Here is a 72,089-nt window from a genome sequence, read left to right as displayed (position 1 = left end):
TGGACTGAGAAAAACAAAGGCCACTTGCCTGTAAAACCCAGCCTATGTTAAACCCATAGAGGGACTGAGGTGTCTGCCAGAGGGTTGAGGTGCTTCTTGTTTAACTTACACTGGTAGTTTAGTCTTGAGCCCCGCTGGGGCAGGCTCATGGTCTATTCAGAGAACTGTCAACCCAGGAACTCTCAGACTGAGGGTAGGGCCCAGAAAGACCCTAAAAGAGGCTGGGATGCATACCAGAAGGTGCAAGAGCCCTGGGGAAGGGCTGAGCTGGGCCAGAGGGTCCCTGAGCTTAGAGTAGACTAAGCTGGACTAAAGTCCCCAAGAGCCTGGGGGGAGGGGGGATGGGACTGGGGACCAGCACATGTCTGGTCCATGTCATAGAGGGCGTTCCAGTTTTCAGCTTCTCTGTTCTCTATTGATACAAAACCAGACACCTTTATCTTGAAGGCATCTTGATTTTCTCTTGAAGAGAAAAATAGAGGACATAGAGGCACCTGGTTTTGTATCAATAGAGGACAACTGGACTGTCCTCTATGATGGCCACCCTACTCCACAGGGGCAGACGAGAGCTACTGCCTCAAGGCCAGGTCTGATATCATGGGCCTGGGCTAGAAGACCTAGCGGATGGTAAAGGGGCAGAGGCCAATGATGCCGAAGCCCCAGCAATGGAGCGATGATACTGTAACATCTGTGAAGCTTGGGACATGGTATAGGGGACAAAAAGGAGCCATGAATTGAGCCCTTAACCCTGTGGGTGCCCTGGAGGGGCACAGATATGCATGTAGCCCTCAAAGCTACAGGGGCCCTGCAAGGGCACAGGCCAGCCGAGAGGTTATATTGAGTTTAAGGGTCGAATCACAGCAGTTGTGGGGTCCAGAAGAGACCCAGTGGTACCTCAAGTGGACTAAAGCTCACTCTAAGGTCTGTGGGCAGCCTCCCTTATTCACCCTTTAGTAAGAGTAAGACATCGTGGGCAAGCCATTAAGGGAGGGCTATAATAGAGATTGAACCTTGCAGGAGTCACATGGCCACCAGGGGGCTTCACAGCCACCCCTGGGGCACAATCATCTTACAGATAGGAGAGGTCAGAAGGTGATCATAACAAATTGTTATGAGTGTCTGATCTAATGTCCCCCTGCCCCCAAGGCAATGGGAACCTTATAGCTTGTGAATTCTGTCTTGTATCTTGTTTCAGTTCATTTTCATATGAACTATTTGTCAGCAGTTTACTGGAAACTGCAAATATCTAGGTTCAGTTGTAACTTTGTGAAGGATATTATTAGGGAAGAAGAATTAAATTGCAAGGGAGATTATTAGTGCGATCAAATATAAATCAGTCCTTTTTCTGTCAGTTCCATATTTCTGCTATTTTCATATTGAATGAGGAGATTAAGAAAAAGCTTACTGAAGTTGTTCTACAAAAAGTATTTTGAAAGATAAGATTTGAGGTTATGTCTACATTTCTCCAAGGACTTAACAGGGAAGAAAATCGTTGAAACAAAAACCCATGTAGCCAGAGAAGGAGAGGGGCCTACATGACCAATGGCCATAATCAGAAGAGATACAGATTAGCAAATTGATCCTGAAGCACCCTAAAGTTTAAATACATGGATAGGTAAGGCTCTGAGCACAGGCATAACCACAACTGTCATTTTAGATCCTCCTCATGGTCACTCAAAGCAACATTTTCATACAGTGAAAATATATATGCATACAAATTCATAATATGCTAAATAACACCTGTAACTCTCACTGGCATCAGTGAAAGCAGAAAGTGCTTATTTGGAAACATAGTCCACTTATTTAAATGTCCACATATAGATTAAACAGTAATTATAGCCAGACATTTTTGGCCTTAATTATTCAAGCTCAGCTTGACAAAGCATCAGTACCCCTACCTTTTTAAATACCTGATTTGAAAAGGAAAATTCACAAACCTGAGTTTGGTCCTTAAGGTCTTATTTGGAACACAAACTGTCTGTGCCAAACAGCAACACCTTCAAAACCACCTTGGTGCTCCTCAGTGGCTACCTCTTGTGCCAGAAGCAGTCTGTTGTCACTCAGACTTAGGTGACTAGAATAGTCCGAGTACACCCGGGGGGTGTGCCCTGTCCTCCAATGACAGTGGTGGGGGTCAGGCAGGGTGCTGATAGAGGGGCCGGCTACCAAAGCAGTTTCCTCTCCTCTCTACAGAGCCAGGCAGAGAATAAGTGCTTAACTACATACAATTTATTACTATAATAAATACATATACTTAAGATAAAACATGAAATATTTACAATAAAGCTTAGCACATATAATATCCCACAGTCCACATAAACCAGATAACTTACAACATATATAATAATTATTAGATTAAACAAGATTGTTAAGGTTACAACATGATAAACACATCTGGGAAATCAACTTATATAACCCAATTAAGTTAATAATAGTGTTCCCTTAAACCTACCAAGTAACAACACAAATATACATATTAACACATTAAAACACATGAACCATTTAAACTCCCTTAAAAAATACCCATAGCAATATAGACCTTAACACAACAACAATCACCAAAACTCATCACCTCCCCAAGGGGTTTCCCAGGAGCACCTCCCCTTTAGGGCCCTGGGATGTGGAAACACCCCTCCCACAATGGAGGGTGGAGGCTGCAGACCCTTCTGTCCTGTGCCCATCTCCCCTGCAGGGCCCGCTTCCCCAGCAACTCATGCTTCCTCTCTGAAGCAGCCAAGGCTCATCCCCCGCTGGCCAATCCCATGAGAGACTCTTTCTAGAAGTGCCTTTAGCTCTCCTTGATGGCCCGGCATCCTGCACTGAGTGCCGAGGGCTCTCCCTCTCACAGGAGCCAAGCTCTTACATGCTCTGACTCCCCAGTCTCACACTAGGGGTCCTCCCCTTTCCCAGGCCCTGCTCTGGGCACTGGGGCTCTTTTAGTTAAAGGTGGAGCTGCTCTGCAGGGCTCTGGTTACTTGGCCTAGGGCCAGAGCTAAGTTGGGCAGCCGCGAGCTGCTCCTAAGGCAGGTTGTCCATGTGCCAACCCATGCACGGGGTGAGGCCCGAGCAGCCGCGAGCTGCTGTCGGGGCGTGTTCTCTGTGTGATAACCTATGCACCGGGTGAGGCCCAAGCAGCCACAAGCTGATCCCAGGGTGGATTCTCCGTGTGCCAATCTACACACCGTGTGGGGCCTGAGCAGCCTCGAGTTGCTCCTAGGGCCAGCTCTCCATGTGCCGAGCTGCACACTGACTACCCAGCCACTTGCCAGGTTCACAGGCTCAAGCTGCCTCGAGCGGCTACTACAGCCTGATCCCCGTGCGCTGATTCGTGCATCACTGAAGCTTAGGCAGGGTCCTGAGGACAGCAGTCTCCGGAGCACCTCTCTCCTCCCAGCGTGCCGAGCATGCGCCCCTTTTATACTCTTCAGGGGCTCCACCCCCGAAGTTCTCCAGACCTGGCTGGCACAGTTCCGATTCAGGTCCAGCTGCTCCTTGCCACCTCCCTTTGGAAAAGGGCGGGGCATTGCTTCCCTTTTGCTGCCTCTGGATTGGTGGACGGGCTCCACCAATCAAACAGCAGACCCTTGAGCCTGAGGCTCAACCTCAGCCCCCGAAAAGGTAAGTCTGCTACACTAGATTATGCTTAAATTGCATCTTAGATGCCCAAAGGATTTTTTGTTTTGTTTTGTTTTGTTTTTTAGATCTGGCTTTCCATCTCTGCCTCCATTACATTCTCCCTAGAATGGGGGGGAATAATGCTTATCACCCTCAAGAAGATGACCATGGATTAGAACATTGTTTTTACAGCTCATGGTACACGTCAAGACAGTATTATTATTAACCTAAGGATTCATAAGCCCTGCCAGCAGATTGCTGGCATGTAACTAAATAATACTAATTTGAATGAAGTGTTGCCATTATTAACTGGACACTTTGACCTATTTGTACTTACTGAAATATTTTTTCGCTTACTTTCTTTTGTTGTTTCTTGAGAAATAAGCATATCTGAGGGGAAGAAGACCCTCTCTCTACTCTAACAGAATTCAGAGACACAGGGTGTTCAATCTTTGTTCTGCAGCTCTCCACATTTGACTGAAGAACAAGTATATAGAGATACAGCTGTGACAAACAATTCCTTCTTTCTGTGATGTTTTGAAAGGGGTGTGAAGAGTGATTTTGACAAAAAGCCTTGCTTTACCTGTGACTGGGAAAACAGCATTTGCTTTAGGTCTGGAGGGCTTTTAGACTAAGTTCTTTCAAGCCACAAATGGGGAATAATACTGGAATTAGTCAAACCCCTGCCTCCCGGTGCCTGGATCAGTTTATGGCTGTGCTTCTTATCCTTGTATTACAGGGCTTTTCCTCAAAGATCCACAGCATCAGCAGTAAGTAATGCATGAAGTCCCTAAGATTGCTAAATTTCCATCAGTGATAGGAGCAATAGACTGCACACATGTGGCAATTAGAGGAACCACTAGAAAATGAGATTAGTTATAGAAAAGAAAATCTGCTGAGTCTTTTAGCATGCAGGCAGTGTATACTGCCAAATATAAAATAAGTGAGGTAGTTGCCAAGTTACCAAAGATCATGTCATAATTCATACAGCAGACAAGCAAATTAGCGAATGTCTTTTAACCGGGATATATTTTTTAAACAGGGCAATTTTATCTATATTTTGATGATAAACCAGATATGATTTGCTTGTTATTCATCCCCAAATTACTTGCTTACAACTGCAAATCCATATCTTTAGTATCAAGCAGAATTAAATTATAATGAAGCATATACAGCAAATTCACCAGGGCCCTAACTGAATGGAAGATTGACATTCTAAAATGAGTCTCAGATGTCTGGATAAGTCTGTTAGGATTTTGCACCTAAGTATACTATCCACTAAAGATTAGAAGACTTTTGCATGCATGTCTTATCCAGCATTTTTTTAATCTTGCAAATAACCATGTACTCTGTTTCTTGAAGGTTCGATGTGTGGAGGGGATGGAAGACTGAAATTAAAATGTTTCTGTTTAAACTAAGCAGATCAATAATCCAGCTATATTACTATGAAATGGTATGAAACACAGATACAGGGTTTGTGGAGTAAAATGTTTAAAGGACAAGAAAACTCTGTTTTCAGAAACATTTCTTATTATGTCCGTATGTACTGCAGAATCCCAGTATTCCATATATACAGAGAAGATTGTCAGATACAATTGGCAGCTGGTTCATTTTAAGCAGCAGCCAAGCACCAGAGTGTCACCTTTGAAAATTTCTCCCATTCTATATATATATAAAGGGCTTAGCCCCTCTGTTTGTGTGTCTGTCTGTCCATAATGCTGTTTAAATGCGAATAGCTTGAAAGAGATAGAACATTTGTGTCTTCAGAGAAATTTCTTAGCATTTGTTTAGTGACCATATCAGAATGATCCCAACTGGGAAAGAAGTCAGGGGCCAGGGCTGTTTCCACTGAGCTCCTCCTGGGAGGGCACCAGGAACCCAGTGCACTGGGGAGGGCAGAGGAAGGGGTCAGATGAGGAAAAGTGGGAGCTGGGCAGGCATGCACGGCAGTGGGTGAGCAATGGCAGCCCTGTCCTGAGCCCTGAACTGGGAAGGAGCCACCCGGGAACAGTGCGGAGGAAGCCCCAGGGTGTGGGCAGCTGTTGTGAGGCCTGGAGTTTGCCTGCCCTTGCCCTTGCCCAGCAAAGAGGCATGCAGGTGGCAGCCAGGTGGCAGCATGGGCAAGTCCGCCTCCAGCCAGCTGGATGAGAGCAACTGAGCAGGAAGGGATTGGTATCTTCAAATATTCAGCTTATATTTTTTAAGTTTTATAAATATTTAATGTATTTAATAAATATAAACAGTAAAATCTATCTGTTTGTTTTTGTAATTTGAAATTCATCCCTCATTCTTGATGGGCAATTCACTAGTACTTAACATATATACAAATGCACATTTTTAAAAGGGATTTGTTATTTTGAGTTAACTGCTTCTGGGACTCTGAAAGGGAGCCTGATTTTAAAGCTTAATTGCTTAATGTTACATAAGTCTAAAGGCTCTGAAAGATGTTACATTTATGGAGCAATTGCCTGCTAATTGTGCCATAACTTGCAACATGCCAAATGTTCAGCAAGATGTCACATGTTCATATAATGTGGAACATCTTTGTGCCTGGTTTGTGTGGCACCTTAAATTGAACAATATGGCATGTGTTTCCTGACCTGAAGCTGTCCCAGTGAATGCCAACAATCAACTGATTGTCAGCATTGAGCCCAGGACAGATCCTGGTTTAAGGAAACAACATCCCCCTTCCTGATCCCTGCAGTGGCATGACTGACATCTGAAGAATTTTACGTCCTCTGCCAGATATAGTGCGTCTTGCCATGAATGTTTAGGGGACATAATTCGTCAGAGCCCAAACACATCATTATATTAACATCTGCCACGGGTCTAATAGTTTGTGTATAGGAACTCACAGAGGAACCACAATTTAAACAAGATTCAAAAATGCTATAGATAAATGTAAAAAGCTCCCTGAAACAGCCTAAGAAGTTTGCAGATCAAATATTTATCTTTGAACTCTAAGGAGACGAATACATCAGATGAATACTGGGGAGGTAATCTTCAGCTGCAGGTGAGAGACTACACTGCAGTTACTGACTATCCAGGACTGTAGATGTATGCAAGCCAGCTTTAAATAAGCTAAGTTTCTTGAAATCAGGAAAGCCAAAGCATAATTGGAGTTGCAGCTAGCAGGGGATATGAAGGGTTTCTACAAGTATGTCAGCAAGAAGAAGAAGGTCACAGAAAGTGTGGGTCCCTTACTGAATGAGGGAGGTGACAGATGAGGAAAAGGCTGACGTACTCAATGCCTTTTTTTCCTCAGTCTTCACAGACAAGGTCAGCTCCCAGACTGCTGCACCAGGCGGCACAGTTTGGGAAGAAGCTGAGCAGCCCTCAGTGGTGAAAGAACAGGTTAGGGACTATCTAGAAAAGCTGGATGTGTACAAGTCCATGGGGCTGGATACAGTGCATCTGAGGGTGCTAAGGGAGTTGGCTGGTGTGATTGTGGAGTGGCTGGCCATTATCCTTGAGAACTCATGGTGATTGTGGGGAGGTCCCCAGGTAATTGTATGAGGGTAAATATAATGCCCATCTTTAAGAAAGAAAAGAAGGAGGATCCAGGGAACTACAGGCCAGCCAGCCTCCCCTCAGTCCTTGGAAAAATCCTGGAGCAGGTCCTCTCGGAATCCACTTCTAAGCACTTGGAGGAGAAGAAAATGATCGGGAACAGTCAGTGTGGATTCACTAAGGGCAAGTCATGCCTAGCCAACCTGATTGCCTGATTGCCAATGAGATTACTGGCTCTGCAGATGTGGGGAAAGCAGTGGATGTGACTTTAGAAAGATTTTGATACAGTGTCCCACAGTATTCTTGTGGGCAACTTAAGGAAGTAGGGGTTAGAAAAATGGACAGTAAGGTGGATAGAAAACTAGCTGGATCATTAGGCTCAACAGGCACCAATCAATGCCTCTGTCTAGTTGGCAGTCAGTATTGAGTGGAGTGCCCCAGGGGTCAGTCCTGGGACTGGTTTTGTTCAATATCTTTCAAGAGCTGGAAGAAGGGATGGATTGCATCCTCTGCAACTTCACAGATGACACCAAATTGGGGTTGTAGTAGGTACACTGGAGGGTAGGGCTAGGATTCAGAGTGACCAAGATAAATTGGAGGATTGGGCCAAAAGGAATCTTATGAGGTTCGACAAGGGCTAGTGGAAAGTCTTGTACTTAGGATGGAAGAATCTCATACACCGAGGCTTAGGACCAACCGGCTAAGCCGCAGCTCTGCAGAAAAGGACCTGGGGGTTACAGTGGACAATAAGCTGAATATGGGTCAACAGTGTACGCTTGTTGCCAAAAAAGCTAACAGCATACTGGGCTGTATTAGTAGAAGTGTTGCCAGCAGATTGAGGGAAGTAATTATTCCCCTCTATTCTGCACTGGTGAGGCCACATCTGGAGTACTATGTCTGGATTTGGGTCCCCCACTACAGAAAGGGTGTGAACAAAGAGAGAGTTCAGCAGAGGGCAATGAAAATGGTGAGGGAGCTGGGGCACGTGACTTGTGAGGAAACTAGGCTTATTTAGTCTGAAGAAGAGAAGATGGAGAGGGGATTTAACAACAGCTTCAACTACCTGAAGGGTAATTACAAAGATGATGGAACTAGATTGTCCTCAGTGGTGGCAGATGACAGAAGAAGGAGCAATGATCTCAAGTTGCAGAAAGAGAAGTTTTAGGTTGGATATTAGGGGAAAGAACTCTCACTAGAAAAGTGGTGAAGCACTGGAATGGGTTGCTTGGAAAGGTGGTGGAAGTTTTTAAGACCTGATTAGACAAAGCCCTGGCTGAGGTGATCTAGCTGGGGCTGGGCCTGCTTTGAGTGGTGGGTTGGACTAGATGACCTCCTGAGGCCCCTTCCAACCCTAATTTTCTATGAGTTTGATTCTATAAGCTTGTCTACCGGCATCTATCTAGTCACAACAGTCCACAGCTCATAATACTAAGTATTTACCATTCTCAAGGTAGCCTGGTAGCCCGCATTGGATCCCAGGCTGCTGCGGCTAGACTGCAAGTCACACCCAAGCTAGCTAGGTTAAAGCTAACTGAGGTTGTCTACAATACATTGCGGTCAGAAGTTTAGACACACTCTGAATTAGTGCCCACCCTAGTCCTCTCTGAGCACCTCTGTAGATAATTGAAAAGCAATTGCACAGAAACGGCACAGCAGGCAGCTGCTGACTAAATGCTTAACACATTGGCTTTGGAAAGAAAAAACCCCAGAGAAATGGCTTATATTCCTGATCCTGCAAAGGGCTGTGGGATATCAGTAGGACCTCACACGGGCTGAAGGTAGAGATGTGGGGTCTGAAAAAAAATATGGAAATGATGCACATAAAAGGAACTTTCACTCAGTGAGGGCTCTTGCTTTCTCAATATCAACTTGATATTCCCAACCCTCTATACAGCACAGCTCTTCAGAAGAGAATCAGATGATTCTTTTTAAAGGAAAGACGTTTCCCCACTTTGCTATTTCTCAAAAACAACTGAATTTCTTTTTCCTCAGACTTCCTTAAAATGGTGCAGGAGCCACGTTTTGAAGATTTTGTCCTGAAAAGTGAAAGTTCTCAAAAGCTGCAAGCAATGGAAAGCAGAATGTAAAAAGAGCACATTTATGCAACCTGAATGGTAGAGACTACTGCCACTCCTAGTGTTACAGTATTGATATATGTCATTCTATTCCTTGGGGTAAAACAAGATGGAAAAGATTCTTTTCTATGTCTGTCCTTTTTTATATCTTCCCACAGTTAACTTCGATAGAAGTTTTTCTTGGATATATATCTAGTTCAGCATCATGCCAATTAACAATAGAGTTTAGTAGAAGGGGACAGATGCCCAACTAATAATTAAAATAGCCTGTTTTCATTTTTTTCAATTATTGCTATCAATATCTATACTTCCAGGTGATAAAAATGCAGTCCTGTCACTTCTAGTTATCACACGATACTCCTGAAATGAATACACGCTGTGCTGGAGTCAGAAAAGAATAGGCTTTGGTATTCATTTTGATTAATCCTTTCCTTCAGAAACTTTGACTGAACTGCTTAAAACTATCAGACCAACCCTAGGATGTTTGTTTCAAATGAAGCTACAATACCTTGAATACCACACTCTCATTATGGTGTTATAGTGCTGATATATGTGGAATCATCTGAAATCCTGGGATTGTAAAAACGATGGGCCTAGATATAAAATTAATTTGATCCCATTGGAATATTCCTCCCTTCCATTCCTAGATGGCTGCATCCTATTAGCTAGCTGTTACATCCACTTCTTAATGCAACTTTTGGAGCAGAACATAAGTTAGGCCTGGTCAAATTTCTGTTAAAAATTTGGTTTTGTATTTTATTTTTAAGCGGCCTTAAAAGGGTATAAACATTTTTGTAGGAAGTTGGCACCTTAGATAGCATCTGAAAAAAGTTGTTGCTTTTGTTGGTAAGAACTTACGTTTTCAGGGCATTTTTACATGTGTGAGGCTGCAACACTGGGCACTTTAAAAAGTGCCTGGCGCTGTAATGCTTGCAGTTGTATAAGCAGGGAAGTTTTGTCTGTTCGTTAAGTCCAGGCAGCTCTAGTAACAATGGTTCCTCAGTGTATACACAATGGGCAGTGGTGTAACTAAGGCAGGGTGGCCAGGGCAGCAGTCTCAGGTGCTGACTTGGTGGGGATGAAGGGAATAACAGCTATTATCACAGTTGCCCTGTTGGCACAGTGGTAGCTGGAAGTTGTTGCATCCATGCATCACAGCTGTCATGGGCACCCAACTGACGTGTTACGCCCCTGACTATGGGCATCTCTCCGTCTGGTATTATGCTGCTGTAGCTCCGCTGCTGTAGCTCCACTGCTGTTAGTGACATGCTATCTGGCCTACACCAGCATGCACACATACAAAGTGTGTATGTTGGTATTACTCTAGTAGAAATGTCAGTCTCATTCCCGTCTGGTCACAGTGCACCAGAACTAGGTGTTTTTACTTCTACAGCAACCATGGTTAGAAGTCTCCATTGCTGCTTTCTGCTATGCCATTTTGTTATTTTGTTGCCATCATTTGTAGTTAGCAGTCCATCCATCACTGTTTCCTTTCATGATTGCCACAGTTCCTGCATTAAGACCACACTGTCAGTTTGACATCCTGCATGTGGAATAATATGTCAGTGTTCACCTTCTCTGGCTGTTGGGATTTCTAGAGGCTCAGGAGATGAAGAGGCAGTGCTATTGTTTGGAGCTGATAAGCATACAAGTGGAAACAGCTCTTATCTCTCCCAGTTTCCATTTATTTGATTGTCTATTTGGTCATTCTGATTTTTATCCCATTCTCATGTTGCTGGCTCGATAGAATCTCTTATCAAGGGATGCCTTTTGAAAGAATTGAACATGATTTTATTTACCCCTTTTGTCTGAAGTTAACAGGAAAGCAACAACCCATTGGTATCAGTTCCGTTTTCTAAGTAAATACCACAAAACAGTGTGAATACCAGCACAATTGAGTTTTCTATTGTTTGCAACAGCACACTTTTAAACAGTATGCTATTTTAGTCCTTCTTATTTCCTTTTTATAAGCCTACTTTAAAGTATGGTTTTAGATGTGCATAAGTAAAAATCATTATCAAACAAAAAGAAGCACGTTTATCGAGTATAGTACTAATAGCTGTCACATACACCAACATATCATAACAAGTGATGACTGGTATATTATTGCTACTTCGATCTGATATGGCACCCACCCATGGAAAGAGAATTTGATATTCATCTGTGAATCTATATGATCATTAAAATGGACTTGGTCCCTAAAGCTGCTTTTAATCTGCAATTATCAGATTCCCAGAATGGTACAGTTTGTCAACAGTACACTGCAACGCTCTTCAGATACTTATCAATCTTCTTGGGTGCATAGCTTAAGAGAGAATCTCTAGCCAATCCTGAGTAGATGAGGAAGGATTTTTCCTCTACTGTTGTGACACACCTGACACCTCTAATTCCACTTTCAATTAGACAGCTCAAATTCTGATGCAGAAAACAATTACTGCATAATTCTCATATAGCTGCCAGGTAGTTAAATCATGGGAACTGGCAACACAAAGCTTAATAAAAATAACAGGAACATGATATTTGTCTCATTGAGGAAAATGACAGAATTCAAACTAAATTCTGTGCAAGGAAATTTGAGATCAAATGTCATTGTTGTGAGATTCAGCTTCCAAGTTCCTTCCCCAGCTGTAGTTATTAAATATCCAGAAGTGTTCACCTCTAAAATGCTTATTGATTAGTTACTTGCTACAGAATTTAAGGTCTGATATTCACCTTTACACAGAATTAATAATGTTTTTGTCCCTTTAATTTTGTCGAGAAACTATATCAACTCTCAAAGTTTTTCAGCAGACAAATGACAGCAGCTATAAAAGTTTTCCATTTTAGCGTCTCCTTTTCTCCAGAGGAGGAAGCCTTCTTTAAGTGATGTACCACCACAGAAGTTCAGATATCAAATAAAGTCCATCATTATTTCACAGCCTCTGGGGTAGGAAACTGTGCCTTTGGAAAAATACCTTTATTCTGTTCTCATTAAGTTTTGTACATGGGGTCATATTCTGCTTTCAGTTATACCAGTGCAAATCCAGAAGGATTTATCAGAAGTTGATGCACTTGTATAAACAAGATGACTCACCGTCTTTCTATTCACCTGTAGTTTTCTATTCCTCTTGCCTCCTTCTCTTTTGCCTGTGTTTTATGCTATGCTCAGGTTGTTTTCTTTTGCTTTAAAAAAGTAAGGCACAGAAAGAAGCCTTCTGCACATCCATCCTTTTGTTATGACCCTGGTTTTATCCAGATTACTTTTCTTTTTTGAAATCTGAGTCATTGGACATCCTGGTCATTAATGACCAGTGGGTAGGCAGCCTGTCTGATAGCAGATTCTGTCAGCATTTGCCTTCTTCTAGCCAGAAGGGGTCAATCAAAGGGTAGGACTCAGACAAAAGGTTTATTAAAGTTTAAATAACTCAGCTGCTTTGAGGACATCTTTTATATGTTCTGACATCTGCACTGGCAGCAAGAATGACAGAATATTCATCACTGAGCTCCTTCCTGTGTGTTTGAGTGAAAAGAGAAAAGAAGGTTTTAGCCAAGGACACAGTGTAACCAAGCACTAGGGTTCCACGGGGTCCCAGTTAGCTCAGAAAGGGGCTGGGAGAGCATAAAATCATGTCTAGCGAAATGGCCATGAATTTCCTCTGAATACCCTGAACCTTCACATGTTCCCTGCCTCTGTGAGCACTCTTCAGAAGATAAACCTTGCAATATTCAGAAGACAAACCTTGCGCTCTACATTAAGGAGGAATACATATCCTCATCAAGTAGCACAGAGTCAGAGGAGGGGCACACTGAAGTGCTCTGGGTTAAAATACAAGGCAGTTGAGGAGAAAGAGACTTAACAGTGAGGGTCTACTACAGACCACCCCACCAAGGGGAAGAGCTAGACCAGAAATTCTTAAATCAGCTTACGGAGGTAGTTAGGTCAAAGGATGTGGTCATCATGGATGACCTGAACTTTCCAGACATTTGCTGGGAAGAGCAGTCAGCCAGGTCTGACCACTCACGTAGGTTCCTAGCCAAAATGCAGGACCTCCAGCTAATCCAGGAGGTGCACAGCCCCACCAGGGGAGATGCCTTGTTGGACCTGGTGCTGGCCACAGGCGACGACCTGGTGAGGGGACTGCAGGTGCTCAACCACCTGGGTGACAGTGATCATCGCCTGCTGGAATTCATCATCCAGCACAAGGTGGCCAAGGCCTGCAGCAAGGCAGCAGCCCTAGATTTCAGGAGAGCAGACTTCAATGAGCTAAGGAGAACAGTCGGGGAAGCACTGAGGTCCCGGAGGGGAGGGGAGCCAGGTGTCCAAGAAGAGTGGTCGCTTCTTAAGGAGACAATTCTGCCAGCCCAAAGGGAGGTAATCCCAACATGGATCAAAGGGAGCAGGAGAGCACATAAGCCCCCATGGCTCACCAAAAGCATCCAGGAATGTCTTCTAGCTAAAAGAGAGGTGCACACCTAATGGAAGAGAGGGGCCATCACCAGGGAGGACTATACTGCGGTTGCTCGGGGCTGTAGGGGGGCAGTCAGGAAGGCCAAGGTGGAGATGGGACTGGGACTAGCTTCCTGGATCAAGAACAACAAGAAGTCCTTTTTCAAATAAATAGGGGGAAAAAAGAAGGTACCGGGTAACATGGGGCCCCTGCAGGACATGCTAAGAAATCTGGTCATCACACCAGATGACAAAGCTAAACTATTTAACGATTTCTTTGCCTCCATTTTCCTGAGCAGGGACTGGATCAGCCCCCCCACTAGGTCCCCCTCAGGCCCCAGGGGAGGCGCACCTAGTCCAAGGGTCAGTGAAGATCTAGTCAGGGAACTTCTGGAAGGACTGGATGTATTTAAATCAGCTGCTCCAGACGATCTCCACCCCAGAGTGCTGAGGGAATTAGCTGAGGTCATTGTGGGACCCCGGCACAGCTTTACGAGCACTCGTGGTGCTCTGGTGTGGTGTCAGAGGACTAGAAGAGGGCCAACATGGTTCCCATCTTCAAAAAAGGGAGGAAGGAGGACCCGGGGAACTATAGGCCAGTTAGTATTACCTTGATCCTAGGTAAGCTTTTTGAGAGAATTATCCTGGCACATGTCCACAAGGGGCCAGCGGGGGAGGTTATGCTTAGGGGCAACCAACACGGGTTCATTAGAGGCAGGTCCTGTCAGACCAACCTGGTGGCCTTCTACGACCAGGTCACCAAATCCTTAGATGCAGGGGTAGCAGTGGACATAGTCTTTCTGGGCTTTAGGAAGGCCTTCAACACTGTCTCTCACACCTTTCTCATTAAAAAAATGGGGGACTGTGGTGTGGACACCTACACAGCCAAATGGGTTGCCAACTGGCTGGAGGGCTGCACCCAGAGAGTAGTGGTAGACAGGTCATTTTTGACCTGGAGGGATGTGGGCAGTGGGGTTTCACAGGGCTCGGTGCTCAGTCCCGCACTGTTCAACATCTTCATCAGTGACTTGGATGAGGGGGTAAAAAGCCCCCTGTTCAAATTTGCTGATGACACTAAGATGTGGGGGGATGTGGGCATGTTAGAAGGAAGGAATAGGCTACAATCAGACCTACACAGATTACACAGGGGTGGGCACACGAGAATAGGATGGGATTCAACACTGAGAAGTGCAAGGTGATGCACCTGGGGAGGAAGAACCAGCACCATACCTACAGGCTGGGGAACTCCCTTCTTGTCAGTGCAGAGACAGAAAAGCATCCTGGAGTCATCACTGATGCCAAGATGAACATGGGCCGGCAGTGTGGGGATGCAGTCAGGAAGGCCAACTGCACCTTGTCATGCATCCACAGATGCATCTCAGGCAGGTAAAGGAGGTGATCCCCCCCCTCCATGCGGCACTGGTCAGGCCACAGCTGGAGTACTACGTCCAGTTCTGGGCGCTGCACTTCAGGAGGGATGTGGACAACATGGAGAGGGTCCAGAGGAGGGCACTCACATGATCAGCAGGCAGCAGGGCAGGCCCTACGAGGAGAGGCTACGGGACCTGAACCTGTTCAGCCTCCATAAGAGAAGGCTAAGGGGGAATCTAGTGGCCTGTTACAAACTGGTCGGGGGGACCAGCAGGCATTGGGGGAGTCCCTGTTCCCCCAAGCACTGCCAGGAGTGACGAGGAATAACGGTCACAAGCTGGCAGAGGGTAGATTTAGGCTAGACATCAGGAGGCGCTACTTCACAGTCATAGATTTCATAGACATCAGGGCTGGAAGGGACCTCGGCAGTTTATCGAGTCCAGCCCCCTGCCCAAAGGGCAGGAAGTCAGCTGGGGTCATAGGATCCCAGCAAGATAAGCATCCAATTTACTCTTGAAGTAAAGTCAGGGCGGCTAGGATCTGGAACCAACTTCCAAGGGAAGTGGTGCTGGCTCCTACCCTGGGGATCTTTAAGACAAGGCTAGACAATCACCTTGCTGGGGTCGTTTGACCCCAGTACTCTTGCCTGCCCATGGCAGGGGGTCGGACTTGATGATCTGCTCAGGTCCCTTCCGACCCTACAAACTATGAAACTATGAATATGCCCTGAAGGTCATCAAATACAGGTCCATTTTTGGACCAACTGGAAGAGAACAAATTCTAGGTTCACAGAAGAGATTTAAGGACTAGTCTACACTACCTTCAGGTTCCTCCAAGGAGCACCAGAGTGAACCCCCAATGCCCACCCAGATTCTGCTCTATATGCACCAAATGCCAGAAACAGTGATACCACTGAGCTGGCTTGATGAATAAATATGCCCAAGTCAGAGACCCTGAGGCCACATCTCCATGAGATGCTGACTGTGCAGTCATTACTGCATAGTCATTTAGTACTTGTATAAACAAGAGAAGGTTAAGGGGGGACCTTGTGGCCTGCTACAAACTGGTCAGGGGGGATCAGCAGGTATTGGGGGAGTCCCTGTTCCCCCGTGTGCTGCCAGGAGTGACCAGGAATAACGGTCACAAGCTGGCGGAGGGTAGGTTTAGATTAGATATTAGGAGGCGCTACTTCACAGTCAGGGCGGCTGGGCCTGGAACCGGCTTCCAGGGGAAGTGGTGAAGGCTCCTAGCCTGGGGATTTTTAAAAGGAAGTTAGATGAGCACCTTGCCGGGGTCATCTGACCCTGGTGCTCTTTCCTGCCAAGGCAGGGGGTCGGACTAGATGATCTACCTAGGTCCCTTCCGACTCTAGCTACTATGAAACTATGAAACTAAGTACTAAATGACTGCACAGTAACCCAAGTTAGCATGAAGTAGCGCTGATGAATGGCTTTGTCATCATGCTGACTGCAGTAGCCAGAGACTACTGTGCAGTAGTATCACATCATGGTCGCTGCCATGCGACAATACTGTGTAGTAGTTCTTGGGCTACTGCACAGTCAGTGTCTCCTGTAGACTCAGCCTGAGAGTAGCTCTCACTCTGCATGTTCACAGCCACTCTAAAGCATCTATTGCCTCCTGTTGGGGAGATGGTGAGTATGGCATAGGAGTGATTGGGTGGGGTGTTCTTTACATCTGTGTTTCCCCAAACCAGCAAGCAAGCAGCATTGATGCAGCCTAAGTGCCCACCTCCTGTTGAAATCAATGCCTTTTGGTCTCTAATTCCTAATTCCACAAGAACTTGTGGACAATACCTTTCCAGCAGCTCATCTGCCTGAAACTATAAAGTCATAAAGTCATATAGAAGTAGGACTGGAAGGGACCTCCAGTCCTTCCAGATGTCATCTAGTCCAGAGGTTCCTAACCACTGGGCTGTGGCCTGGTACTGGGCCACAAAGGGTTGGCTGCTGGGTTGTGGCTGTCTGCCCGGGCCATCTGTTCACCCGGGTGAGCGGCTTCCACTGCCAGCAGTCATGTAAAGAGTTAAAGCTGCATGGTGGGGCAGCCCTGGGAGGGGAGCAGCTGGCTCTGTGCACCCCTTCCCCCTCCTGCCATTCTCCAGTATAAAAATGGTTTGGAACCACTGATCTAGTCCAACCCCTTGCCTGAGGCAGGATCCGCCCAAGCCAAACCATCCCATACAAACCATAATTCAAATTCTACAAAAGACTACCATCAAACCTGACACAACATAGACTTAACACCCTAACTTGCCACAGATAAGCAGGTTAACTTGCTTCTGGATGATCACGGCAGTCAATGTTCTGCATCTATAAAATGTTGTCAATATATGATGAAGAGCTCCAGGTCAAGGGCCATGCCCCCTCTGCTACAGGGAAGGCAAAACCCCCCACAGTCCATACCAATCTGATTATGGAGTAAAATTCCTTCCTGACCACAAGTATGGTAATCAGTCTGACCCTGAGCAGAGGGGCAAGACCCTCTAGCCAGGAACCTCCAACTTTGGTCCCAGCAGTAGCACTGGCACACGCCCGGCAAAGTCCCCAGCCTTGGCTGTAGCCAACACCCAATGCCTCTGGCAAGGCTTAAAACATTCTGACATACATCAGAAAAGATGTGGGGGGAGGGGAGCTCAGAGTGATTCGGTCATTCAGGGTGGGAGGACAATTAGCAAAGCCCAGAAGCATGGAAAATGCCCATGGTAGAAGATATGTACAACTATGCCTAGATCATCCCCACCAGTGGCAGTCCAACCTCCTCTTGAACACCTCTGGTGCTGGAGAGTCCACAACTTCTCTATGGTTGTATCACACCCAGAGTAGTCTTTCCAGTAGGCTTAACTCATACTATCTGGGGATTTATAAGTAAAAACTAACAGCTTATAGATCATCCAGAAGCAAAGTGACAACTTGAGAACCTTGTGAAATACTTAAAGCAAGTGTTTACATCAATATACATCACTTAACAAACCAGCTGCCACATTTTGCACAAATTCCAGTTCCTGGATGGATATAAAACAATGTATGCAATGCAATGCAATGTAGCATACGAGTTTCTGGATTGCAGTGGTAAAGTCTGCGTCTGAGGTAAAAAGTGCACAGCCCCTTGGCCAGATTCAGATAGAAGACATATGTCCTGGATGGTTTTTTTTGCATGGCTGCCTTTGATCACAAGGGACTGGACTTGAGGACCTGGAGATCTTGTGCTGTCCTGTATTCCTGTGTCTCTTAGAAGCAATCTTGGTTATCTAAAAGCAGATAACCATCTGGAAACGATCTTCAAGGTAAACAAATACATTATGTGTGCGGGGCGGACACACACCTTCAGTCTGGGGAGGCCAAGGCAATATTTTCTGTCATGTCCTCTAGCTCTTTCCCCAGTTTACCATCATCATAAGACACTTATCTTAACCAGCTCATGTTCATTAATGACCTGTCCCTCACTAAGACATTAAGAATGACAGTCAGTTGCACTTGGGAACTGTATGAGACAGACCTATTAAGGTGAGTGTCATCAGGATATTGGAATGACATCAACCCCGAACTCCTCACTGAACTATCTAATATATATGTTAAACAAGGGATGACAAAGCAGAAGCCTGCTTCACTCTTTACTAGAGGGCTTAACATCAGGACAGTTGCCCCACTATACTCCCTGCATTCCCTCTCTGCCAGTGAATCAACCCTGTCTCAAGATCACCAGCACCAAAGGGTAATAATCCAGTAATACAACATGGTGGTCTGAGGCCCAATCCTTTCGGCTTCTGCATTGCAAGCAAAGGACCGAATCATCCTGTGCTCTTAGCCACTGAAGCTGGCTGCCTAAGGGATGTTGCAGTCGAGCTGGGCATCTGTATTTGGACCTTCGGGTCAGGGATTTGATAAGGGAAGGCAGAGGTCGTAGTTATGCCACAATTCTCTTGCCTCTAGCTCCTTCATGTTAAGTGTCTGGGGTGAAATCCAGGCCCTGAGTCAATGGCTGTTATGCCATTGACTTCAGTAGGGTCATGGTTTCACCCTGAGAGTGCAAGGTTTTTCCTTTCTTCTTTAGTAAAATGTTCAGAGAGGTCAGCAACAGTTTTCCTCAGGGACCAACTGGCGAGATGCTCGCAATAAAGATAAAGTTTCATTTTGAGCAGTTGGATTTGGTCTCCTCCTTAGTATTCTCACCACCAGACTGACTAGCTGGTGCCCATGACCTTTTTCATATTGCTTTATTAGAACTGTGAGAACTTTTTCTAGAAATATGTGAATTTAAGGAAGGAACTTTATGCTGAGCACTGAGACCACATTTGTCACTTGGGATGTATCATAACCAGATCAGAGAAAGATGAAAATAATTTTAAGCTTGATACTAAATGCTTTGTAATGTGGGGGATGAAAGATCGTAATAAAATATCCTTTGCTACGCTTCTGCGCTGACAAATAGCTAACGTTTTGTATTGTATTGTAGTCACAATATTGGTACTGCAAATGAGCTTTTTTATCTTTGGCTATCAAGGCATTGGTCATATTTGACTAGAATTTATGGAAATCAATAAATACTTAAGGTTTGCTTCTCAGTCTAATTGTACTTGATGCACTGCTGAGCTAGGAAAAGAGATAGAGGAGTGGCTGGAGCATGCAGTTTAACTTTAGAAGTATTTATCAACAATGTACAGGAGTTTGTGGCACTTCTTCCAGAATTTTTAGCTGTTTATACATCACCAGTGACTCCCCAGTCTGTTTATATGATGGAGCAAGTCATTATGGCTGGTAGTTGAACTGGGCCTCTGTAGATGTGCATTTCGTTCCTGCCTTTGCCACAGGTTTTCTTTCTGGCCATGGGCAAATTGTTTAATCTCTCTTTTTTAGCTGTGAACAGGAAATAATGTACTTCACAGAGGCACTGTAAGGATGAATTGGTTCCTGTTTGTGCAGTGATCAGACAACATGAGGTAAGACAGCCATATATATAAATACTGTGAGAGAGTTGGCAAAATAATATTTTACCAGCAGTGTATTTGTTGAATTGATACAAATTTCTTGCTTCACAATTCAAGTATCTTTTAGATGCAATCCACTTTAGAAGTTGTACTGTTTATTGGGGGAGAATTCTCCCACCTACTGGGTGCATCCATACGTGCACTTTACTGTGGGGTAGACTAATTAGCTCTACAGTAAAGTGTCATTGTCTGCATGTGCATTGGTATTAGGGCACAGTAAAATAATTAACTCCACAGTAAGTACTGTTTGGTACAGTACTATTTTATAGCACAATAATTACACTGAAACGCACGTGTAGATGCTGACTGCAGGCGTACATTGCACTTGGTCAGCTCAGCTAGCTATTGGCCTGCTCTGCCCCAGCTCAAATTGCTGTTGTCCTGGGCACAAGTGTAGACACTGAGCCAAGGAGGAGTGTACTCTGGCTCAAACTGCTCTGAAGTTTATTGTGTCACATTAATTGTACATGTAGATGCACCCACTGAGAGGTGACTTAATCCATCAGCACTCATAGAGCAAGGCAATCACATAGTGGGAGTTAAAAAGGTTAAAATCAAAGGACTGCCTGAGCCTTGCCAGCCCAATTGAGTTAGGATGGTTGAGGCTCATCAGTGCCAGTCACCAATTGCACATACAAGAATGATGTAGCGGGCATCACATCTGACCATCTTGGACTCCCAGCTTGAATGACCAGCTAACCACTTACAGCAGGGTAAACTGGCGATGTCCTTTAGCATGGTCTGGCATGAGGCTCAAACTCTGGAAATGTAGCAAAATGCTTCAGCTGCTCTGCTCACATTTTCTAGTACCAAAGAGCAGAATCTACACCTTAAAGAGTATATGTGCGTGCTGTGAAGAAGTATGTACCTGTACTAATGACAGGGGTATGGATGCATGAAAACTCTGCTATTCTCAGCTGCTGTGATATGACCCATGACTGATCTGCCCAGATTTCACATGTAGGGACAGGCTTAGCTGCAGCCTTTACGTGCCTGATATAAGGATAGGGTCGCTTAGTGTCAAAACCACAATGGGCATGGAATGAAGCAGGGCCAGGACCAAAGCCTAAACCTAACGGAGCAGTAGTACGTGTTATTTTTCTATTTTAAAATGCTTCCCTATGGACTGTTCTCCAATCTTGCTGGCTGCATTTTGGTAGTCAGCAAGACTTTTCCCTGGTGGTGGGGAGAAGGGGTCCTTCACAACCTCCTCAGATTAACTCCACCATACAAACCAGACCAAAGGCCTTGGTTTGCTGTGTACACATTTACTATAATCTTTAACATACTGATTATATTTAAAAGATTTTAGAAAGTGCCAAAGCAAATACTTTTATTTTTAATGCTTTATATTCAAGTTCCAACAAGCACACAAGGCATAAATCTATTCCTCTGATCTTATGAACAAGTTAATTGACACCTCACCTCCATCACAGATATCTAGTACACTCCAGTCACATGCTGGGTCAGCACTGAACCTCATGCTACCTGAGGCAGCAGCAATTAAAAACACCGGTCACTGAAATGAGGCATGTTGTCTTTTTGTTTAATGCCAGGAACGCAAGGAAAGCAAAACTCACACGGATTCTTCCAGACTTTGAACACACAGATACAGATAATTCCCTAGCGACTTGGGGGCTGCAAACAGAACAGCAGTAGAATTACTGAATAGAGTTGGCAAACTTTAAAAGAGCAAGATGGGAACCAATTCAGCCTTTGCTATCTCAGATGAAACCATCTTTTCTAAGGGAGATGCTGAGTTGCTTAATCTAGAAACACAGATAAACAGAAGATACATTGTGGGAGTAAGAAGCACCATTCTTTTAAGTTCTGCCAGGCATACTTCATCCTGAAATGGGAACCTTGATGTGTAATTATTTTTTTACTACCAGCTTGACTTTTAAAATTAGAGTCAAAATCCAATTTTGTTGGATTCATAAAAGAAAATGGAGTGCTTAGAGCTGTCTCGAGGCACTTTTCTATTCTACAGCACCTCAGGGGATGGCTTTAAAAATACACTTAAAAACAGAGAGGAAAACATGTCTAAGGACAATATATTGTATAGAGGGGCACATCGCTGGTTGAAACTGCTCAAATTTGCAGTATGCAAAATAAAATAAAAAGTTAATCCAAACTAACTAAGAAAGAGCACATCTACTTAACTATGAGCTGGAAGGTTTGATCAGGTGCATTTAGACATGGAAAATAGTCCCAACATCTGTCTGAATGTCTGGAAATGTGATGCTATGCTTAAGTTTTCACGGGAGTTGTTCTCTTCAATATGCTGTTTTGGTTAAAGGTAAGGAGGACAGAAAACATGTCCATGGATTCAGTGTGGGATGGGTGTTTGGTCCTTATATAAAGGTAAGAGTTTCCCATTGCTACCTGCAAAAGCAGTTGTTACTTTATCTCATGTTCTCAGTGTTGGAAGGCCTCATTTCACCCCTCAGTGATGATTCATGGTGTGGGTTCATGTTGTTCAGGGGACCGCATTCTTACTTGTCAAAAATTAAATATGGTTTAATAAAACTTGATGAAGTTAGAAAAAAATGGAGCTACAAAATGGAACTAACTGGATTACTTAAAGTAAAACAATTACTACTAGGAGTCCTTGAGGTTTCTTCTAACATCACTAGTTGCATGGGCAACATGTGTTTTGATTAGTATATTTTAATAGGATGTAGTATATTTTAATAGGATGTGGTAGCCATCTTCCTTGACATTGTTTATCTGAGAGGTCACTGAAGTGGGGACAGACAGAAAGAGAGAGTGTAAGAAGTAAGTTTTACCATCATGGTTGCCATTTCCAGCTTCTTCTGGGACACTGGGATCCATCCTGATATCATGGACCTTAACCTTTCTGATCTTGAATAATGTCCTAATTAGACCAGCCCAGAGAGAGGGAACAAAGCAACAACATCTGCTGTAGAAATCTGGCTGCTTTAGCTAAGACAACTGCACCATTACAATACCGTGCTGAGCCAGCAACCAGAAGGACCAGGTAAAAACAACGCTGTTAATTTTGTCCAGATCCAGGTGTGTCTGATGCGATTGCATCTGGGCTAATGTGTCTTCAGTGATGAGGCTGCAAGTGAGAGTCAACACCAGAGACACAAGTGTACTGTATTTTCTCTTTGTTAGTCTTTTCTCTCCCCTCTAGGTGCACTTGTCTTATTTTATCTTGCTGCAAACAGGAATAAACTTGAAAATAACAGCTCTAGACCATCCAAACTATCGTAGCTTTTTCTTTCTCCCTCAGAAAACTAACAGTTAACAGCCTTTTTGATCTCATCTACAATGAGTGTTACACAACAATTTCCTCTATAAAAGAGTGTAAGGTTCTTGTATGGAAAAGGAAGTAAGGGAAAGTGGATGGAAAAGAAAACAAGGGAAACAGTGTAAAATAAATGTTTTATTTGCCATTTAATTGTTTTTCTGTGCCTTTAATAAAAGGTTTGTTACCACAGAAGGAATAGCTTGATGCTGTCACCCTTTTTTGGAGCAGCCACCATATTTACCTGTGTTAGAACAGCGGCCAGCACAAAAGTGCTCTAAATCCTACTGTGTACAAGCACAATAAAAAGCATAAGCAACTTGCGTGGATATTGGCTCTATCCTTTTCTTGTTGAAGTCCTTGGGATTTTTAGAATTGAAGTGAATGGGATTAGGACAGAGCTCTAAAATCATATTTTAGGCTATTTTTTTAAAAACTAAGCATTCTACATTTTCGTGGTGCTTCAGGAAAACCAAAATGTCTCTAAGGCAGACAAGGCTCATCGGGTAAATCTGATATCAGATTTATAGTAGATGATATCTGATATCAGATTTACCCAAAAAACCTTGTCTGCCTATGTCCTTAAACCAACGCGGCTACAACCAACACCCCTGTAAATGTCTCTAAGATGCATGTCAGAAGCAATCAGATGAGTAAAGAAATATTTATCTGATAGGATGATTCACGGTACTCTGTTCTTTGCTTTCTGAACCTTTTTCCTGTTTCAGTCTTTGTCTGCACACCCTATACACAAATCACCAATACAAGCTGCTTTCATCCCATGAGGTGTCAAGTTATTGATGTAATGTTGTGTCAGATTTCTAGCTGGAGAAACAAATGATTTCTGTGTACGAGCAAGATTAGAACTGTGAATGTACATGGTATATTTGTAGATTGAAAACACATTAACTTTTAGTTTGATGAGGAAGACAAGAGCTGCAAGTTAAATGTGAACAGTAGTAGCAGAAGTCAAGAGCCCTGAAAACACTGAACACTTTAACGTCTCCACAAGATCATGTTTGTTTTGGCATTAAAATTGTCCTCACTGGGAATGACAAAAGAGAAAAGCTATTAAATACTTAAGTAATCAGCTGTTTTAGATCTGCTTAATTCTGTCACGTTCAGATTTGCTGGCTGTACTGACATGGATAGGTCTATTGGCTTCACCTGGACTATTTGTGTAAGCAGAGTGAGTGGTATTTGACCCTCATCACTACCCAAAGTTGATGACATCAGTGGTATTTCCAAGGAAGTAAATTGAAATGTCAGAAAAAGCCTTACCCACAAATCTGGATGATGTTGTATATGTAGGGTGATATCACCAGTGCTTCTAGTAATGCTAATTTAGATTAGTGAAAAGCTGTGATGGAAAAGGGAATGTTAAAAAGAAGCAATCATTTACTGGGAGTTAGTCAAAGCTGCATGGAGCTTTTTGAAAATGTTTGGAGCGGTGCACTTGGGAATATTCTCAACATCCCGGGAATCCTCACTAGAAATGTGCAGAAGTGGGTCCAGTACAACGTTTCTGGAGATATGAAGTCACCAAGCAGATATGTGTAGTTACTGGTCAAAATGTAACCACAAAGGTGAACTCCTAATATGAATTATTTTTGATTTACTGCTTAGCTGCTGATTTACTTACTTATAGACTTGTATGTGGTATCTGAGCACTTCATCCGGTCAGAGGTAGAAGCTCATAACTCCCCTCACAAGTAGTTGCACTCTTTCCCATTTTACCGACAGGCAAGCTAAGTCCCAGAGAAAGTAGAAGACTTCCTTACAGCTATGCAGGAAACCTGCGGGAGACCTGGCACAAGAACCCAACCCCCCTGAATGCAAAGCCACTGCTTTCACCACAGACTTATCCTTCACACATTCGGAAAGACAACCTAGACCTGAGACCCTGGAAGTTGTCTTACTCATAAGCATCCTGAAGTCCTACTGAAGTCAGTAATCAGTTGGACACACACTGTCAGGTGAAACTCACAGTTTGATCAATGTTTCATTTGTATTAAGAAAGGAATCAATGTTGTCCTTGAGTCTGTTCACAGTCATAGTATGACAGTTGGTAATAAGTGTTTCAGGATCCAGACCAAAGAGTGAAACCAATTCAAAGTGAAATTCTTTCAACTATAACTTCTCCAAGGGGCTGCTGAAAGTGTCTGCTGGAGTCTGAGGAAAGGGGGCACAGCCTGATCCATACCGGGTCATTTTAAAGAAAGATTTAACGTAGCCAGCATCAGTACATGACTGTACCCAGATTCAGCTGCTTGCTGCTAGGTTAGTTTCTGCTGGCTGTTCATCCTCCCTTATGCTAATATATATCTTGCCCCTCTGAGGAGAGAAAACAAAACACTGATTTTGACCTGAGCTTCACCAGACGTCCCACATATTTCACTAATTCCATAGAAACGAGAGTAAAAAACAAGAAAATCAATGCATATGGCTCAACTGCGACCATTTCATCATCTCCCCAGCACATGCTCCTATTAACAATCATTTGGATAAGAAAATAACAAGCAAAATAAACCTAGGGTTTGTTTCTGAATAAGCATAGGTTTTGATAGGGATTCTGCACACACAGATTGAGGTTGGGCCCCTTGTTATCTTTCCTGCTGGAATTGAAACCTGTGTCATTCTAGGTTATGCATCTAGTTCAGTGCCAGTCTGAATTGTCCCTGGAGAGCCAGATTGAAGGATGAGGCCTATTACAATGCATTTAATTCCCCTAGCCTGCAGTGTACGGCATTGTTTATAGGCTGGAATAGAACATTAGCATCACAGAAGTCTCTGTCCAGCATGCTAACAAGTGAACTGATTAAATCCTCAATGACAAACGAAATCTCTTCACAAGTCTTTTGCCTCTCTCTCGCTATTCAGTGAGCCTCAGTACAGCAAGTCTGCATTCTTCCCTATTCCACTGGAGGACTCCAGTATTGGAAAGCGGTAAGAGAGAAGGCTGGAATGGCTAACTGTGTAGGGGTTTAATAAAACATAGTTTTCAGGGGTGCTGTTGCTGTCTCAAGGGAGGAGGCAGTCTGTCTCCCTGGAATGTCTCCTGCTCCTCTCACAGGAGCAGTGCCGATCTATACATCTCTTTTCTCTTAGGTGCCTACCTCCAAGAGCTGAGCACCTGGCTAAACATACCAGTTCCAATTGCACATACAATTTGTGACTATCAAAGCCACTGTACCAAGCAGTATGAGGGATAAATATCAAGGGCAGCAAAATCCAATCTGAGCTGCAGTGGAACAACAACTTGTCACATAATATCAATGGATGCAAGAGATTTCAGTTCCTTGAAATTCTATTATATACTTGAGTGATGCTAAGAGCAAGAGAAAGCTGTGCCTGACTTCACCGGTATAGGCAATTGCAAGAGAGTCTAAGCAGATTCTCCAGATTGAAAATGGAAAGGAAGCTTGTCACTTACTGGAAACTGCAGCACCACCAAAAAAGGAAAAAAAAGGAAAGCAGAAGCAGAAGCATCCTTTTTTGCTGGGGAAGTTGTAAGAACTGACTCGTCTCATCGCAGAGTTCAGCTATTGTTGTGTAGTCTCACCTGGAGGATACTCTTAGCACTTCTGATCCTTAATAGTTAGAATTACTGCTAGGGAAAGATATTTTAAAATGGAAAATTATGAATTTTTCCTCTCTCTGATCAGCTGTAGTAGGCATATGAGATTTTTCAAGAATTTGTCCGCAACCTTTTTATAAAAAAAATAGAATGATTGCCCAAATACAGATATGTAGGATAAGATCCATAAAACACAGGGAAATGGCAGAATTCAGGGATGTAGTTATTTAATGCGAGAAAAATCAAGGATGTTGCATTTTGTCTACTGTGTTCTTATTGAAGGTTCCTGATGCCTGAATGAAATATTTCATTACTTAAGGGCAGCAGTATTGTACCTTTAAGCAAAAAGACGTTGTCCCAAGGGTCTGTTAGCTGTTGAAGTTACATAAATTTAGAGTCAAAATAAAAATCCTTCCTCCTTTAGTTATTTCACTGTCCTTTCATTAGCGCCAGGGATATCATGACCTTGCGTGGTCTCCAACAGTCTGTAGCGTCTCAGAGAAAAAGAGCAGACAAGACCTGTGAAACCTTATTCTGTTGTAACTTTAAAATAAGATTTAGGGAAGGGGGACTCCAACTACTTCTAAACCTTCACAGAAAAGAAGAAATACCTGAAGAACAAACAGATTCAAATCCTATCTGTTTCCTTTTTCGCAAATCCTCTTACAATAATCCTGATGGAGTTGGACAGTTCAGCCAAGACCAAATGCAGGCGCAGCTAACACTCCTGACTGCACACAAGAAACCAAACTGTCAAGAAGAGCTAGAATAAGATTTTTGTGGCTGCTTCTGCTCCCCATTTCACTGGCCTCTGCTCCTGCATGGATTCCTAACCCGTGCTGACTTTTTATTGACTTCCCCCACCTCTAATTTAAAACTGCATTGACTTTTTCCTGTCACTTTAATCTGTTTCTAGCATTAAATTGTTGCACAGCTAGCTATAATGCTGCTCTATATCGATTATATTCTTTCCTCTCAATAATGTTTTGTTACATAAAATGAAAAAAATCAAAGAAACTTCCTGGCGCTTTGCTGCTATTTAGTAGTTAGTAATTCCTCTGACTTCTTTTTCTTAATGTTTTGTTCAGTGTTTTATTGCTCATTTAAACTAAGTCAGTGCTGTGGCAAGGGAATGCTGTAAATTAAATTCTATGCACCATTCAGTGGCACATGCAGAACATAGCTGATCCCCGGGGTTCACCTTAGGCAGCAAATTCATGAGTGAAAATTCTTACCAAGCCAAAAGATGATTTTTTTGTAGAACAGAAACCTTATTCCATTGCTACTACAGAGGGAGTTTCCTGGCTGACTTCTCCAGGGAAAAAAAAGTGTGATGATGAGAAAAAGAGAGTAGTGGCAGGGATATAACAACATGTTTGCACAATGTGAAAAGGTGCGGAGGCACAATATGGAGCCCTACAGCCATATAATGTACACAAAACAGGTGCAGAAGTGTCCCAGGAAAAAGCAGGTATAAAATCACATCAGCATTAGCTGTGCTCATCTATATGTCATATACCAGCAATGATCCCAGGCAGCCAGTTTCTTAAGGCAGGCACAGTGTTATCTGCTCTCCTGACAGTGTAAAAATGCCTACTGCGATAGGCATGTCCACAATAGCTGCAGATCTATCCACTCTGGAGCCAAGTTTAATATTCATTAGTTTACAAAACTCATGTAATTTACACTGATTTAAGTGCATCATCTGTCCAGGCCCTGTATTGAGAACCTTTCAAATTGTACAGATCTCTCCAGATCCAAACCCTGCTTCTATGAAACAGCTGCTCTGAGTGGATCATTAGCATCAGGGAGCTGTAAATGGGTGTTAGAGGAGCAAGGATTAGGAAGACAGACACTTACTTCCTTGATTCCGTTGATCATGTTGGAGGTCAAATGTGCACTTTGCTCAGTCCTCCCCTGAAGTTAGTGTGTGCTTTTACCCTGCAGTGCCTGGCAGTGGACTCCTTACAGTTACAATGATCCAAGATCAAATTAAAGGTATTAAATCCAGGATTAAATATACTTTATTTTGAAATTATAGAAAGAAAACAGTGTAATAAACTCTATGTTATCAATTAACATTGTGTAAAATAGCATTATACTAGTCCCAGTTTAAGATACACATGAAAATGTAGAAGATAACTGAAAAATACCACATGATAAGACATCATTTTTTCCAGCCTAAGGGTCCTCCTATGCAGTAGTATAATGGAGAAGGAGATAACCAGGGCAAGGCTCTGGGCACCACTTCTGGAGATGCGGTGCAAAAGTAGCTGCTAATGAGGGTGGTATCTGGCTGCTGACTGTACTGCACCACCTCCAGCACTGCCCCATGCACAGCCACAAAAGCTGCCCTTTTATGCCTTTTGAATTTGATTTAGTGAACTAAGAAAGAGGGTTTCCCATTATACCTTGTAGATAAATCTCCTTTTCCCTTATTTAGAAACAGATTGCAAAAGTGTAGTATGCACATGCATTATGTTTTATTCCAGGCATGGACTACGTACAGATTCTGGTCTGTACCATTTTGCTTACCAGGGAAGAGAAAGGACTGATTGGTAATTAATATAAAAGAGACTCCTGTGTTGCCCCACTCAGGTAAGGCTCAGTCCTCACTTCACCAGAAATAACTGGGCTGCCTAGTTTTACCATAATGTCTGTCTTTGCACAAAACAACCTACGATGGAAGAGGTTTTTGACCACATTATGTGACTCATAACAAACATCTTTTCTTTCTCCCAGTGGAACCCCTTTTTATCCAAAGCAACATTTGGTTGTCTGTTGGTCAAAATATCCTATAGCCTTCTGAAGCCTCTTAAATGAACATCCTGTTCAAACAGCAGGGCTGACTCTCCTTATCCCTCCTTATCGAGTATCTGATTCTCAGAAGTATTTAGTGGAAGTCAATGGAAGCCATAGGTGAACAGGAATTCTGGAAATTCCCTTTATTCTTCAACAGTCCTACATAAATATCAAATAATACCTTTGAGGCAAGACTTTTTTGTTGTTTTTATAGGTATTAGCCCTGCCATAGCAAAACAGCTCTTTGAATACAGTCTACATATACATGAGACATCAAGAACATGGAGGAAGTATGGTTTAACAGGTAGGGTACTGATCTAGGAGTTGAGATCAATTTTCTTTTCCTGGCTCTGCTACTATATGATTTTGGAAAAGTCACTCTGGCTCGCTCTGTCTTCCTCTTCCATACTTCATACATCTTGTCTCTATTGATTATAAGCTTTTCACTTCAGGGACTGTCTTATTATGTGTGTTAATACAAACATCCAGGTGCTACAATAACAATAACAATATTGCTGTTGACAATAATAATGACAATGATTATAGCACTACTACTACTACTAATACTAGATCATATTGCCTCACAAACATCAGAATTCAGTTAGAGTTTCTTGTCACAGCTGGTGATAACTGTTTAGGCAGATCCTTGCTATGTAATTCAACAAATGAATAGTAAACGACCACATGATTTTGGCTAAAATAAACATCCTCAGAAATAATGTGAGAGACCAATCAGTTCTAAAGATCTTATGGTGAGGAGAGTATTCAAATCAAGACTATGGTTTATTCTTTCTAATGGAAACAAATTACAATCCCTGGTGCTGTATTTAAATTGTAAATGTAGTTTAAAAAGACAAGGGGAGTTGTTAACTTTCTTGTTACCGATCTATCCTGAAGACTGAACAGACCCATTTGTGGTTCTGTTATTGTTCTTCAGTTTATTTCTAGAAATGCTCCTGGTGCTTATCACCATAATATCTTAGCACCAGTGGGATTTCCCATTTATTCTTTTTAAACCTTCCCCCACTTCTTTCAAGGAACTTATTTTGCAGGAACTGTATCTACACAGGAATGAAGCTGGACATAACATCCTCCTGGCATTCACTGCTACTCCACATGAATCCATCAAAACATACCATATCCTTCACAACATTTCTACCTCCTGCTTGGTGAGGAGACAACCTCAGATACCTCATATGGAACCATGTGGCCGTGCTACCAGACGACTTGACTAACTCCAACCATTGCAGAAGAGTTCCCTGAATTGCTTTACGGGAAGCTGTTTTGAGCTTGTGGTAAGTTAACTCCCGTTTCTTCTCGTCCAGGCAGAAGTTCAGTGAGAAACAGAAAACCTGACAGCTTACATTTTCAAGTAAAAGCCAGCACTGACTGCAATATAGCACCCAAAAAACTCAGTGTGACTTGTCATACATGTTCCCAGCTTGTGCCATTCTGCTTATAGACTGGTGTAGGACCTGGTGCTACAGTATAATAGGATTATGGGCAGGAAAAGACTTTTTCTTTTCCAAATGTTTCCATGTTTTTTCACTGAAAAATGTAATTTTGGGTCAGACAAAACTATTCAGTTTTGGTTTAAATCTGTTGAATATTTATAGCCAAGAGAATGAAGAACCCTCCTCCGCCCCCCAAAGTTGAAGTGATTCATTCTGATATTTTTAAAAACAAAATATTTTGATTCTTCATTTCAAATGTTCAAGATAGAGCTTATCTTAATTCTTAAAGAAAAGTAAATACCACCCCAAGATAGAACATTCACATTTTTTTTGACCTGCAATTAATTTATTTTAGGCACCACATAAAAAAAAAATCGGTTTTCACAGTTCTGCTTAGGAGCTTGGACAGCAGACTGTGAATGTTGGTTCTGTGTATGAACTAAGTTAGTTAGCAAAATCCTAGGAATGAGTTAAGAAAGTCCTGACTGATTTTCCTGCAGAAGACTCAGGAATTTGGGCATCTTTGAGAATACATTTTGTTAGTACCCCAGGGGCTTAAAAAAGGTCTTTACCCTCAAAGGATTCCTGTTCTGTGTTATCACTTACAGCTATTCACAGTGAGCATAAAAATGCTACCAAATCAGAACGGGCCACAGCCGGGGCATGTTGCTCCACTCTGAAAGTGCCATGCAGAGTTGTAAAGTGACTACACAGGATGCAAGACAATGGGGGATCAGGACCCCCAGTGTTTACATAAGAACACAGTAAGGTCAGGAGTAATATGGAAGAAACCGAGGAAAGGCAAATATATCAATCTTCCTCCTTGGTATCCTTCCTTATGAACTGCTCTGAAATCCAAGGCTTTGTTTGGGATTTGTATTAGGATCAATGAAATCAAAGCCTGTTTCTACTTTCTTGAGCACACTGTTACTTTTATTTTGCTCTATACCTACAATTCTTCAAAGTGCACTGATTTTTTTCTGATCATTGCAATCAGCTGCCTTATCTGATCTTATTTGGTTGGGGCTGAATTTAAGGCTGTGTTACAAAAACATAATTCACATAGATTTACAAGTGCCCAGCAGCATCCATGCAAAACCTGGGTAGATAGGTTTCTGTTCCAGGAAAATGCTGCTTTTGCATCACCCTTTCTCAAACACACAGCTGGTCTCTGCCTGTAATATATTTTTGCTTAGACACTGACCTTCTGACACAAAGTAGAAAAAAAGACATTAAAAGAAAAATCAGACTGCTAGAATCTACATATTTACAGAGTGAGCTGCCCTTTAATATTTCTCTCCTTTCTTTTAACGTTAAGTGCTGACACAGGATATTCTAGGTAATGAGAAGTAATGTAGTGTTGAATAACCTTTTACTCCTTGAGAGTGGTGATGATGCAGGAGGCAGTTAAGCAACCAAGTGTCTCTAATTCCTTTTTGCTTAAACTGTGTTTACTGAAGTGGGAAAAGGGTGTTATTTTTCTTAGCTGAAAGAAGTTAGCAGCAAGCATTAGAACACCAAACAGCTGCTTAAGTTGGAGCTGAACAGTTCTCACTGGCTGGATTTCCTCAGGCAGCAGCTCTGAGCATTAGCGTAGCCTTGTGAAGTTTAAAATAACTGAATACATACAGATTTTGCCTCCACTGGGCCAGCAAGCGACAGCTGTGGCGGCACATTGACATCCGTATTAAACCCACATCCTCATTACTGTGACAGTATAAAGGCTAGTTGAGAATGGGACCTGAGACAGGTCTGAATACTGCACAGTCATGGGGTGAGCACCAGATCCTGCACAAAAGAGCGTGCAGCTTAACTCAACAAAACGAAGGGGATGTGAGAAGAAGTGATGTTGTGTCAGTGACATGGTGTTAAAGTTGGTTGGGTGTTTTGTTAGGAAGCAAAGAAAAAAAAAGAAGGAAACCAGGATGCAGAAAGGGGGAGTAGCAGGGAAAAGAGAAAGCAAGGAGGGTAGGAGGGCAGGGAGAATATTAGAACAAGTCACCCCTTAGCACAAGGGAGAAGATGTCCAGAGTCAAAACTGCAGAATGTAGCCTAATGTCTCCAGTGGAAATGATCCACCAGTCAGAACCATTGCTTAATACGTAGACGGCTACTTACTTCCATTGGGAGAAAGGTCCTATGGGTTGGAGATTAGGAACACGTGTCAGAATTGTGGTCCATCCAGTTCTGATCAACACCAGATATTTCAGAGGAAGGAACAATCTGCCCATGGGGGGCAGGGGGTGGTTATTCCTAGCATCAGACATTCATGTAAGTATATGCCCTGAAGTGTGACAGTTTATACCTCTTAAATACATATATATTTATATTGTTTAAATGTCATCCTATCAAAATACCAGCATCTGGGACTCTGGGGCCCTTTTGCTGCTGAAGCATGCAGATGAATCTAGCTTTGCATTTGCCAGACTTTATAGTTATTACACAAACTCTGTTGAGCTCCCTTACCTTCTCACTCTCAGTCCCTATAGAGTGTTACACTTCAAACATGAAGGTTCGAATAATAAGAGAGCACAGTTTTTGAGGCTATATAATTTACAAGCTGTAAAATGACCGTATTAAAATTTAGAGGAAGACGAGTGTAGTGAGGTATATAAAACTTCAGTGCTAGATAATAAAATCTGGTATTGTCCATGTGAACTGAACTTCACAGAAGTTAGCTAGTTACATTTAGGAAGTGGGTTACTGTGGTGCTAAAGACTTCTGTTTCATAAAGCTTCCAGAGATTGAGTCAGAAACATTGAATCCTGACAGCCTGAAGCTATTTTTCAAAACTTAAGCTGAGAGGTGTAGGTGACCAAAGGAATGCAAAGTTTATGAAAGCAGAGTCTAGAAATTGGTCATGGGCTTCCTTGTGCTGGTTCCTTTATAGTGTCTTTGCAGCAGCACTTACCGCGAGAATAATGTCAGGAAATATTCTGGAGGCATCCTTGTTTCATGCCCATACTCCAGAAATATCAAAAGAAAGAGCATGTGGATAAACTGTGCATTCATTCTAGGATCTGGAACCAACTTCCAAGGGAAGTGGTGCTGGCTCCTACCCTGGGGGTCTCTAAGAGAAGGCTTGATGTCTACCTGCCTGGGGTCATTTGAGCCTGGGTTTTCTTTCTTGCCCAGGGCAGAGGGTCAGACCTGATGATCTACAAGGTCCCTTCTGACCCTACTTTTATGAATCTATGAATCACATACACACCCTGGAACAATAAACAATCAGCTGGCTGTTGCAATATTAATAGCAACAGATCAGGTTATATATCAGCTAAATAAGACCCAGTCCTCTAATATTCAGGCAAAGCTCCCATTTGTTTTTATCAGCTACTGCAGGCAGGTCTTGAAACAAACTCCACAATACAGAGTTGCTCTATGGTCCATAGACTACCCTCCCAGTTCTCAGTGAAGCCCATATCCTCCAGTCATTCAAATTATTTTTAAACACATTTCTTTATGAGGTTCACAATCATGAATCCACACCAATTAATTGTTCCTCTCTAACAATAAGGATTCCAAGGAACCACTTAATGGTCAGTGGGAATTGTGTGTATACACATGAGGGCAAAACTAATTTTAGTGGGATGTCTGACAGACTAAGATCTTGCGGGGTGGGTCCACAAAGCAGATTCATTTCTTTCTCTCCCCTAGGAAACAAATGGCAGACTAGTTTATCACCATAAGTACTCAGTCCCTTATTCCTTACATATTATCCATAACTGAAAGCATGTGATAACATGGGGTGTTTTTACACATGCTCCGGAGTTGGGGGGGACACACTGAGAACCACTCTAATTAAAGTACCCACAGTGTCTCATATATCAGCATCCCTGTGCTTCAAAATGGCGGCGGGAACACTTTAACTAAAGCTCATCAAAAGAGCTTTAGTTAAAGTGCACCCACCGCCACTTTGAAGCAGGGGATGCTGAGACATGAGATGTGGAGTCTAGTTGGAACACGCTAATTAGCACATGCCAGCGGACTTGATTAATCAATTAATTGAGTCTGCTCCAACGGGCTGTAATTACAGTGTAATTACAGGACATCAAAGCAGCCTCCCTGCAAGTGCATAGACACCCATAAGCACTAATTGCCAAATAGAACATAATTTGAATCTAAAAACAAAAATCTGGGGCAAACTGCCTTTGTTACAGGTTAATAGCATAATACTCTTTTCTGTTGTCAGACTAGAAACTCAGTGTTATAAAATCCCAGAATGTTTGTCCTCTGCTAACCAACCTGAGCATACAAAAAGGCTTGCCACTGAGATGGCAAGAACTATACTATAGAGTGTCCGCAGCATTAAGCCTAGTTCTGCATGGACAGCGGAGCTGTCTTGTTGTGTCCTGTTCTACAGAATAGGAACTGTTTCATGCAGCAGCACTTGGGTATTTATTTTCAACCACAACATGCATTTTTGGTCAGAGGTAGAGAATTTGACACTGTCAGTGGAAGGGAAACATAGGTTGTTTTTAGACATAACTTTTTCTAGGTTTAATTTGGACTACAGCTTTCACTATATGCATGTAGGTGCCTGTAGTCTGAATTAAAATTGGCTCCAGTCTGAATTAGCTAATTCTCATTGAATGAGGATTAAAGTTAATAAAGACTAGGGACGTCCAAATTAGGCAATTTAAACTGTATTAATTAACATGTATGTACAAGTCCTTAGGAACTCAGCGGGATAAGCATTGCAAATATCAATCATCACAAGGGAAACTCAACTGGGTTTTTGCAACACAACAAAGGATATCAGTCACAAAGTAACACCTTTACAAAGTCAAATGTGCCAACAACACCTCACCATGACTAAGTATCAATTGCAGGTCAATTGTACCCATTACAGCCTCTGGAATAGAAGTTTAGATAACTGTCAGTAGGATTGCAACAATATATCAGTGGTTAAATAGACTTATTATTACCTCCTAATTACTTCCAAACATAAGCCCATACACAGAGGATATGATCTGGGTCTAAGGTGCTGTCAAGTGTGTTGACTGAGTATAGCCAGGATGCCCTGCCATGATGGTCAATGATCATCTATTAACCCTTAATTTGAATTTAAATTTGGTTCAAACTGTGATGCAAATCAGTTAACACGGTTTAGAAAATGGTGAGTATGTCTACAAACAGCCATAGGAACTGCTACATGAGAACAGACTAGTAGCCCAACTAGTCTGATAACCAACTTCTGATAGCGGTCATTGCCAGATTTAGGAGAGAAAAGGATAAAAAAAAATTGGTGGAGAATTAAACAATAACTTAATATAACTTTAAATTATGGTCCAATGTCTATCTAAAAGATAAACTGTAGGTTAGTCAGATGTCAAGGATTTGATTTTGAGATCACTTCTTGACATTACATGGATTGCTTTATGCAGATGGAGAAGCTACGTTGGGGTGGGCAATTATTTCAGCTGAAGGGCCACTTAACCAGTTTTGGTGAGTTGTCACAGGCTACAAGGTAGCTCCACCCCTTGACAAGTGCCCCCAGTGGCCATCTTGGAACCTAAAGTCTCAAGTCTCTATCCCATGGCCTTTGACTCCAGAAGTCCCTCCCATTGCCCCGAAAGGACTCCTTTTGGGAGTGAGGGGTGGGGAGGGGTGAAGGGAAGGAGGGTTGCCGTCTTGGAACTGGAATAAAAACAAATCAAATACTAAAAATCAGACATCTACTATTTAATTTTTATTTCAAAAATATTTTTGTCCTGATTGATGTGTTTGTGTAGTGTATATAGATGCGATTGCATAATAGCTTAAAATAAAGTCTTCGTCTTGTATATTTGTGTGTGAGGGTAGGGAGGTGTACAATGGGGTGTGTGGCTGGGAGAGTTTGGGGTTGGGGTGTTTGTGGAGGCTGGAGTGTGTGGGGGTGTATGTGTGGGAAGGACATGGGAGGGGGCCCAGAGCCACATACAGCAGCAGCGTGTTGGGTCAGCCGGCCCTCACCCCATAGCCTCATGCTGTGTAGTTCCCACACTTCTGCCTGAGTCCCCAGCCCCTACGTGGTGGCAGCATGTGGGCCAGCCCTGCCTTGCCCCATAGCACACGTCTTCTGTGTTCCTTCCTCAGTCCCCAGCTCCACGTTGTGGCAGCAGCATGCAAGGCCAGCTCCACCAGCCAGAAGCTTCTTGTCTCTATCTTGGGTCTGGGGGCAGGTCAAGCCAGACTGGGGTGGGGGTTGGTTGCTTAGAAAGCAAAGCGGGAGATGCTGCTGTAGGGGCACTGGCACCTGCTGTCCAGGAGTGCTGGCTTTCAGAGGGGCAACTGAGGGCCAGGGCCGATGCTAATTGTCTTTCGGCTTTGGGAGAGGTCTCAAAGGCCAGATGGAATTGCCTGGTGGGCCAGATCTGGCCTGTGGGCCAAATTTTGCCCACTTCTGAGATAGATAAGCACACTGAACCCTTTAGTCCTCATCTATGGAGCTGCACGTTATTTTTATTTACAGAAACACGGAGTCTTGTTTCATGCATGCACCAATGAGTTTTAGAGCTCAGCTATGACTACTTTCTCAAACATTGGCTTGAGAGGGCACACTTATAGGTTACTGGATGTCCTATGAGGGATGCTGTCCTTTTCTTTTTTTAGCACGTAACAGGATGGGCATAGATCAGGCACAGGCCAAAGTGTATATGACTATCACTTTCTGTCCTTGCTCTCTTTCCTTTTTATCTGCCTTCTTTGGGATGGTGTACTTTATCTTTAGCAGTGAAATGAAGTTTTGCTAAGACATTACTTAGCTCTCAACTAGTTATTTTTAAATATTTTGCTTGTGGACAATTTGAAGGTTGATTACCTTTTTTGTTGCCTTTGATTATGAACAGGTAGTCTTAAATGTTACTTCGAGCGTTACAGATAATCTAATTGATAAATAGACTTAATGGGCATCTATACATGTGCTCCAGGGTTGGGGTGGGGGTGGGGACATTTTGTGTATTTAGTGTCCCATGCTTCAAAATGGTGGCAGGGACGTTGGATTAAAACTCGTTTGACAAGCTTTAGTTAAAGTGCCTCCGCTGCCATTTTGTAATGTGGGGACACTGAATACACATGCTGGTGAGGCTGTTGGAGCATTGTAATTAGAACACTCCAGCAGACTGGATTAATCAAGTGCACTCAGACATGTTCTAATTAGGATGTGTTGGAGGCGGCATCCCACATGTGTACAGGCACTTAATGTTCTTTCCCTGCATGGTAGATGGCACCAAAGAACAACGGTGAACTGCACTTTGTGAGAAACCCCTTTTGTTCAATTAATTTTTGTTTGTGCCTAGTAGATTATATGCAGCCATCCTGTATAGTGCTCATTGACCTGTTAAAGGCATGATGATAGTTTGACAAGGTGTCCTGATTAAGTTAATCCCTTAGCTCTTGACAGAAGACACAGTCTGGTTTTTGATCTGCTTGTTGTTCTATCTGAATGGTGACAGAGTGAAAAGTGTAATTGTCAAGGAGCACTTGAGTAATTTCTTTTAGAATCTGTTGACTGTCCACTGTGTTTGCTGTAGATGGAGAACAAAAAAACAAGAATTACTGCATTGGATGAATGCAATAGTTTTCAGAAAATGGAGGGAATACCAAGACACATATTTACAAACATGGTGGCAATTTCTGACTAGAATTTTGTTTTTAATGCGTTCACAGCCTTTTTATTCATCTTTTATGAGCATTCTTGCAGCAACGTTTTGTTCATTCTTCTGGTCAGAAAATAAATTTCAGCCAGTAGGTGAGGTGAATTTAATCAAGAAGTAAAACTCTATTTTTCAGAAAAAATCTCTTCTGGAGAAAAACAACAATGATTAAAATGGTTAGTTCAATCAGCCAGGGAATGGAAAAAATGCCACCTCCTTGGGGGACCAATATAATGCCCCAGGCAGGGAATGGTGAGTATTAAATACTTGGAGGAATTTTCCTACAAAACAGTTTGTAAGACATACATTGAATCTTTTTCTCATACTGAGCACATGTCTAAAAATTACACTGTCAAACAGATTAGTGTGAAAATCACTGCTGGGAAGTGGATAAATTGTGGCTAGAAATAAGAACTAGATTTGACAGTGAAAGATTATATATTGTTCTACCAGTTTTACTTCTATATTTCAAATTACATTATTGGATTACAATTAGCTATTATCTACTGACCTGTGCCACCAGTTATTATTGAAGCTGATCAAAATTTTTCAAATTCTTGAAAAAAAATGTGATACCAAAATGTTTCCTTTTTATTTATGAAAAATCTCTGCTGGTTCTATTTTTATAATAATTTTAAGATCCTTGCTTTCTTCTTCATTTACAGCGTTTCAAGTATTTTTATTATGCATAGGTTACTACTGCATTTGGCACCATTTCTGGAGGAAGGATTAAAATGCTCTCTTTTTTACTTTCCTTCTTTTTTTTTTTAAACAAAAAATCACTACTGTTATTATAATGAGCAAACAGACATAAACAATTTGTTGCATCTCAATAAGGAGAAACTGACCTTTACTAGGAATCAAATGACTGGTTAATCTCTGTTTACAGAAATGTACTGACCTGTGGCAACGTGAGCAGATAAAATAGCTTGATTCATTGTCAGAGACCAAAGACGAAGGTTGTGGATAGATTGCACTTTGTCAACAGCTAGAATTTTCTCTTTCACTGCATCATAATTAAATACCTTTGTTGTTCCTGTAGAATGGGAAAAACACCTTTTGATTAAATTAAAGACAAACTGACAATGAATGGAACTGGTTTTTTTCTTTACTTTTTCCTTTGTTTTCTTTTTACTTGTAATTGTGACTTTAAAGTCTATCCTCTATTTCAAACTACTGCTGTGAGTGGAAAGCTGCCATGAAGCAGGGCCTACATCACTTCAAAATGGAGAGGGTCAATGATAAGCCAGAGAAAAGGTATCAGAGGCAAGCAAGGCAAGAACATACTTGGCATGACAGCACAACTTCAACTGAGTTCATATGTGCAACTTGCTGGAGGGTCTGCTTGTCATGCATCACACTCCTCAGCCACTCAAGAAGCTGTGGTGGTATCCAGTAACCCAGGAAAGGTGCAATCTCCATGGTCTACCAAGACTGATGACTGCCAATGATGATGATTCCAACTTGCGGGAGTATGGAGTGACTGAGCAGTTAAGGCATCTTTCAACATGAGTTTATGCCCTACTTGTTGTCAAAGGCTGTCCCCACTGAACCCAGTTGTAAATGAGGACCAGATAATTTGGGCTGGGTAGTCAAAGGTGATTGGATGTGAGATATGTCACAGTACTCCTTCATGTGGCTTTGGCTACAGAAAGTTGTCTTAGCTACACTAATCTAATAGACTGCTAATCTAAGGAGGACTTTAATCTTTTTGATTACTCACTACTTCAGGAAGCAATGAAATTTAAATAAATCTTAAAGCTAAACAGATACTAGGAGAGTTCTCTTTCTTACAGAAGTAAACCCTTTAGTTAGATCATCTTCCCATTCTGCTCGATCCCTGGGAATATGGATGTCACAGTACCCAAACACCTCACACTCATTAGAGGGTTAGAGAAGTACCATACTTATTTTACAGATAGGAAATGAAGGAACAGTGCATATTAAATGATTTGACCAAGGCTGCATAACAATTGTGTGCCTGAGATGGACCTGGAACATAGGTCTCCTGAGTTCTACTCCATTTTCCTCTTTACCAGAAAACCCCTCTTGCCTGCCAGGATTATTTTCTCTTGTCTGTGGCTACAAGTACAGGAGTATGGATATTCATATTAGAACTAGATGTGAATCTGAGCTTCAGAATTAAATCTTTATTCAAATTCTCTGTAGTTCCTTACTACAAAGTAAATTAATGCATATGGACAATTGCTGCAAGGCAGCTGTTGATCAATAAACCCTTCTTCTCCTTTTACCCTATGTTATATTGTTCAGATAGCCATGCTCTTAGAAATCTAAAGCAGGACATACAATCATAGAAAATTAGGGTTGGACAGGACCTCAGGAGGTCATCTAGTCCAACTCTCTGCTCAAAGCAGGACCATCCCCAACTAGATCATCCCAGCCAAAGCATTGTCTAGCCCAGGCTTTGTCTTGATCACCTTTAAGGATGGAAATTGCACCACCTCTCTGGGTCACCTGTTCCAGTGTTTCACTACCTTCCTTGTGAGAAAGTTTTTCCTAATATCTAACCTACTTCCCTTGCTGCAACTTGAGACCATTGCTCCTTGTTCTGCCATCTATCACCACTGAGAACAGTTGAGCTCCATCCTCTTCGGAACCCCCTCTATGCACTCTATGCCATCTTCCAGGTCACTGATGAGGATATTAAACAAAACCAGCTCCAGGACTTATCCCTGTGCCACTGCACTTGAAACTGGCTGCCAACTAGACATCAAGCCATTGACTACTACCCTCTGAATCCAGTGATCCAGACAGTTTTCTATCTATTCATCCAACCCATATTTCCTTAGCTTACTTGCAAGAATGTTGTCAAGGTATACCACATCCACTGGTCTCCCTACATCCACAGAGCCAGTCATGTCATCATAGAAGCCAATCATGCTGGTCAGGTATGAGTTGCCCTTGGTGAATCCATGCTGATTGTTCCTAATCACGACCTTCTCCTCCAAGTGCTTATAAATGGATTCATGAAGGACCTGCTCCGTGATTTTTCCAGGGACTGGTGTAAGGCTGACTGGTTTATAGTCCCCTGGATCCTCCTTCCCTTTCTTAAAAATGGGCACTATATTTGCCATTTTCCAATCATCTTGGACTTCTTCCAATTGCCATGAGTTTTCAAAGATGATGGCCAGGGGCTCTGCAGTCACATTTGCCAACTCGTTCAGCACCCTAAATGCATCCTGTCCAGCCCCATGGACTTGTATAACTATGTCCACCTTTTCTAAATAGTCCCTGAGCTGTTCTTTCACCATAGTTGGCTGCTCATCTCCTCTCCAGACTGTGACATAGGGCCAAGTGAGGGCTGTGCGACACTCTTCTGTGGCACCTTTTCACCTCCACCCTAGACTTCAGCAAAACTGAGAGAATTAAATCCAGAACTGCAATCCAAAAAGCCACGAAAAGCCTACCTAATCCTGGAGATGCCTAAACTGCCTTCACTTAATTTATTTAGAACAACTCCAGCCTGAACTAGAGGTTTACGTGGGTTTTGTATATGTGCATTCATTCTTATGCGATGACCCTTTTTCTACTCCAAATTAATTATATGCAAGGTAAATTCACTCCTTTGAGCATTGGCATGCTCCCCTCTCCCCCAAGCAGGTAAATCTGTGGGAGGAGGAGAAAGGGCTGTGGGGATAAGTGGAGGCGGGGGGGGAGGGGTGCAGCGCAGCGCAGCACAGCTTGTTGCTGCTCACCCCAACCCCTGGTGCAGTGGCCAATACCAGCTGCCTGCAGTTGCTGGGCTGTGCTGTTCCCCGAGCCCCATGGGGCTCTACTTGTCCCCACTCACCCCAGCCCCTGGTGCAGTGGCCCTGGGAGCAGCCAACACCACCTGGCTAAACCATGGCATGGCACAGCCCAGGGGCAGGGTGCGGGGTACAGCTCTTGCTGCTACTCGCACCCCAGGAGGGCTGCAGGCTGGGGGTGCTGCATCAGGCTCTTTCCAGGGGGCCCATGCCCCCAGATCTATGTGTGGGACAAGAGCAGGCTGCCACCTGCCCTGAGCACCAGGAAGAGCCCAGTGCCACCACTGGCCCCAACCCACAGTGGCAGCCTGTTCTTGTCCCATGCGCAGATCTGGGAGTACATGACCCCCCAGAAAGAGCCCAGAGCAGCTCCCCAGCCTGCAGCCCTCCTGGGGTGTGCACAGCAGTAAGAGCCTCTCCCTGCACCCACTGACAGTTCGCCCCCTGCTGCAGCCCTAGGAGCAGCCAACGCCACCTACCTGCAGCTGCTGGGCTGTGCCACGTCCCTTCCCCTACCCCTTCCCTAGCCTCAGCCTTACTCCCTTCCTTCCTCACCACCATGTGAATGTACCCCTATTTGTTACCTTATAAACTGGGTTTCCTTTATTCAAATTTGATTTATGCAATTTTTTCTGGGAACACATGTACTGCATAAAGCAATGAAAACCTGTACTTGGTGCCTAGCTCCTACCTAGGGCCAATCAGGATCAGGTGACCGTGACAACAAAAACCCACCAACAATCCAGCTAATTCAGTATCTTCTCTGGCAGTAGAAAGTAGCGGATGCTGTAGACTAGGGGTATCAAACTAACCTAGTGCCCCAGGCCAGATTTAGACCCGGAGGCTCATTGCCAACCAGATCCAACCCAGGGCATGGAGCAGTGCTTGCAGGCACCAAAATAGCAGTGGGGCAAGTGGCCATGGACCCAGTGTGTACTTGTCATGGCAGAGTCAAGCAAGTGGCAGTGAGCCAAGTGGCCACAGGGTGACTGAGGAGTATGTTGCAGAGCCCTCGCTTGCCCCTGTGCCAGCAGTGGCCATATTTACTGATACTCGAAGGCCCTGAATTCTGAGGCAGGCCCTGTCCACTGTTAGCCATGCCCCCAAATCTCCTAGCCCACCAACAACCTCATGGGCCAAATTGAGCAACACTGCAGGCCAGCTATTTTAGAAGAAACCTGTGCTTTATAAGAAAAGTATAAGAAACAAGGTGATCCATCCCTAACATTCCTTCCCAATCTCCATGAATGGGTTGAATCCCTAACCATTGATATCGCTATGAATGTACTGAATCCCTTTTTGAATCTGGTTATACTTTTGCCATCCATAACATCTGGTGGAAATGAGTTCTGTGTGTTAACTATGGGTTGTGTAAAAACAGGACTTTCTATTGTTTGTCTGAAACCTGTTGCCTGATGATGCAAGAACTAGAGGACTCCCAATGAAATTATGAGACATAGTAAATAACAGTTCCTTTTTCACTTCTCCACTCCATTCATAGTTTTATAAGACTGCTACCATATCCCATTTCAGCAGTTTTGTTTCCAAGTCGAAGAAATTTCTAGCTTTTCCAGTCCCTCTCTAGATGGAAGCTGTTCCACGCCCCTGATATTTTTGTTGCTTTTCTCTGTCCTTTTCTAGTTCCAGTATATCCTTTTTGAGATTGAGATGGGGCAGCCAGAACTTTACCCAATATTCAAATATGGGTGCTCCATGAATTTATATTATTCATAATATACAAATTCATTATATGTGTGTGTCTGTGTGTAATTTCATGTTTCAATTCTTTTCCTAATGATTCATAACATTTCGACCTAACATTTTGGACTTTTTGACTGCCACTACACACTGAACCAATGCCTAAGTCTCTTGATGGGAATTTACATTCTCAAAACATCCTTACACATATCAACAGGACTGGACAAAATTGCATGTGTGGCCATTTTCTTTTACAATATCTGTGGTGTCATCACACAACTATTCTACAACGGCCTCAAGGTTAGCAAATTAGCCTAGGAAATGAGGGAACAGGATTTTAGGCCATCTTCAAGGGGGTGGACTAGATGACCTATGGAGGTTCCTTCCAGTCCTACTTCTCTATGATTCCCTATAATTCTCACCCAGAGTTCAAATCCATACCTTTCAAGAAAATGTTTTAACCATTAGGTAGTTGACTTCCTGTTGAAAGATTAGCACTGTAAAGCAAAGGCAAAATGAATAGGCTAGAAAGAAAACACAAAAGGAAGCCTGACTCTGTTCTCTAGTGGTCTGAACTCTCTCAGGATTAGCAGGACATTAAACCCAAGTATCTTCCTGGACAAGTGCTCTAACCTGGAGGCTAGTAGCAAATATGTGGGCACTGCCACCTTTTAAAAGAAAAGGGTGTCCTCTGATCATTTCTTTTAGGCTAAGTACAGATAGTTCAAAAACTTGAAGCTGAATTGATTCACTCTTTGCAGGTTAGTCTAGGCTGTGTAGATTGAATTGATAAGCAAGTGAACAGGAATTCACTTTTGATTCTGGAAATGCAGCTATGTGCCTGCAGTGTCTCAGGCCAGAAGCTGGCAGGCACTAGAGTGTACCTTCCTGCTCAGCTGGAGGAGATAGCTTGGGCCAAAGCTAGTTTGCCCACTCTTTGAGTGGGGGGGAGGAGGTTGGGAGGAGAGGTGCAAAGCATCCTGGGATGCTGGGGAACTGTATTTTAACTTGAATCTGGAGGGCATCTGGGACAGAAGTTCAATAAACCAATTTAGCCTAAATAAGTTAGGTCTTATACTACATACATCCAAGTTTATCTTAAACCAGTTTCAGCCATTTTGAAAGCATTTCAGGTGGACTAAACTTCTGGGCTAAGTACAGGCAGTCAAAAAACCTGAGGCTGAATTGATTCAATCTTTGCAGACTAGACTACACTGTGTAGATTGAACCAATAAGCAAGTGAACAGACATTCACTTTTGATTTCAGAAATGCAGCCACATGCCTCCAGTGTCTCAGGCCAGAAGCCAGGGGACAGGAGAGCATGCCTCCCTGCTTGCCTGGAGCAGACAGTTTAGGCCAAGCTAGCTTGATCACTCTGCAAAGGAGGGTTTGCAGGGGAGGTGCAAAGCATCCTCGGATGCTGGGGGACTATATGGTAACTTGAATCTGGAAGGGATCTGGGACAGAAGTCCAATAAACCAATTTAATGTAAATCAGTTAAGTCTATTACTACAGACATCTGGGTTTATCTTAGACCAGTTTTGGCCATTTTGAAAGCAGTTTATGTGCATTGAACTTCTGTTGTTGTGTTACAGTTTTGACCCAGTTTCTGGTCTCTTATACCAGTTGTGTGTAACGTCTGTCCCTTGCCCTGTTGTGTTACAGATCTGAACCAGTTTCCAATCACTTATACTGGTTTATGTGTAATTTATGTCCCTAACATAAAGAATGGATCAATTAACCAATTAAGAATGGATATCGGTGTCTACTCTCAGAGAGAATTCTAAGCCTCAGATTTCACGTGAGTGGAGATGCCTGCCTGCAGCTCTGAGTTAAATGCCTTGGCTCCATACACTCTTCTCTGCATTTCTTATTGGTTAGCTCTGGTCATCTTCATGCTCTGCAACTGAGGTTTTGGGGTCCTACCCTGAAGCACCTTTCTCCACATATAATAATACCGGTAACACAGCAATCTAACAGTTAGGTGTTTTAGGACCTAATTTGGACATGCCCAAGTCTTTTACAGGACCAAGCTCTTGATGTAACCAGCCAATAAGGCTTTGCCTATTTTGTTTATAGCCAATGTAAATGGTATAATCTGCTCATTGTACTCCAGCTAGGCAGTTAATTAAGATAATTTCTAACTTTCTACTCCCTAATAACTAAGGCCAGAGCATGTAAAACTTATATCATGGCAACACTGTGGATTTTTTCTTAATGAAGCAGAAATAGACACAAAGGAAAAGAAGAGAATAAAGACATAATAAGCTATTAGCGATGCAGACCGTCAGACCAGCTAAACCATAACAATCCAAAATCTACATAATTCTAGCTCGTCTCCCCTTTAGGGCCTATGTCTTTTGTAGCTGAGACAACAGCTGCATCACACTGTTCAGCCCCAGGAAGGCTGAAACCTGCATCCGTGACTGCTAGAACCATTCAGCCTTGGCAAATCAAATTTTCAGGCTCATAGCTGACAACATTAAATATTGCTAAATCTAGTCAGTCTTACAGCCTTGATGAAAGTGTGCTGGGAATTGTCCATTTCACCTTGAACTCTAACCCCATCTGAAAAATACCGGTGCTTGCCTCTTCAGATCAATGTAACCAGAAGTCTTAGCAGTATTTCATATTTCTGCTGCTTGCAAATTGTCCATTCCATAGAAGGTCAAACTTATAGTACAATCTTTTTTTTTTTCAGTTTGTTGGGGTTTTTTTTTTTTACATTAGCTGTTGTATTCAGGATGCATACAATGAACTTAGCAAGCAGAATTCACAAATGTCAAACAGATTTGAGAAGTAATGGTATGCACTTGAGGAGGAAAACATCAGTTGTAGTAATGCATTGCAGTTCCATTATTGAAACACCAACACAAAGATTCTTATAATGAACGGATCAAGATTTCATAAAAAGGAATCCCACTAGTATAATTATGGTGAGAACACGCTTAAAATTTTAAAAAATACTGATAAATGACCTCAGAATGCACTGTTCCTTCTAGACAAAGAGTCTTGTTTAGCTGTGGGTATTATGCTGCTGTTAAAGGGCAAGACCTACCTGTGATTTAAGGCAGCAATAAGCAAAGGAGTTTGGATCTCAAAAGAATGAAAGACATGCTGCAGGGCTGTGGTGCAATATCAGGTGAAGTGTTAAACCATTTCTGTGTTTCTGGCCATAGCTTCTAATGTTGGCACAGTGTATAACGTACAACTGGTCAGTCAGTTTCCCATAATAGCCAAAGTCATAGAGTACCATCATAACAGTTTGTTTATAGCCTCTCACCATCACGGATATTATTTGACCAAAGAAGTATCTCTAGTATGGTTTTTCCTTACAATACACTAAGATAATTATACTGTGAAAATACTAGTGCTCAAATCTACAGGTGTGTTCAGATAAGTGCGCATGTGTGGTTTGCGGTGCCTGAAAGCTGTTTGAGGTGCTACGAACTGCATGCAGCACACATGCCCATGTGCACTAATTAGCAGAGTGCTGCCAAAATTTAACACCAGGAGATCCCAGTGTCAAATAAAAATGCTGCTAAAAAAGGCAATGAAGCTCATGTGGCAGCAGCATACGCCTCCAGAAACAGAGCCTAGCTGGCCAGAACCACAGTCTGGTTGCCAGCCAGGCTCCATGTGGCCTGATCAGCGATGCTGCTGCCCTGGGAGGCCCCCAGACCCCAGGTAAGGTCGTTGGGGCCAGCCCAGGTACTGGCCCCAACACCACCCAGGTCAATTTGCCTTGCACTGGACACACGTGCAAGGGTGTGTCCTGAGCCAAAAAGCAGCAGCACAAATATGTGCCACTGTTATTTGTGCTACGGGAAACATGCACCCTTGCACTTAACACACCCTACAAGTTAAATTCTGACTTCCTGTTTATGTACATATCTTCAATTGCAGATTTATCTTCACATATAGAGTAGCAAAACTGGAAACTGAATGAGGTCACAGAGAAAAGACCTTGCCAGATTATCTTCAAAATATGTTCAGAGATCTGATGGGTATTTCTGTCCACTCTCATCTATTCTAAATTTTGTATATGTTATTTTAAAATAGTTGGTAGTCCAAATAGTTGGATCATCCAAGACAATCTGTAATGCAGAAATGAACTGATTTTCAAGCAGACATTCAACTGCTCAACTAATTTGCATGCAGAGTTGTCATAAATGCATGTGGAGGCTGATTATTTGTGCCCTCAGATAGCGAATTAGATATCCATGTCAGCATCTAATTTATACACACAAATGTAGTAACTTGCCTATTCATGGTGGATAAATGAAATTGTTTGCCAGGTGTTTTTGAAAAGCTCTAAATTATAATGATTTATGTGAGAATTTCTATGGAACAGGGATGAAATGCCTATTTGCTCTCTAAGGAATGCTGAAGGTTTGTTTTTTTTTCAAGTAAGCCTAAAATGAATCCCCTAAATCCATATTCAACACCTAAAGATGCAAAGCACTTCTAAAAATCAGGACATGGACTTATGAACCAAACCTTAGGTATCCATTTTTTATGATCTTGGCTGGAGATTTCAAGTACAATGGAGGGAGACGTAAAAGAGCATAATAGTACTGATTCGGGAAAAAAACAGAACATGCAGTTCCTACCTTCCATTAAGATGAGCAAAATATCCCTTAAAATGGTGATGGTTGTTGCCAAAACAAAGAAGGAGAAGACAAATGTGCAGATGGGGTCAGCTATTTTGTATTCTGGCTAAAAAAAAAAAAGATAAACATGGTACTAAATTAAATCCATCATTTTCAGTTGCTGGCTGGCTTGTTTAATTAGCTAATCCCAGAGCACTATAATCCATACACGACACAGAAACTGTTACAGATATTCTTTGGCAGCTTTTGAAGGCCTCAAATCACTAAGGATGAAAAAGAGAGGAAAAACAACTGTATTTTCCTTATGGCTTAAATGCTGAGGAAAAACTGTTCTGCTCTCAACAGCCATTTTATTCCTTGAAATGAACATAAGTGCCATTGACTAATATATGATATATATCACTGAGAGACAAAAACATTTACTTAGTATTTAATGACACAGTTATGGAAATAACTTTATTCTTAATTGCTATGAAGGTGAGTAAACTAATAAAACTGACCTTAAAGAATATTACAAGTGCGCTAATTAGCACACTAATGCTCTGAAATAAGTCCCCAATGGCATGAACAAAAGCTGCCCTCACACTGGCATTGGCCAAAACTGGCTTCTGTTGTGGAGCTGACATATGTTCATTGGCTTGTGCTCCGTGACTATGTCCATGGCCAGTCTGGTGTAGAGTCAAACTTATTCTGAAAAAGATGCAGTGCTGCAAATGTCAGTGATATCCTTCCATCAGAAAACAACACCCTGACATACTCCATAGAGCAAAATCTAACTATCCATCTGGGTATGTATAAAAATACATATTCCCCATGTCAGGAAATCCCCAAAAGATTGAGGATTTTAGAAAACTTACATGATATTAGCTATCACTGCACAGCCTGAAGTAATGAGCATCACTGTGGCTTCAATCTCATAATTTGGATGAAGGAGCCTGAGGCTAGCCAAATATGTCATCACGCCAGTCACCATCCAAATGATCATCATTGACATCAAAGCGCCCAGAATTTCTAGGGGTTAAACAAGTGAGTTTTAATAGTGTTCTAATTAAAGGGCAAGGAATTGTTAATAAATTAAAGCTAGTGCTTTCAGATGTCTGGGGGGTTTTTTCTCATGTTTTCACAGGTCCTAACGTTTTCGCCAGATTGGGTACAAATAAGTCTGGCTTTCTCAAGGCCAACTCTTATTGCAAAACCAGTGGCCTATTTTGGAGTTAGAGTACTGATACTTGTCCACACAAGTTTACATGAGGGCATTTTAGCCACAGAGAAAATGGTAGGGCAGCCAGGCCCTTTGGTGTACATTCAGTTCTGCCCAGGGCAGATCCAGGGGAGGTGTGGCAGTGTGGTCACACCCCCGTCAGTGGTGTGGCACACATGCAGTGAGTTGTCTGATCTCACTGGCATATCAGTGCAGCTCTTGCCAAAGCTCTGTGTGCACTGCAAGCTCTGAGTTCACAGGATACACAGATGATTGTTGTACACAACAGCCGGTTGTCGTAGGCTCTGGCTCAACTGAGCCACACAACAGAAAGGGGCATAGCTGCACTTCCCTCTACTTGATCCTGGATCCAGCCATGGTTCTGCCAGAAGTCTTTCAGCCTCCAGGGCTATGCCACCTTCCCCAGATGCAAGCAGCTCTGTTGTCAGAAGGCATTTACTACTTGCTGAGCTGCATTCATATCAGCAAGTTTGCCAGCAAAGCTGCATTATTTCCAGGGTGTAATCTAGCTCTGCTGGCAGAACTTTGTAGTATAAAAGGAGCCCAAGTGTCTGCTGCTTCCTGGTGCAGGAAGCAGAACTACTGATCACTATGTGACTTGCATCTTGTGATTCATACTTATTTGTGCCCAGTTGCCCACCAATTCATCAGTGAAAATTGAATTTGCTGCCAAATGAAAGACTCCAGAGGTTTGCCAACATCCAGAATGGACAGGAGCCTAAAGTGTCAATTCAAGAAATCAAAGGCAAACTAACATTTTGATTTTTCTGCACTTTTACACAGACAAATACATGTGAAAATAAGTATGTATAATTTCTAAAGTACCGGCTTCTGTAGACCTGGAGTCCAGCTATTCTTTAATTTTTTTTTAATGTACATATGCATGAAAACTTACATACACACAAAACATGACTGGCACTTGCACCTTCAGCTTCTCAAGACAGAAGATGAAATTATAGCCCTATTGAATTTGATAGGGGTTGTGTCACTAACTTCAAACTGGGTCAGGGTTTAACCCAGGACTTATGTCTGGTGGACTGGTGGTTTAATTCCTCTCTCTCTCTCTCTCTCTCTCTCCTCCCTCTCCCTCCCCCCAGCCCCCACCACTTTTTTGGCTCCTTTCATCCGGAGTTGTTTGTTTTTGTTGTGCTTCAGTGAAAATACATATTTCTCAATAACAAGTGAAGCGTATTAGCAAAAGCATATTTGCAATCATAGAGCAGTTTATTAGTGCTAAAAAGCATTTTAATAAAACATTAAGCAGTCTCCCTTGCACTATTGGTACTACCAGGATACATTACTTCTATTATATAAAATTAGGACCTGCTTACACTATCCGTTTGAGTACACTCTACTCATTCTTTCAACTATGTCTTTATTGGCAGCTTGACCACTACACATTCTCCACTCTAGTCTACGTGCTTTGACTATGGCCGGAGCTGAAAGACAAGGATGGTTTAGATGGCCACACCTAAAACAGTCCTGTTATACTATACCAGTGTAACTAGCCAGTATCAAGTTACCAGAATAAATAGGAAGAGTTTCCCACATAGACACACCCTAAGAATTTCTCTAGATCTAACTAGTGTCCATGCAAAGGACTTTTATTGTATACAAAATTAGGAGGAGTAGCAGATAAAATTAAAGGAGTGCAAAGTCATGAAACTGATACAATTGGCAAGGACTTAGAGTCATAGACTTGTTTTTAAAAAACAAATTGGAGCTTTTTTCTACAAAAATATGGCCTAGTTCAAACAGGAATTGGTTGAGATAAGTTCTATGGCATGTGCTGTACAGCAAATTGAAACAGAAATTCACTTCTGACTTTGTAAACCACATATAGCTTAAAATATCTTTTGAATTTTTTCTCCTGGATCATCTCTGATATATTTGAAACTTCTCTGGTTGACAATGCTAAAGATTTCCACTCTTTTATAAAAGTTCCAGTCCCAAGGCACCCAAACTAGTCTCAACCCCTGAGCTTATTCCAAAGCAATAAATGCCACCAACACATTGAAGAGCAACATAGATAAAGGAAACTGGAAGGGTGGCAACATTGAGAAACAGAGACACAAGACATCAGTGGCAAAGGATCTTACTATTTCGTAAGAGAATCTCTACGTGCCTGTATAAATGATGCAGTATAGTATTAAGCTGTTCAGTACTTAAATGGGTCCATTGCCCATCTTTATTATCATTATTACTTTTCTAAAGACTTTTATTTACCAGGAGATTAAGGCTTTAATCCTGCTTCTGCCAAGTGAATAAGAATTCTCCTACTGACTTGAAAAGAAGCAGGAGGAAGCTTTTCACTATGTTAAAACGTGAATTGAAAAATACTTCAGCCTAAAAAACTGCTCTCCAGTCTTGTATTCATTCCTTCTTTGAGGTTCGCTGATTTGCTGTTTTCCAATTTATGAGGTATCCTGAGAGCCTTGAGAACATTAGTACATTATCTTCACGTACCAACAGATCTGTGCCTGATCTGAGTATACTTTCCAGTGGCTTGCCATGATGAATTGCCTTTTCTATTTTACATGGTCATAGTACACTACATTCAGTACCTGCTCTGTGCCATCCGAAAGTTAACTGTTTAGTTGCAGGTTTCGATGATAACCACAGTGAGAAGAGGCTGATCAGGAAACTTGCCAAGTCAACCAGGATGTGCGCTGCATCACTCATCACAGCAAGACTTCCTGCGATCCATCCACCTGTGTAAACAAACGAGATTATAACAATTTTCATCATTATGTTCTTGTCATAGCATTGGATAAGTGTATTGACCCAAAGACCTTTGATGTAAATCTAGGGAAAGTCCCTTTCTAGTGATCATGATGTAAAACTCTTATAAACTGAGAGAAATTTGTATCATGTTCATGGATTCAAATGCTCCTAGTTCCCCATAATATTGTTTAATTTGTGATACCTTCTTTGTCCCAGATGCTTGGATGAAAATATCCAATGAATGGTCATTTTAAGCATATAGCAGCTCTTTGGAATTATGGTTTAATTGTTAACAATTTGCCTCAAGCATGTTGCAAAAAATGGATGTTATTGTTCCATTATCTATCTCATACTTCATTATAATTAACTGATATTGTTATTAACACACAATGGTACAGTATGAAATCCATCAGTCATGATGGGAAAATACTTAATATAAATACCTTGGCTAGAAGACAGGGTAGAGATGTGTCTCATATAATCAAAGATGCATCAGCTTCCATGAGCAAGGGCTCACTTCTTTAGATGCTATGAAAAGGATATGCACAAAGCAGGCTATCAAATAAAGTGGTTTAAATAATCTTGGATAAGCCTTTTTGGTAGCTTGGTACCCAGTTTGGTATCCAGCTAGAGGCCTGGCATAATTTAGAGTAACTGAATGGATAGACAATAGTAAACGGGGCCAGAGGAAGCACCTTGTACATCCGTAATATGCTCTGGGTCCTATTTATATGATACACAGGAGAGTGTTATAGGTGAGGGTAGGGAGAAGAACTTTACATTTACATGGATAAACCGTATGTCAGTGGTACATGCTTTATTAGGTATTACAACTAGGGAGAAAATCTGGTAGGACATTTTATTCACTGAAAGTTGTGGAGTTGAGAAACTAGATGATCAAATCAGCAGGACAAAAAAGTGACAAAAAGGCCATGGAAATGACTCAAAAGCAATGTTATAAATGTTATAAAAAGCAACATGCTACTCTCAAATACTGGAGACCCCAAATCATGTCCTCTGCTTTTCTGTGAATCGTTTTATTACAGAAAAGTGGCAAATATAAATTCAGTTTTTTCCCTGTAAGGCAGGTAAATCTTAGAGATAATTTGGTTACATGGCTATTCAACTATTACACAGCTTGGTATCAAGACACAATGAGCATGGACTTTGGTATCTGAAGGGTAAAACTCTTAGGAATAGCTTTCATGAATACATCGTTTTTTTATATAATTAGTGTTCAGCCAAAAACTCTCCTTGAAGTGGAAGCTAGACAGAAGTCTGTGTTGCCTCATAGGGGTGCCTAAATAGACCAACAACTTAAAAAAAATTAAATGATGCAAAATCATATGAACAATGTTTGCTCCTTCAAGGGTACCTTTACATGAAGTACTAAAGCACGGTGCAGTATGTGCAGTTACTGCGTCATGCATACGGCACATACATTTCACCGCTACGTCACTGTAGCAGCATGTGATAACTGGGGAGTATGCTGCTATGGCGACATAGATGGTAATCACGTATAGACCCGCGTGATACTACGTCACTGTAGCATGTCATCTGGTGACATAGCATGTCACTACATTGCCATAGGACAATGTGTAGATGCACCCCAAAATACTTACCAAAATATTATACCATGTTCCATATGCATGGAACACAAAGCATGTTTTTCTTCTTATGAACCCTTCCCAGTAAGGCTTTCCATTTACTGGCACCAATAGATACTAAGCAAAAAGGAATAGCAATGATTGTACAAATTTCTGGCAGCTCATTTGTTGCAGCAAAATAAAAGAAGATAACAGAATGGAGATTACACAAAATGTGAGCAAGGTCTGCAGCATTTTGAGGTACAAATAAAGATGAAACAAAAAAAGTCTCAAACCATATCCTCCATTGTGACACATCACCCAACACTGCACTATGGCCCTAACACAGCAACATATATAAAGACCTTGTGTGATATGCTGCAGCCTTAAGAAGCTGGGACACAAAACTTTTTTCAGTTAACTAAGTAAACAGAAAACTGAGTGTGGGATTCGTCCCTTGTATTTTGGATACTTTCTATTTTGTTGTGCTTTTTTCATTCAGATTTACAAACTACCTGCTCTAAACTGCTCACCTTGAAAATTTTATGGAGATGGTGCCAAACTATTAATTTATGCACTGCTGGGTTGATTCATACCAAGACAAGTCTCTGAGACCTCAGCTTGTGTGTCTCAACAACATGGCCATGGCTTCCCTTTCAACTGCCTGATACAGGTAGGGTTAGCTCTAATTCAAGGTGCCAGAATAGAATTAAAGTCCATTAAAATCCACATTTTGCCTTTAATGGCTAATGTTGCCATGTGAGCACTTCTACGAAGGATATATGTGAGGAGATATATATGTCATCAATCTGACTAATGGCTCCATAGCCAAGGAAATTGCTGTGTGTCGGCATTAAAAGAACAAAAGAGAAAGACCATTGGAGGATGAACTTGCATTAATTTCCATAGTCTTAAAGTGCCATCAAAAATGCCCCATTTTGAATATTATTTGAAGCCAAAGCAGATATACTGTGATGTAAACACAGACTTCATTTGGGTGTACGGGGATCCAAAGAATGAGGACACATTAATAGTACATTTGCAGAAATATTTTTCTGCAAATGAGATACATATTCATTTCTGTTGCTTATCCCAATTTAGCCTACATGAGCATTTTGCCCTTACAAAGCGGGGGGAAGGATAACATGTTCTTTGCTTTCAAGAGGAAGGTGTGTAATAGCTATAAGCTTTATTGCTTTGTAGCAATATTCCAAACAAATGGCTTCTGTGATTGATTATTACTCACAGTGGCTGTTTATTGCTTTGTATACTATGAAGCTATAAAAATTGTCAGTCACTCAGTGGTCAGTCATCTAGCACATGCTGTCTAGCCTAATGATTAAAAAAATTAAATATATGGTTCATAATTGCAATAATCCCCATAGACTGCTGTCTGTAACTGCAGTTAATAACTGGTTTGTCGGAGTTTAATGGTCTGAAGCAAAATGGTCTTGAAGCCTGTTACTCAGCTGTCACTGCAAGAATCTGAATGATTCATTAGGCAAAAAGAAACATTTAGTTAACATATCATCTGTCCTTCCAATTATCCTTTAGCACTGCTGCATTCACCACATTTAAGCATGCTGATTATATGACTTTGTTAATAATGCATTCCTTCTGGCCCCAGAAATAGCTGCATGGAGATGAGTAGCATGCACCAATATTCACAGTGTAAAATTCTCCTACTCACAAACAACTCAGCTTAATACAGGTGAAGCATATGTTTTGGGGAAGGGGTTGAAGAGGAAAATTCATGCTCTAACAGAGGGTCAGCACAAAAGACAGCAATGCAGCCCATCAGTGCAGTCCTTCAGTCTTCAGATGAAAAGACTGGCGTACCAGACAGATTTCTCTTTGCCTTAATTTCCTGAGAGAGACCCGACAGATCACTTCTTCGCTTTCATAGATTTTAAAGGTTGCTAGAGCTATATGAGCATGGGTTCTACATTACTCGCTACCCTATATGGGGCTGGTATACAAAATGATTTTGCAGTACATAGGTTTCTTCACATAGTCCCTCCCATCAAGGCTGAAGTGGGCCTTTGTTCTTGGCTAAAATAACTTAGTTGAAGGGGATGAAGATAAAATGAGAAAAAATAGCCGCTTACAATTACTACTTTTAGAAAGGAATTGTTCATAGTGTATCAACAGGATTTTAGTGGACATAATGCTTCAAGAATGAGCAAAGGAAAAATTAGGTTGGAGGTCAGGGGGCAAGTCCAACAAGCAAAGTCTAACTCACTATGGAATATTCTTCCAAGGAAAAGTAGCATGGTCAAATGCTGGCTGGATTTATTCATCCAGAGCAACCCAATGCCCATATCTGAAGATAACATCCATCCTGATATAACTTCATTGATTTATGTGAGTTATATAGATCAGTGGTGCTCAACTCACCCAGCCTCATGGGCCAGATGAATAAGAGAAGTGTTGGCAGTATCCTGGTCACCCCAGATTTTGGCCTTATGTTTATTCAAATTGCTTAAAGACTACTGTACAACACAGGTTTTACTTCATATTGTACTGATGTGTACCATCATCATCTCCTGACCTGAAAAAGAATGTCTTGCATTCAAAATTTTGTCTATCTTTATGGTAACTATATAGTTGGTCCAATAAAAGATAACACCCCAGCATTTAACAGAACTGATTTGAAACTTTGAGGTTTGGAAATATGATGCAAGATTATTGTATTAGAAATGCTTCCTAATTTTAACCAGTGATTGTAGGATCATCAGAAAGTAGGACTAGAAGGAAACTCATGAGGTCTTCAAGTTCAGCCCCTTGTTCAAGGTAGGATCATCCTAACTAAAACATCTCAGCCAAGTGTCTGTCTAACCTCATCTAGAAAATTCCCAGGGATGGAGATTCTTCAACTTTTCTAGGTAGCCTGTTCCAATCCTTGAACACACTCATAGTCAGAAAGTTTATCCTAATCTCCAACCTAAATTTCCATTTCTTGTGTCAGATATACATAAAAAAGTTTGAGTAATTAACTAAATAGAGATTTTTTTTAAATTGGAGAACAGGAAGCAGTCACTTTATCCAAATTGTCTCTCCCTGTCAAACAAAGATCACAATGTGTACACAAGAAGTACACAAATATAGTGATGTTTGAGAACAATATGGAAGGGCATTGATAGCAAAACATAGTTATTTATGTCTAAAGAAAGAATACTCCCCTATGATCTCTGCAATCATGAAGATGAGGCAAATGACTGATGCTGCACAGAGCTTCCGCGTGGCTTGACACTGTTCTCTTTTTCTGCTCTCATAGGACTTTGACTGGCTTTGGCAATCGCATAGCAGGTTACATTCAGAATCCTCTGGTTCCTCCTGGTGCGTATCTTGGCTTAAGTTGTTCTTTTGCAGTTCTATACTATGGGATTGAAAGAAAGAGAAGGTAGAAAGGTATTACCATTTAGGGGCCCAATCTTGCAATTCACCCATGTGAAGATGTATAATAGGGTATAATATGTATAATAACAGTATTTATAATAACAGTTGTATAATAACAGTATTTGTACTGTTGGATTCATTTTTATTATATCAGGAGCAGCTATGGCCGCAAATGCTATAAATGAGGTTGCAAAGCACTCATATAATACATAGTAGTGAGAAAGCCCCACTGAATTCAGAAGGTGACTCACAAGAGGTCCATCTGTATTTCATCCCTGCTCTCTCAGGGGGCAATGTTTCGTCTGCAGCATGCTTGAGAGAGAGACTATGGAGGACACCCACAGGGAGACTTCACTGCCACTTCACTTTGCACATACCACTGGCATATCCAAGTGGGACATGCTGAAGACTGTAGTTCCCTAGGAGTGCTAGAGATGTGGTATAGACAAAGCATTGCTGATATGAGGAACAGCCTGCAGAAGGAGACTTTGTAAACTCATCAGGGGGGTGCTATGTCCCTTTCATGTGGTTGGGCCAAGTTTTCTGTTTTTCATGGTCTCCTTCAGATAACCTTTCATTATCCAAAGTTAGCTACAGCACATGCTTTTCAGAAAGTCATAACTCAGGCAAATCTAAATCAAATTAAATGGAACATGAGGTCTGTTTCTGTACAAAATTTCAATTTTCTATTCCCAGCAACTTTGGCAGAAAGATTATTCAAAAAAGGTCACAATTTCTTTCCTGTAATTGAAAAAACTATATTTTCCTCACTCTCCTCAAGCTCAAAAATGGCTGAACCGCTTTTGCCTCAGAGCTTCCGAGCACACAAAATATGATCCATCTTTAGGCAAAGCCTATATGTCAGCCCAAAAGGTCAAGAAGGACATGATGAAAAGGTTCTCTAAAGTAGTCTGGTCCCTTCATACTGTTCAAGTAGCATAAAAAGTCCAGCCAGATTTAATTTGCCAAAAAACCCTCAATCTTGCCCTTCTCAAAGCCCCCCGTATAAGAAATATGGGGCAGGGGGAGAAATGTGCTTTGACTGGAAGGCACGGTTACCCTCAATGGCCCTTAACATCCTTCCTGCCATGCACATGGTAGGGTAGCTCTGAGACTGTTTTAATTTATTTCAGTGTCGGGAGGCCGTAAGTTAATTTTGTATCCAACCCTGTCCCTCCCACCCTTTTTCCTGCAGCAAGTAGAGCTTACATGGAAAAAAAGGACTTGTCCCAGGAGGTTAGACTGAAAACTATTATGTGGCTTTAACTAGAGCTTTTTGTTGCTACAGCTGCTCTAACTATAAAAACCCAAAAGTAAAATCACTCTCCCCTATATCCTGTCATGCTACGTGTGGGACAGCACTACAGTAATACATGGCTAATTCCACCCAATGATATATATGTAAAATGTATACAACCATTGAACCATATAACTTTTGTATATGCAGAGGTCCAGTCCACAATACCATCTTGGTGTGTCTCAAATACAGCTATTGTTTCATGTTTGAAATTGATTGGCCTTGAGTCATGATGCCAAGTTGGGCTTAACTACACTCTGGTAATAGCAGCCTGCTTCCACATTTCTTGTACTGGAGGCTTTTCATTGGGAATAATAAGAGCTGTCCCCTAGATTTTGTTAAAGGGGGCTATTTCTTATGTTATGTGACATTTTCCATGTCATTTATGAACTTGCCAAAGTCCCTGAGAATATAAATCCTGAAGAAAATTATAATCACCAACATGAATTTTTTGATGGTATGAAATACTGAGAAAGGATCAAATAACAAGGGACACTGGTAAAGGGACACATTTTTTACCTTGGTTCCAGTTCTTTCCTGTGGAAGCTGGTTGCACCTAGCCAAGTCAGGATTCTTCAGAAAAACTCAGCTGTGAAAACCAGTTCCACATACGCTGATACCACTATCTCGGCACGGGGGTCACATCAAGGTATATGAGGAGAGAGGACAGGGAAAGGCATAGCAGAGTTCTGCAGACAGCTAGTATTTGGCCCATGAGGCCTGAGGCTGCTCTGCCTTCCACCAAGTCACAAGCAGTTTGAAAGTCAGGGGCTGCGTCTACATGAGATGCTGATTGTGCAGTCATTACTAGTTTATATAAGTACTAAAGCACAGTAGCACAAACAAATGTCTTTTTCATGATGCTACTATGGAGTAGCCTAATACTCCTGTGTAGCAGTGTCGCATCATGGTTGTTGTCACGCCATGCTAATGTGCAGTAGTATCAGGCTAGTGCACAGTCAGCATCTCATGTAGACATGGCCAGGGAGCTGTAAGCTGCAACAACTCCATTTTCCTCCTCCTGTATCAAGCAGACATAGGCAAAGGAGAGAATATCTGCCTGGTTCGTTACCAGGAAAGAGGCAGAAATTTCCTTTTTCTCCTCTTTAACCAAAGTCAACAAGTACAGATTAGCTGCACAAATCTGGTTGTCTCAATATTTTGGAGATGTTCTAAGTATTCAGTGTTCCCCCAAGTCAGCTTAGTTCCCTAGCAGCATGGTCAGAGGCTAACATGTGGTCTCTACTTAGCTGAGACAACTGATTCTCTCTACATGCTTCTGGGCAGTATGCTTGGAAGAGCAAATGGTCAGATTTAATGCCCAGTGACTTACATCGATTTCATAGACATCAGGGCTGGAAGGGACCTCAGAAGATCATCGAGTCCAGCCCCCTGCCCCAGGGGCAGGAAGTCAGCTGTCGTCATAGGATCCCAGCAAGATAAACATCTAAATTTCTTTTGAAGGCGTTCAAAGTAGGTGCTTGAACCACCTCTGGTGGCAAGCTATTCCAGACCTCGGGGGCTCAGACAGTAAAGAAATTCTTCCTTATGTCCAGCCTGAAAAGGTCTAGGAGGAGTTTATGACCATTCAAACTTGTCATCCCTTGGGGCGCTCTGGTGAACAAACGCTCCCCCAGATCCTGGTGAGCATCCCTGATAAACTTACAGGTGGCCATCAGATCATACCTGAGCCTGCGCTTTTCCAGGCTGAAGAGCCCCATGGCTCTCAGCCTGTCATCATAAGGTCTGTTTTCCTGACCTCTGATCATGCGCGTGGCTCTCCTCTGGATTCTCTCAAGGTTCTCCACATCCTTTTTAAATTGTGGAGTCCAAAACTGGATGCAGTACTCCAGCTGTGGCCTCACCAAGGCCAAGTACAAGGGGAGAATGACGTCTGGGGATTTGCTTGAGAAGCATCTATGGATGCAAGCCAGCATTTTGCTCACTTTAATAGCAGCTTCATCACATTGAAGGCTCATGTTCATCTTGTGGTCAGTCATGATCCCCAAGTCCCTTTCATCTGTAGCGCTAGCCAGCGTAGCACTGCCAAGCCTATAAGCATGCTGCAGGTTTTTCCTCCCAAGGTAGAGAACCTTGCATTTTTCAGTGTTAAAAGCCATCAGGTTGTCACCCGCCCATTTGCTGAGCCTGTCCAGGTCAGCCTGGATCATCCTCCTGTCCTCAGGTGTGGATGCTTTACCCCAGAGTGTGGTATCATTGGCAAACTTGGCCAGTCCACTTCTGATACCAATGTCTACATTGTTAATGAAGATGTTGAACAAAATAGGCCTAAGGACAGAGCCTTGAGGAACCCCACTGATCACAGTGCACTATGACGATTGATTTCCATCAACTTTTGACACTGTCTCTCACCCTGTTCTCATTAAGAAACTGGGGGGCTGTGGTGTAGACACCCACACAGTCAAATGGGTCGCCAACTGGCTGGAGGGCCGCACCCAGAGGGTGGTAGTGGATGGGTCCTTCTCAACCTGGAAGGACGTGGGCAGTGGGGTTCTGCAGGGCTTGGTCCTCGGGCCCGCACTGTTCAACATCTTCTTCAGTGATTTGGACGAGGGGGTAAAAAGCACCCTGTTCAAATTTGCTGATGACACTAAGATGTGGAGGGATGTGGGCACACTGGAAGGATGCAACAGGCTACAATCAGACCTAGACAGGTTACAAGGGTGGGTGGATGAGAATAGGATGGGTTTCAACACAGACAAGTGCAAGGTGATGCACCTGGGGAGGAACAACCGGCACCATACCTACCGGTTGGGGAACTCCCCTCTTGTCAGCACGGAGAAGGAAAGGGATCTGGGGGTCATCATTGACTCCAAGATGAACATGGGCCGGCAGTGTGGAGAGGCAGTTAGGAAGGCCAACCGCACCTTGTCATGCATCCACAGATGCATCTGGAGCAGGTCCAAGGAGGTGATCCTCCCCCTCTGTGCAGCACTGGTCAGGCCGCAGCTGGAGTATTGCATCCAGTTCTGGGCGCCACACTTCAAGAGGGATGTCGACGGCATGGAGAGGGTCCAGAGGAGGGTCATTCGCATGATCAGGGGACAGCAGGGCAGGCCCTATGAGGAGAGGCTACGGGACCTGAACCTGTTCAGCCTCCACAAGAGAAGGCTGAGGGGGGATCTTGTGGCCTGTTATAAACTAGTCAGGGGGGATCAGCAGGCACTGGGGGAGTCACTGTTCCCCTGAGCACTGCCAGAAGTGACCAGGAATAACGGTCACAAGCTGGCAGACGGTAGGTTTAGGCTAGATATCAGGAGGCGCTACTTCACAGTCAGGGCGGCTAGGGTCTGGAACCAGCTTCCGAGAGAAGTGGTGCAGGCTCCTACCCTGGGGGTGTTTAAGAGAAGGTTGGATGAACGTCTTGCTGGGGTTGTTTGACCCCAGTATTCTTTCCTGCCATGGCAGGGGGTTGGACTAGATGATCTGCTCAGGTCCCTTCCGACCCTAGAAACTATGAAACTATGAAACTACCACCCTCTGGGTCCAATCACGGAGCCAGCTCCCCAGCCAGTGGATCATGGTGGGCCGCAGTTAGCCAGTTTTGCCAAGAGGTGATCACAGGATACCAGATTGAAGGCTTTTTTAAAGTCGAGATATACAACATTAATCTCTTCTCCCTTGTCCAGGTGACAGGTCACCTGGTCGTAAAAGGAAATAAGATTGGTCAAGCAAGACCTAATTGCAACAAACCTGTGCTGGCTCTCTCTCAGGATGTTGCCATCAGCCAGTCTGTTAAGAATGGCCTCTTTTATAATCTTTTCTAAGACCTTCCCTGGGATGTGAGATGCTTTTGACTCATTTTGTCCCTGTGTTCCTTTATTTTCCCCGCAAAAGCAAATAAATTGTGGGTAAGCCATCTGGGGAACAGGGATCACATCTGGCAGCCTGTTGCCCTGCCAGTCAGCACCCTAGAGCTGTGCTTCTATAAGAAACTTACACTGTTTCATTTTTATATTCATCTGGCTTCTCATGTTTGACTGTGTCACTCGAAATACAGTATTTTGCTGATGTATTAGACCCAGAAGGTACCACAAATTGATTCATTCCAGATGGCTGAATTAAATACTGTAGTTTACTCACTTTCCCCTGGAGCTCCTGGCATACAAGTTTCTCCCTCTCCAGAGTTAAGATCCAGTGCTCTTCTGTATTTTGTGTGCAAAATTAATTTTCCCTTAACTTCATTTCCATTGGCTGGCACCAAAAGTTTAAAATCATCCTGGGGACTCAAGTCACAATTTGCTTATCAGTCTGCCAGGTTGGGGGAGGCAGTTCCAAAACTATCCCTCCTGTTTTCTCAGCCACCAAACATTTCTTATGGTGTTAGGAAATTATTCATTGTCATAGTCTTTGTGGGCTGGGTTTTTTTTTTTAATATTCAAGGTACCTTCTAGCCACCAGCTAACAATACGTTGCAATATCACCACAGGGCAAACAAATGCTGTATTACAGATCTCATCAGAGTGAGGAGGAAACCAACACAGAGAAGATGAAGCCAGAAGTGTTACATTTAGAAGCTAGAAGTTAGGCAACTAATAAAAGTGGCCTTGTTTCCAGAGGGGCTGAGCATCCACTGCTCCCTTTGAACTCAACAGGAATAAGAGGGGACAGCATCTGGCCCAGCATGTTAGAAAGGCTCTTGCCAGCTCCAGAGAGTAACAGGCTTTTCAATAGCTGCTCACCACTAATTGAAGGAATCTAAGAGACACATTTTTAAATGTGTAGAATCAAAAGCATACGATGCACAGATCTGGCCTGTCAAACCACAAACCTCCTGTGTGAGAGAGACAGGACAAGATGTAGCCTTTGAGCTTTGCAAACAGAGACCTAGATTAAAAAAATAATCTGTTCTCCATTTCCAATTCCCTTTCCTTTGTAAGAAAGGCATTGAGGGTGAATGTCACAGAGGGCACCTACTGAGTCATGCCTGGAAAGAGTAAAGAAAATATTAATACATTTTGCAGATGCTATACAAATCATTAACAAGCATGTTTGATTCTGGCTTCCTTTTGTTTGTTTTCATTTGATCTGTCGAGTGAATTGATCTACAAGCTGATGGCTATAATTGCCTTTCTCCTAAGTCATATCAGAGCTCCAAAGAAAGGGGAGAAGAGTGAAATCCAGCACTATCAAACTTCCCAGAAAAGTGACACCTCCCCCACAAAGGAAAACAACACTTTATCAGCATCTGACTTAATAATGAAAATGTCTTTAGAAATAAGACATCAAAACCATATTCACATCCTTTATGTAGGGGCCATGCTGATTTTATTTGAAGTTGTTCTTACCTTAGATGTTTTTAAGTCTACAGTTAGGACTGCAATTTTCAGCCATGATGTCCACAAATCTCCCAAATATTACAGGAGCAAAACAAAGGCAAACACTTACTTGTAGCACCTTTACATGAGCTATTAGTCATCTAAGGGACAGTAAGTGTGCCGGTAATTATTTTATTTAATTAGATTTCATGGGCCTCCAAAACTCATAAAATCCAACAAGAAGGAATTCTGTTGTCTTTTCTCATGTTGTTAGTGTCCAATGTCTTTTGCTCTGGTACCTTCTCAATGATTTTCACAAGAGAAAGAGCCACGAGGAATTTGAGCAGGTTAAATGCATCTGGTTTTATTTACATCATTCCTAGAATGAAATTCCTCAAACAATATTCATAGAAATACTTTTCTACAGGAGTCTCACCCAAACTCCAGTGGTCAGTTCCCAGGGAGTTGCACAACTTGACTCCATTCAGAAACAGAGCCAGAGTGCAAGCTCTGCAGAATCTCCTCTAGCCAGATCCTGCATCTTCACAGAAATGTCTTCCCAAGACTACCGTCTTCCCAAGACTGAAAACTTGCTCTCATGCTAAGAAAAATAAAGAGCTTCAAAAATAACATACTACAACATCACCTTATGATACCTGCCACAACAATACTACAAATTAATGTCCATTTTAAGTCTCCCTGAAGTCACTTTTTTCTGAGATATCTGCAAAACACTGACTAATGGCTAAGAAGTTAGACCTAGATCCTTAAAAGATTTAGATACTTAACTGCCATTGGTTTAATTCATCTCGGCCTTAATGTGCTATGACTTTTGCCTACTATTCTGAGTAAAACAGTCCCCTTATTACCATGTGTTGCCCTCATAAGTTCTCTCTCTCACATTTAGGATTGTAAGCTCTTTGAAGCAGGGGATCTTTTCATGACACATCTGCACAGTGTCAATGGACAGTTGGACCCCAAATTCTAACTGTGGAGTCTTGGTAGCATGGTAATACAATAGATAAAAACATTAATACCCATGTCTAAAGTCACATACTTTACAGGTACCAATAAGCTTCATAAACTTTCTCCCTTCTAGCTATGAAAAAAAGAAAGGGCCTGAAGAATTACCTTAAAACTGAGTATTTTGAACACAAGGCAGTTCATTCCATTAATTCAAGCATTTCTCACAGAAAATAGTGACCAGCAAGGTTTACTTTTGAATGAGGAGACTTATCTGAGCTCAACAGCAGTGCATGCAGTGTCCCGGAGACAGAGAATTGGTTTATTAGGGTATTGAGTCCCAAGAGGCAGTTTGTGGGTCTAATGGGGAAAATCAATATATGAAAACCTCTTTTACACCGTGTCTATATTAGGATGCTTCTACCAGTAGATTGCAATAACCATCAGGAAGCTGCCAGAGCATGTTCATTTCCCCGTGGCTTCTGGTGGCTGAACTCAGAAGCTATATGATTGAAAGAGATGGTACCAAATACTGGAGTGACTGTGGCAGCCAGCAGAAGGTGCAACTAAGTCTATATACTCTTTCTGTCAGCTATGGGATGCGCATAACCCTTCTTCTGCTCAGAAAGGTTGCTCTACTCCTGAAAGAAGGGATTCTACTATATTTAGTGTGGACACATCTGTAGGTTTGTTGGTAGAACTATTTTTGTAGATCAATGGTGCTCGACTTATTTGCGGGCCAGATGAGTGGCACGGGTTTGATCCACAGGTATAATTCAATGCAGGACCAGTCTGCAGCCTCACATGCTGGATCTATCCATGGAGTGACCCCACATGGTAGATCTAGCTTCAGAGTAACCTGTGCGCTGACACAACCGCATACACCAGCATGAACTGGTGCATGGAGCCATGTCATCTGGCCAATGAAGCTCTACAAGGGTCCAGAGATTTGGCAGAGAGATAGCAATGGTAATGCTAATTACCCCAGTTGGATCTGGCCTGCAGGTTGAACACCGCTGATATAGAGCAAACCTGAGATTGTGTGTATCTGATCATAAAATGGTAGGCACTATAGATGCCCAGCATATCCTAAGTAAAGATATAATTGCAATAAAAGCTACAGCATTGCTGCTTCTGACCATTTTATGCTTGTGACATTCTGTGTTTCACTTAAAGTCTCAGCCCTTGAAGGCAGATGATTATAGAAAAATCATTGGTTTAATTAAAAATGGACATTTTAGTCCTCATAACTCCAGAGAATGTTTTGAAATTGAGCATCCAGTCTCAGAAACCAAAGGGGAATATTTAAAGAATCTAATATTTTTCAAATCTCATAATTTTGGAGGGCACGGTGGGACATCTGCAAACTTGAACTTAGCCACCTTAGCAGCCACTAGAAGTTCAAAAGAACAGTGTTTGGAAATCTCAGAGATAATTTGAAGATGTCGTTTGAAGTTAATGATGACCTGTCCATGAGAGCTTGCAGATATCCCCTTTCCTTCTCCCGTTACCATGGTTCAACAGGACTGCAGCTTGGGGGTGGATGTCTGTGACACCACTGTGCAGGATAATTCTTTCTTCCCTGCGTATTTTAGAACTATGCACAGAGGCAGAAAGAGTGTGACCTGTGGTCCACAAGACTCATCCAAATGTTGTGGGTAAAGAGTCACATCTACTGAGCAGAAAGGGTGGTACAAACCCTACATTTGATGAACGTTCCTTTGAATCCATGGGGCTTCCCTTAGGCTTCACTTTTATGGGAGGAAAGCTAGGAAAGGAGGAAGCAAATAAACCTTACAGCCCTGGTATGTTAAAGGGTTTTACGTATGATACAACAGAATCAATATTCCTCAAAATCTTTAGTTTGGGCCTTTTCATAGTGCTGGAAGCCCAAGCGACAGGAGTCAATTACATGCCTAAGGGCTTATCTACAAATAGCTGTTGTTCATGAAGTGCTTCTATACTTCTTATTTACATCCTACTTTAATTTGAAACAATTTTGATGTGAGGACAAACCCTGAGCTTTATCTTCAGATCTCCTTTATCAGGTTGTTCTTTTTTGTTCCCTGTGTCAAAGACTCCTTTTAAACTTCTGGGTTGAAGTTGAAAAGATTCAGTTATTCTGGAGTCAAAGAGAGTCAGCAAAAGTAACTGCATCTCAGAGAAGCAAGAATGTAGCCTGTGGTATCAGTGTGACTTGGCAATAAGTTTCTGCATTTCTTTATCTGATCCTAACACTTGGTATCTGTCACATAACCTGCATAGTAGACTACTTATTAGGGCTTGTCACTCTATACTGCAGACTTCATTTAGAGTAATCAGAATTTAGCATAATTCAATTCCTTTATTTTTTTTAATGTGTTAACCATTGTAAAAAGGATTCAGGAGGCCTTTACCAATTTCTTTAATAGTATGCAAAATCTCTTTGTAATCAATGGAATTTTGCAAGGAGCAGTAAATCTACTAAGCATATACAAGTACACAAGAGGCACTTCCATCAGCATTGGATTGGGTCAAGAAGTCACTGATGTAATTAGGAGCATACTTGTTACAGTCCTACACTAATCATGGTGTTAATTAAGTGGGATATTGAATTGTTTACATCAATAACCCACTGATCTCTTGTCAGGATGTGACTTATGGTCAAGATTTTCAACAGTGATTAGTGGTTTTCAGTGTTCAATTTGAAATATGTTTGTGGCCTGATTTTCAGAAGATGGGTACTTAACTCTGTGAAAACAGCTTCCTTTAGAGCTTTTCAGATTGGATACAAAATACTCAACATGCACAGAATCACTTCTGAAAATGTTGGTCTGCTCCAGAAATGTGTATAGAGAGAGGCCAGCAACATAAGCAAAGCGAAAAGGGTTTTGTCATCAGAATATGATTAATTATGATGTGCACTAAAACAGACCAGTGGTAAAATTGTAGCTATTCTGGCCAGGTACAGAAGTTACACTTATTGCATGGTTAGTGCACCAAAAGCTCTCTGCAGCCATAACCAAACTGATGATCAGACCGATGTAAACTTCTTCCCTAAGATAACCCTGGACGGATGTGGCATCAGACTTCAGCGCTTTAAGTTAGAGTGCTGCAATGAACATCTGTATCACATCCTATCCTGACTCACAGTAGGTCACATCTCATTGACATACCATGGAGCACTGCAGCACCCCAATCATCCCCCATCGCAGGGCAGCAGTCTAGCCTAGGCCAGAGCTTGACTCCTCTGCCAGAGCTCTGGGCCAGTCCCACCCTGGGGTCTCAATGACCTCAGACAGCAAAGCCCACATTTCCAACCCTCCCACCCTTGTTCCCTCCGCTCAGCTATGTGCCACTGTCCGGCATTATCACTCAGTGTGTGGATTTCATCTACCCGGTCTGGGCATTTGCAGACCTGGTGGGACTCCTCACATGATTGGAGGATAGCCATAGAGGGCTACACCATGCACAGAAGGGACTGAACAGGGAGAAAAGGCGGAGGGGTACCTCTCTATGTGGGGGATCAGTGCACCTCTCTGGAGGCTGACATTGGCTCCAAAGATAAGCAGCTTGAAACCCTCTGGGTCAAGCTATGGGTGGGATGGAGGGGAGATGAGAGAGACCTAACTGTGGGCAGTTAGTACAGGCCACCGAACCAAGGGGAGGAGCTTGATCGAGAGTACTCTCAAGAACTGACAGAGGCCTCATGTGGAAGGGACATTGTTGTCATGGGCAGCTTCCATTACCTGGATATAGATTGAGAGGAACACTCAGCTAGGTCAGTGATGTAACTTCTTAACTGTAATCAAGGAGCTCTTTCTGATGTGGGAAATGCAAGGGCCAACCAGAGGTACCACTTTCCTAGACTTGGTCTTGGCCAAAGGAGATGATCTGGTGCATGGCTTAAACATTGAGGGTAGCCTGTGTGACAGCGACCATGAGCTCATCAGGTTCACTGTCTGCTGCAAGGTTGACAAATCATCTAGCAGGATTGAAGTCCTGGACTTCAAAAATGCTGATTTCAACAGGCTCAGGTTATTAGTAGGGGAGGCAATGCAGGACCAGAGATGGAAGGTGAATGGGGTGCAGGAAGAGTGGTTGTTCCTAAAGGACAAGATCCTCAAAGCACAAAAAAAACCCGTTCCCATGAAGAGGAAAGGTAATAGAAGGGCTGGGAAGCCCTCCTGGCTCCATAGAGACACTGTGGTCCTCTTGAAAAAGAAAAAGAGATGTACCCACAGTGGAAGCTAGAGACAGTCCTCAAGGAGGACTATGCAACAGTGGTCCACACTTGTAGGGAAATGATTAGGAAAGCTAAAGGGGCAACTAAGGTTTAGTTAGCCAAGGGAGTCAAGGATGATAGGAAGTCCTTCTTTATGTCTGTAGGGAGCAGAAGGAAAATAAATGGAAACATGGGGCCCCTGCTTAACACCTCTGGACAGCTGGTAATGAACACTAAGGAAAAAAACTGAACTCCTGAATGCCCCTTTGCTTTGGTATTTCACCAGACCAAGGGGAAAGATAAGTGAGATAAAGATCACAGGGGGCATGTGGGAATGATAGCCTTCCCACTGTGGATGCTGAGCTGGTGCAAAACCAACTAGAAAAGCTAGAGATTTATAAGTCAGCAGGACCAGATGGACTTCACCCAAGAGTGCTGATGGAGCTGGCTGAGGTCATTGCAGAACCCCTGGCAAAACTCTCTCAGAAATTGTGGCACACAGGGAAGATCCCTGAGGATTGGAAGAGGGTCAACATTGTGCCCATCTTCAAGAATGGAAAGAGGGAGGACCTGGGCATCTATAGGCCAATCAGCCTAATCTCTATCCCTAGGAAAATCCTGGAAAAATTCATTAAAGAGTCTATGTGCGATATGCTGGTTGAGGGTAAAATTCTGAACAACAACCTGGGCTTTTAGACCCTTTTACCAAGGGACACACCTGGGCTAGCTTTGTTCAGCTGGAAGCCAGTAAACCAGCTCTGAGATACCTTAGTAACTAAAAATGAGTCTCACAATATGAGAGAGTTTTTTTCCCCATAGGACAGGGATTTTCTTTATAGGAATATTACTCCTAAAGTTCACTTGAACAGTATTCTGTGTATTTATGGAGAAGGTAAATAATATTAAAACAATAATAAACAGTTTAACTGCTATGAAACTATGGCAGTAGCCCAGGCATATGAACAGAGACAGATTTTCATTAGAGCTGACAGCTTTTACACCAAGTTTCTGTCCCACTCATTTTAAGAGAGCCAAGCAATAAATAACCTGGAAAACAATGAGATAATGGAAATGTCAAGAGGTGCTAAGCTGTAGTGATGCTACTGTTTTCTTTAAAATATTTGCCATCCCTAAGCACAATAAAGAATCGAAACGTTTCCCTGTAAAACTAGTTCCAGCTAAACATTTATAGTTTTAAAAAGTCAGATTAATTAATACAATTAAGTGCATTAAGAATAAATATCCTTACAGTCTCAAAAGGCACAGTCTAGTCTTGTATTGCTTGCCTAATCTGAGCTCTGGAATGGCAGGCAATAGAAAGCAGGCAACAGAGGGCAGGGTCCTTGCCCCGAGTGATGTGCCCTTACTTACATGAGTAATCTTACACCAATGTTAGTAGGTGCATTGACTTCAAGTCTGATAGACTGTTCAAGTGAGTAACATTTTGTAGGATCAAGCCCTTTATGCCATCACATTTCTTTAACACCTAATAGATTATTTAAACATTCAGGCATGAAGGAGCTTTGAATCAAACACAAAGTCAATAGCACTATTATAATTCAGCCTCAAATCACATTATAATCAATGGGGTTTTGCATCCTATAATAAATCTAGTAAGCATATCAAATACATAATAGGGAAACACTCACTCCAACAGTGGATGAGTTCAATCTGTCACAGATGCAGATGCAGTATGCTAAAATTTAGTATATTAATCAAATATCTAATACGAAAGTTTAGAAGGAAAAATATATCATATAATGCCATTTTGAAGAGTGTGCACAGGTGCATCCCTTCTTACATTTTGAAACAAAGAGTTGAGAGCTTCACATTCAGCAGTAATATCTGCATATTAATTGCATCATTGTACTTTCAAAGGCAAAACAATATATTAAACAAAGTAGACACAGGTATGTTACCTGTCTAGAGCAAAGGAGTACTTCTTGGTGTCCCTTTCACTCACAAGGCAAGTTCTTTCAAGACCCTTTGTGGAGGCCATGATGAAGACTCTTTCTGAAACGTTCCTTCACTTTTTGAAGCCGACAAGGGTAACAATGCTCTCAGAATTAAATTCTCTGGCACAGGTTTAAAAAAAACCCAACAATGGTCTTTTTGATCACTTCACTACAAAGGAAGCTGCCTTCTTACTGGTAGTGGTATCACTAACTTGCCTAATTGTAACTTTCTGGGTTTAGTAGCTAGTTAGTTTTTCAGATGATCTGATGTGATCCTCTTTTATCACACAATAAAGAGCCAACCACTGTGCTTTAGGTTGCTGACTCAAAGCACATGTAAACACACACACACAGAGAGAGAGAGAGAGAGAGAGAGAGAGAGAGAGAGGTGATTAGAACAAGCTGGTTTGCCTGAAACAGTCAAACTACTGTTCCCTCTCTGCCTCCTTAGCCCCTGCTTGGCACAAGTATTCTTAATCAAAATGACCACTGTAAAGATTTATTCTTTCCCCTTCTCTGCTACAAATACTTCAAGAAAGGAAATGGAAGAAGGATTAGTAATAAATGCAGTTAAATTGAAAGAGTTGATTGAACGGTTTAATTGAACTTAATTTCAGTTCTGTGGAAGGAAAGAA

General features: G+C 42.4%; 1 protein-coding gene across 1 annotated transcript; it reads right to left on the bottom strand.

Annotated features, from left to right (window-relative positions):
* Positions 1-38,471: 38,471 nt before the first annotated feature.
* Positions 38,472-71,498, bottom strand: SLC30A8 (solute carrier family 30 member 8). Its single transcript, XM_090037370.1, has 8 exons — positions 71,419-71,498; positions 57,544-57,736; positions 52,612-52,762; positions 49,683-49,836; positions 49,326-49,515; positions 48,826-48,931; positions 39,648-39,782; positions 38,472-38,617 (listed from the first exon to the last, which is right to left on the bottom strand). Exons 1-8 carry the CDS (start codon positions 71,496-71,498, stop codon positions 38,472-38,474), a joined length of 1,155 nt encoding a protein of 384 aa, XP_089893496.1.
* Positions 71,499-72,089: the final 591 nt, after the last annotated feature.

This window comes from Crocodylus siamensis, chromosome 3 (genome assembly GCF_052110815.1).
Source record: "Crocodylus siamensis isolate JL-2025a chromosome 3, ASM5211081v1, whole genome shotgun sequence".
NCBI lineage: Eukaryota > Metazoa > Chordata > Crocodylia > Crocodylidae > Crocodylus > Crocodylus siamensis.
Note: the sequence above shows the minus strand (reverse complement) of the source record. Positions and strands in the feature narration are given on the sequence as shown.

Bases quoted from the DNA above. Each gene is read 5' to 3' on its own strand.
- SLC30A8 (XM_090037370.1), bottom strand. From the start codon at position 71,498: ATGGCCTCCACAAAGGGTCTTGAAAGAACTTGCCTTGTGAGTGAAAGG. The intron at 57,737-71,418 runs GTAACATACCTG...TCAATCCCATAG, and splicing joins TACTCCTTTGCTCTAGACAG to TATAGAACTGCAAAAGAACA. The intron at 49,837-52,611 runs GTACTGAATGTA...TTTAACCCCTAG, and splicing joins TTTCGGATGGCACAGAGCAG to AAATTCTGGGCGCTTTGATG.